The sequence below is a fragment of the Alligator mississippiensis genome, chromosome 16 (assembly GCF_030867095.1).
Source record: "Alligator mississippiensis isolate rAllMis1 chromosome 16, rAllMis1, whole genome shotgun sequence".
Taxonomy (NCBI): Eukaryota; Metazoa; Chordata; order Crocodylia; family Alligatoridae; genus Alligator; species Alligator mississippiensis.
Genome location: NC_081839.1, coordinates 25004967 through 25077055, shown reverse-complemented (window position 1 = coordinate 25077055; position 72089 = coordinate 25004967). Strand labels below are relative to the sequence as shown.

General features: G+C 44.1%; 1 protein-coding gene across 1 annotated transcript; it reads right to left on the bottom strand.

Moving 5' to 3' along the window:
• Positions 1 to 22178: 22178 nt before the first annotated feature.
• Positions 22179 to 71317, bottom strand: BARX2 (BARX homeobox 2). The gene is made up of 4 exons (XM_014600859.3): positions 70844 to 71317; positions 30599 to 30896; positions 25980 to 26064; positions 22179 to 23442 (listed from the first exon to the last, which is right to left on the bottom strand). Exons 1-4 carry the CDS (start codon positions 71028 to 71030, stop codon positions 23191 to 23193), a joined length of 822 nt encoding a protein of 273 aa, XP_014456345.1. The 5' UTR covers positions 71031 to 71317; the 3' UTR covers positions 22179 to 23190.
• Positions 71318 to 72089: the final 772 nt, after the last annotated feature.

Below are 72089 nucleotides of genomic sequence, written 5' to 3'. Positions count from 1 at the left end.
ATCTAGTCTGCTTCCCAGATAACACAGGCAAAAGGGTGCTTTGAATTAATTCCTGTGAGAACTACAGCAGATCTTCTAGAAAAACTCTTCAATTGATATTTCCAATAATGGAAAGTCCAACACAACCCATGGAAAATTGTTTCAAAGGTTAATTTCTTTACAGGTAAAAACTTGCTCCTGATTTCCATCAACGAAGACTTGCTTTCTCCACCTTCTAATCAAATCAATAGCGAAAATGAGCTGGATTTTAAAATGACATATCAATTTTGAAACGAGACATGTACACACATTTTCTCCATTGCACAGAACTGAAAACTTTTACCCAAACATAGCTGCAGGAACAGACAATCCCTGCCTTTATTTTTCCAGCCACTGCCAAAAATTTCTTCATTTTTTTTTTTTTTTTGCCTCCCATTGTGTGCCTGTACCAAGAGTTAATAAACCCACTGATAATGTGACCAGTGCACAAGTAAAAGTATTCTGACACAACAGGCAACTGTGTCTTATAAATAGAAGTTGTTATACAGACCCAGCAATGCTAATATCTTCTCCATTCAAAAACAAAGTATGTGTGAGGGGAATATTTCTGTGTTTGCCAAATGGAATAACAGTAACAATGATTTAGTATTATTATTCTGTTACACAAACAGGTTTCTCCCTTCTTGCCCTCAACTTTTTTTTAAATGGAACTAAATGTAACATGACTGTTAGCATTCTGGTTAACAGCGTCTATTTTAATATGCAGCTTCTTCTTATTCCAAACTCTCTGTAGCTCCTGCAAAAGTCAAGATAAAAATAGAACCATATTAATAATAATCTCCAGGAATTATACTGCACTCTGAGCTCTATTCTGTGGTCCCTTACAGAAATATAAAACAGGAGTTGTATGTGCATGATACCTTCTACAGAGGCAGAATCCGGTTTCTAGCATCGAAGGTACTCTGAAACCGATGCAAAAGAACGCACCCATTGCAATGCAGCAGCATGTAGTTTAGACCACAGCAACAAAGAAGAGTTGAGCAGTCTAAAAAGCTTACCAATTGCCACATAATTGCAACCCAAACCAAGACCTTAGCAGAATCCCAAAACTAACTGGACATTTATAAGACAATAATATCTAGAGTTGCTATCTTTGAAAATATATGTTTTGAACAAAACATAAAACCTCCTGCATCAGGATTAAGACAGCTATTAGAAGGCAAGAGGATGACTTCAGAGGACAGATTATTCCACACCTGCCTACTGTGGAGTTTCTAGCCTTCCAGATGCACCTGGTGCTGGTCAAAGGAGCGTTAATGGACTAGGTGAAGCATGAGTCTAGCCAGTGCATAAATGAGTCTAGCCAATCTGAAGTTCCTTAATTATACAGTAATTAGTACACAGTAATTGCACAGAATCTGAATTGCAGGTGGAACTGCTATAAGTGGAATGAAAACAGATAGTTTCAATGTCCCGCCCAAATTCCAACAGACCTACTTCTGCACAAAGGATCATGAGATCTTAAGGTCCTATCTAAAAGGCAGCACAATACCCGGGACACAGATCTGACCCATTTCAAAGAGACGAATGCCAGCTCCTGAATCACTGGCACTTCCGGGGTACCTCCTGGAGGTCTCCTATCCAAGTACTAGCCCATCTGAACTCTCTTCAGTTTATAAACTCTGGCCAGATTTCAGCCACAGACAAAATAAAGAATAAGTCCTGTCTGATCTAATAAATTTAAGCAATGTAAAGGTCAAGAGATTTCTTTATTTACCTCTCAAACTGAAGCCATCAATCTCATTTTTTTACATACCAAAACTGAATACAGGGATTCACCCAAGGACCAAAACCAGAGGATGCTGAGGATGGAGCCAGCTAGAGTACAAACCACAGCAACATCCAGCTAAGAAGCCACAGGATAGTTCAGTGATTTTCAACCAGGGTGCCAGGGGGTACTGCAAGATCCTTTGAAGGGTGCCACAAGGTGTGAAGAGCTAAGCCAGGTATGGGGAGTTAAGCAGATAAGTGCAGGCTTAAGTTTGTCCCTGGCCAGCTAATCCCCCACTGCCAAGCTGCTCTGTGAAGAGGTAATATATATATTCATTTTGGAACTTGGGTGCCACTCAATTCAAAAAATTTATGCAAGGTGCTTTGAGTCCAAAAAAGGTTGAGAGCCACTGGCACAGTTTCTGTCACTCTGGGCTAAGTTCATTCCTGCCCTTATCCCAAAGGAGTTGCAAGCATCTGTGAATCAAGGAACTGGAATCATTTCTTTGGTAAAACCCTGCCATCATTTTTTCCAGAATCCCACAAAGTCTCTATAGCCTTACTCTTTTACAGCCACCGACCCCCTCAACCACTCACCCACCCACCCACACACACATACACCCCCACACAGAGCCTCTGCTTCCAGTTTAAAGCTCTGTTCATTGACTCACACTACAGCCCATGTACTTTTACTTCAACCGAACAATGACTCTGAACACCATAATGGGTCATCAACACTACAATGCAGCTTCCATATAAGAGGCGTGAGCTCCGGCTAGTGTGTCATTGGTGTATATAGCTTCAGGTCCTCAAAAATTGGCATTTACAATGAAAACACTCATAACACACTGGGGTACCAGATGCCACGGTCAGTTCATAGAGGATCTGATCAAAATCCCACTGAACTCAACTGAAGGGCTGCCATTCATTTCAGTGGGCTTTGGATGCAGACTTTCATGACATAACCACGCTATCCAGAAAACAGCACTGGGAACATCTGACCTGTGATAATAGAAGCTAAAACAAAAGTCTGAGTCCAAAACAGGCACTGAGCTTCATTGTGGATTCACTGTATGAACCAAACCCTCGCTCCAAACACATGCCAGGCAGTCATGGCTGTTGGCTTCAAAATGAAAACTTGAATCCTAGTGCATATCTCATTAATAGCTTTGGGTATCATTTATAAGGGCTCTTATGTGACTTATAAGTGCAAATACCATTGACTTGCAATAACCCTTAGGTTCCTAAATCACTTGGGTTGATTTGCAAATTGTTCCCATCTATGCATGTCACCCTGCTCTGCACTTGCCAATGTAATGTAAAGAACAAAGGAGGTCAGGAAAATGTATGAGATACTCTGATTGGGGGAGATTTTGAGCCTGATTCACAAGCCAAAGACATTCTAAGAAATTAAAATAAAGTTTCATTGTATTTCTGAATTATCTTGTAGTGATTGCTCCTCGCGCTATGTATGAAGTAGTTGGAACAGAAGACTAGGAGCTGGGATTCCCAAATTCAAAGATGAGCTCTGCTATTGACCCTATTTTGTAAAATTCTTCAATAAGTCACGTTACTTCCCCATGCCTTAGTTTTTCCATCTGTGTCTAATGGGATACTATACATCTTAATTAATTGTCTGCAAAGCATTATAAGAGCCTTGCTTCTATACAAGAGCACGGAGTTCTAGTTTTCATTGATTTCACACTGTAAGAGGAGCAGAATTAAAGCTGATTGCTACAGAAAAGAATCCTTTGTGTCTCATCTTCCTCCATCAGATTAGGTTTCTAAGGTATGTTAAGAAATGAGGCCCCATGAGGGTTAATGGTGTCCATTTAAATCTCTCAAATACCTACACGCAAATATACCAAGCAGGCAAGGATTAACTCTAAATCTGACTGGATTAGTCAAGAGGCTTTGCACACTGATTTGGAATTGCTGGGGGAAAAAATATAAAATTGTCATTTTTGTCAACTTTACAATACAACTTGATCCCCCGTGTATAATAATCTCTAAGCCTGGCAATATCCCAGGATCAGGTGAAGAAAAAACTTTCACTAGGGAAAAAGCACTGGAATTCATAAGGCCACAGCATTGTAGAAGTTAGAGATGGGAAATCTTAGACTACCTTGTTCACTTGGTCAGTATAAAACAGTTTCCTCCAGACTGTTCCCCCAGTGTTTTTTTTTTATATAGCCCATTGTAGGAAAAAAATGTTACATTTCTACAGCTGTTTTCATCCCACAAAGTCTCAAAATAATTTTCAAATTATTGTGGAGATTTGCAACGCTCCCTGAGGGATTTGAATTCCCAATTACCTTAAAAATTTCAGTCTATATTCACACTGCGTTGCTGAAATACAGCTATTGTAATGATATGATGGCATTATGTAAATCATTCATACATCTTCCCCTGTAATATCATGCCCACCTTGGGTCCTCCCATCTCAAACAGTCTATAGGAGAAATGAAGAATAAGAATAAAACATCTCCTATAAAGAAACACTGAAAAGAGTAGAATTGTGTATTTTACTGGGGAGATGAGTAAAAGGACATGATAATTACATATGAAGTAATCAATGACATGTATAAATTGGAAAGGGATGACTAAGATCCTCACCCAGAATACAAGGACAAAGGGATACTCAATGAAGCTGCAGGAGAGAAGATTGTGAACATATATAAAGAAACACTATATAACACAATGCTTAAATATTTAATTCAAATTCAATATCACCTAATATTATTGAAGCCATGAGCCGAGTAGAATCCATTAAAAGGAGTGGACATTTCTTTGGATAACAAGAACATCCAGTTATTATAACAACTATTAAAACAAAAAATTGGAGTATCTTGGAGGATACAGAGCCTCATACTTCAACCACATTAAAAATAATGAGGATTAGGAGGAAAGTTTCCCTAAAACTGATGGTGACAGTAGTGGAATGAATGATTGTAGAGGTTTCATACTTTTTATTGCACGATTGAAAATGGCTTATTTGCAGTCCTCATTCTCAGGTAGACAGACAATTGCCTCACTATTCACTTTTTCAGATCCTACACTTGCAACCGGAAAAAAATAAGGCATGAATTCAATGCAGAATACCACCACAGAATACCACCAGATAACAGCAAATTTGATGGGTAAGGATAAAATTAAAGAAAGGTCTGAACACTCTCATCACATTCCTAAATTCCAAAAGAAATGGAGCTGACTTTCAGTTGATCTTGGCTCCTTATTGACCTGCGGCAGTAAATTTCCCCCCTTTTAGTGTTTAAATAGTTTGTCAGTGAATGATCCCATTCATAAAGAGCTAGTGATGACAGCTCTGCAAAGCTAAATGGCACTTAACTGTACACCTAATAAATTTTCAACAAAAACAAACACAGAGGAAGAAAAAATTAACAATGCCAGAGAGTTAAAGAAAAAAAAGTCACTGGCAGGTATGAAAGGAGATTGTCATTAAAATGGACTGCAACAGGATTGTACAGATTTACTCCCACTTCCTGTCCCTACTTGGCTGACCTTTGATGCTCAAAAGGAAAAGGGCTTGATTAGTACTGAGAATTTTGCTCTCAGTTTTACTTGCGTGGATTTGCTAGGAGTAGAGTTCATCTAGCTACTTTGGCTCTTGCATGAGTTCCCTTTTGCATTATCCTATATCCTATTTACTTTCTTGATCGCAGTTTTACCAACATTACAGCCAGAACTGAAAGCAAAATAGCTGTTTGTGGATCGCATTCCTCCTTGGAAGTTCATTACAGTGTGCACTGGGGACGAGGGATAGCTGCTTGGAAGTGTTGCTTAGACAAATGGAGCATAAAATACATTTGCACTTCCATGCACATTGAAGGATCACAAAGAACTCCACTGAATTACCCAAATCAAATTTGTAGAGCTGGATTCTGCACTGTGCCAGCTTAGTATTGGGAAAGGATCATTTATGGGCCTTTATTTCCCTGCTCAGAAGCAGGACAGTTTCTCTTTGTGATGGCCAGGAGAGCATTTTTCCATCTATCTGATGTAAATGAAGAGGTTTCTGTCGTTATAAATATTTGATCCACTGCTGAATTCTATTTTTTTATTTCAGTTATATCTTGTGAAAGCAACTTCTACAGGCTTATTATGGTTTATATTAAAAATTGTTGAGCAAACTTGTAATATGCTACCCTCTTTCTAGGCGGGAGAGAATTGTTTTTTGGAATATAATAATTTGTTTTGATACAACAAGGAGAAAGAAAGCAGTAGGAAAAGATGTTGTCAATTTGTTTTAAAGAAAGGATGGTATATGGCTAGAAGATTGTGGATGCTTTGCTAGAAACAACTGGACCATTTGTATCTTAATAGATAAAGCCTTGGAAACAAAAATGAAGGATCTTTAACTGCTGCTACAATGCATGAAACCAGATATTATCAGGCTCATGGAAACATAGTGGAACAGTAGTCAAAAGTCAGACAAAGGTATTGAAAAGTCTGCACCATTCAGGAAAAACAAAAAAATAGGTAAAGGTAGAGAAGTTTCATTGTACATTCAGGCTGTGATAGGCTAGAAAGAAATAAAGGATATCGTGGAAAAAACAGAATCTAAATTAGTCTTTAAGGAAGGATGGTAAAAATGGGTATACTGGGGTAGCAACGGGAGCTTGTTGCTATAGAAGTATAGTTACAGACCTTCTTTAGTTTAACGTTCTTGATTATAAAAGGCCATTTTTTGAGAAATTAAGGAAACTAGGCAGGGATCTGGGCTGAAGTGCTTAGAAACATAAGGCTCCTATAGACGTGCAGGGAGCCTGCTCCAATGCGCTGGAAATCCAGCAGGTCGGAGCAGACTCAATTAATTGAGTCTGTCGGAGCAGGGAAATAAAGGTGCTCCAGCAGACTCTAGCGTCACATGTATCAGCATCCCCACACTGAAAAATGGCAGCGGGGCGCTTTGAACTAAAGCTTGCCCGATGAGCTTTAGTTCAAAGCGCCCCTCTGCCATTTTTCAGCAACGAGGCACGCTGATACACATGACACTATGGCACTTTTAATTGGCATAGCTCACTAATTAAAGCACCACCCCCACCACGTCTCCTGGAGCATGTGTAAAAATGCCCTTAAACATAGAGAAAGTTCAGGATTCCTCCTGACAAAGATGCAAAAGCTATTTGAAACATGCATCCAAAGTAAGGGGGAAAACCCTTGTAAGACAGGGCTCTAGCATCAACGGGATGAGTAAATATTTCAAAATAAGATATTAGGAGTAAACAGAGAGCCTGCACGCAATGGCAAAAAAAAAAAAGGAATCATGAGCAAAGAAGCCGCTATCTTGGAGGTAGGAAGCTTTGGGATAAAATGAAAATGGTCCAAAACAAGCTGAGTTACAGCCTGCAGAACAAAATGGTCTTCAACCACATAAGCAAAAAAGAGAACAAGGAAATAAGAAGCTGGCTTCAGAATAGGGTAACAATTAAAGATAATATAAGTATTGCCCCAAAACAAATTGACTACTTTGCTGCAGTTTTCAATAAGGACAGTGAAACTAAGCATGGGAGCAAAGAGCAGAATTAGCAAAGGGAGGTAATGGGAGCCATGGAAATGGAAACTACTACAGCCAAAATGGAAGCAAAATTCAAGGACCTTGAAGGCACAGACAGAAGTGCATCTCCAGGTCTAACTCATGGAGCTTCGCAGCTTATTTTATGACAGAAGACCGAAGGAGCTTGACTTGTTTAGCCTATGAGAATGAAGGCTGAGAGGAGAAATAGTTGCTCTCTATAAATACACCAGGGGCATAAACATTAGAGAGAAAAGAGCTGCATAAACTGAAAGACAATAGTCACAAAAATAAATGAATATAAACCAAATCAATTTAGTCTAGAAATTAAAAGGTTTCTAACCAGAAGAGGAGTGAGGTTCAATAACAGACACCCAACAGGAGCGGGGAGGAAGAAGGGGGTAAAAAAAAAAAATCTAACACTAGATTTGCGATTGAGTCGGAATAGTTCATGGAAAGGATTATGTAACACGGTGCCTGCAATAGCAGAAGACTGGACTCAACATCCCTTCCATTGCAAAGTGTCCATGTCCCAAGGATGTAAAGGATTAAATATTTCGACAACACCCCACTACAGTGGCAGAAAAGAATGGTCTGTCTGGAGAACAGGAGCACTATTTGTACTATTTGTTATGATTATCATCTGCACCACAGTTTTTGGGCTTGATATTATCCTAACTACAAAGAGTTAAATCAATGTAAGCAGGAAATGGAAGAAAGATAAAAAAGAGATGCCTCCAGAAAGGCCTTTAAGAGAACCATGGAAGGACTATGAATCTGGAAACACCTATCAGCCTGCTTCCAGATTTATTGTCCCAAAGCAAGACTTTAGGATTGAAGGGGTACTTCATCATTAACACTCCCTGTATAGCAAAGAAGAGAGGAGTGAATAGCAGCGGCTAGAACTGAGCCAGTGGCACAGTGAATGAAGGAAACAGCACTGGAATAAAACTTGCCCAAACCTTGCAAAGAAGTGATAAGATTTAAGTCCAAACCATGCATCCAGGCCTTCTGCTGCTTGCCCTTTTTATGTACATTTGAGTGAACAAACAATACTTTATTTTAGTCACTTTATCCAGCCATTAGTTGGAATACTCTTGGAGAGAAGTTTTCTTGCAGATGTATTACAATAGTTGGGCCTGTTGTGTTTATACAGTTAGAAAATAGGTTTCAACTGAGAAAACCAGTTCAAGAGTTGTTGCACTGTGGGTCTCCACCCTTGAGAGAGGAAGGAAGCCAAGTCTATCACCGGAGACATGCACTGCAATCACTGGAGATGTGCACTTCCTAGCCCTTTGCATTGAAGAGCAATGCAAAGGGCTAGGAAGCAGCATATCCACTAACAGTTAGTTTGTGGTCATAAAACGCATAGTAATTTGCCCAAGCGCACGAGTCCACGATACAGTCCTGACCAGGGCCATACACAGGCAGGAGTAGAACTAGTTGTAATTTTTCTTAGTGGAAAAATGCTCCTTTAAAAATATATATATGTCTTCTTCAAACAAGTACTGATGCTGTAGACATTTTGTTCATGAGTGTTATCAATACGTTCTCCCAAAATATTTAATAGAATTATTATAAATGGTTTATAAAACTACTTATTTCTCGTCATTTACCAAAATCTGGGCATTTGGAAAATAAGTAGCCAAAAGTTCATAGGCTGGCTGGATACTAAGAACCAAAGACTGACCACTGAGCTAGATTTAATGTCATATTATAATCTACCTGACTCCTGCTAATCTTTCTTCATACCACAGGAGATAATGACCCTTTTCCCTTTTGAAAGGTCTTGATCTTCCAGTAATCAAGTTATCCTTTCTGCTGTTATTTGTTATTTTGCTACCCCTAGGAATTTCTCTCTTCTCCAGTGTCGTAGCCTTCCACACCAGTTTTAGTTCTCTACTGTGCCTGCTTTTTCCTCAAACCTGAAGAAGAATGCGCTGTATTTGAAAGTTTATCCAAGTCTGCACCAACCATGCAATAGGTGCAATAAAATATATCACCCACAACAATCCTTACCTCCCACAAAGAGCCATTTGGAGTTTTTTTGTTTTTGTAATAGTTTTGGGCATGGGCGACTGGTGCCTCCTGAGTTGGGGGGAGACATGTGCCCCCCACAGTGGCCACTCAGCGACCGGGGAGGAGTTCCCCTGTGGCCAATTGCACAGACCGGGAAGTGCAAGCGGGGCATCTGGAAGTTTCAGCGGAGCTTCTCCTGGTGCCCCCACTTCCCGGCCGGTGCTCACAGGGGGGTACCAGCACTCCTGCCTGCCCCGAAGCAGGAAGTGCTGGCAGTAAGGTGGTGCACCAGCGCTCTCAGGAGGTGCACGCGCACCCGCTATGCATCACCACTGGTTTTGGGGGGCAAAGGAAAAAATGACAAATTTGAAAAAATAAGCCCATTTCAAATTCTTCAAAAAATCATTAATGATTTGAATTTTCCTTAGATTTTCCTTTGCCAGCCAGTTTTGCCCTAGATACTCACTTAAGAACACAATAGCACAGAGATTACAAAACCAAAGCAAAGCAGTACTTCTCCTTCCTCCCGCCCCAGCCTACCTGGCTAAAGTTTGGGCAAGATTTTCAGAAGTGAGGGGCCAAATTGTGGCAATTTAAATGGGCCTGATCTCCAAGCTTTTGGAAGACAAGGATACTTCTAAAGTGTTCTACCACAAGCTCCTTGGAAGTGGGGGACCCAAAATCATTTCTGACCATCCAGGGGCTACTCACCCAGGCCCCTGCCCTACTCAGCTTGAGACTCACAATCCACTACTCTTCCGAGCTGGAATCACTCTCCGCTGCTTCAGGCCCCGCACTAATGACTGCTCAAACAGACGGGCTTTGAATTGCGTCCAAGAGATCAACAAATCCAGCCTGTTTCACAGAGATGGGAAGAGGCCCTGGCAGCAAATGCTCTGCCAGCAATATAGTAGGAGAGCAGACTTCAAAGGCCCTTGCTTATCTCTGGGTACATCTACACGTCACCATACGGCAACCCATCTATGGTGCCGTGCTTTTGTACTTCCTTTTGGGATGACGAAAGCATGGCGCAGTGCAGGAGGCTGCTGTGCCACGTACGCGGCGCGCAGTTAGATTTCACCGCTGCATCGCACTATGCCAAGGGAGCGTGCCACTACGGCAACGTAGCTGCTGATCACATGTAGATCCATGTGATCACTACATCACTGTAGTATGCCATACGGCAATGTAGCACATCACTACATCATTGTTGGGCAACGTGTAGACCAGGGGTGGGCAAAATGCGGCCCGCGGGCACGATGCGGCCCACCGGACTATTCTGTCTGGCCTGTGAGGCCCCTAAAAAATGTAGAAAATTAATATTTATCCACCCCTGGCTGCCTGTCATGCAGTGCTCAATGGCTTGCCAAAATTCAGTAAGCAGCCCTCCACCCAAAATAATTGCCCACCCCTAATGTAGACGTACCCTCCACATGGCAATAAGGCACAAGGGGAAAAGCTCTCTCTCCAGCAATTTCAAGTTCAAATTAAGGGGGGAATATTTGGCTGATGCTTCGCAAAACGCAATTGGGTTATTCCACGTCTCCTGGCAAGAATTAGAACAAATGTCAAATCATCCACATGGCCTTTGATATCTTCATATTATTACTCACAGTGGGTTACTTTCTCACTTCACAGGTAGGTCTAATTATTACCTCAGGGGTAAATATTCATTAAGATGCACCGGAAATGTGGCAGGTAACTCCCAGTCTGTGCATTTATTCCTTTAAGAAAGTGCCTCCTCAGCGTTATTACCTTGGAAAATGAAATTAAACGTGGGGAAAAAATGTCATACTTCCAATAATGAGACATGTGAAGAGGGAAAGGGAATGAATCACTTTGGTGAGTCCCATTTGCCGCCCCAACACATGCAAATATCTCCCTAAGGAAACACACAGCACTGCTATAGCTGATCTGTCTCACCCAGACCAATTGCATCCATGTTTTGCATTTAAATGTAACAGAAGCCCTGGCATAATGGGCTCTTCATCATTAATCAGGTGGTCTTCAGCACCTATAGTGACTCCTTATGCCTAAGGATTGAAGAGGCCCACTGACGCAGCCTGGGAATGTAGTGGAGTACCAACCTTTTCAGGTGGAGAAGGGAAGTCCATGCTCCTCCACTCCCAGGGTTGCGGTGGGAAGGACAAGCCCACGGGGCAAAGGAAGCCGTCATTTAGAAGTGGTTCCAGAAAAGCCATTTGTGGTCTGCGGTTTGGGGAAAAAAACGGGCCTCCGACTGTGTAGGGCTTCGGGCGCAAATGGGTCAAAGCTCCCGTCTCCGTCAAAGAAATCCAACAGACGCCGTGCTAGGGCTCTGGAGCAAGGCAGGCTGGGGACGAGGGCAGAAGCAAAGAAAGACTGATCCCAGTTTCTTCCTCAGCCTCTCACGGTGATTGGGAAACTATCTGTTGGTGCTGAACTTTATGTCCTATATCTCTGGGGAGAGTGTGGATTCCCAGGAAGAAGAAACCCAGGGGAGTGGCATGTTGTTTGCTTTCGGCTTTAAAGGCAAGATTTCCAGGGTATTTAAGAAGAAACCCAGGGGAGTGACATTTTGTTTCGTTTTACTTTAAATGCAAGACTTCCAGGGTATTTATTTACAGTGGGCCACTAGAGCACCGCACAAAGTGGCTGTGATTTTTGGGTTTAAAAGACTCAGGAGCTTTCTACGAGCGTTGGCCTGTTATGGGAATTAAATAGCCAGAAAGCTGCAACAAACAATTTTTTCTTCATTATACCTAAATCCTGTTTTTCTTGGGTGGGGAGGGAGGGGAAAGAGGACACTATGCTGCTTCATGTTGTTAGGCGAAGCTAAAAAGGATCTCAGGGTGAATGTATTTCTAAAAGTATCTCTTGATTCAGTGCTCGACTTGTTTCTGGCAGTGATAGGAAAGGATACTTATAAGACTTTTTCCCAGAATTGATGTTTTTGCAATAGTCAACTCCTTACGCACCTAAACTATGCTGAAGCAACAAACTGTGTGAGGATTGACATGAGCCATCACCAAATATTTGACTTGAAACTTATTTTCCTGGTCTAGAAAAACATGTGTTTTTCCTGCCGTTCTTGAATTCCTCGGTATTGGCTGAGTTTGAAACAACAGCGATTTCATAAAAAAGTCTGGACAGAGTCTGGTTTTGGGCCACAGAGAATTGCAATGTGCCAGGTAATCTCGGGGGAAAGCTTGCTCTTGTGAGATCTGAGGCCAAAGATTCTTAACTCTAAACATGTTGGGCTCACCGGTGCCAACAAGAAACTTCACTAGTAAAAGGAAAGAGACAAAATTCAAGGGCATTAATGCAATATGGTTCTGGGGCTTGGGAAGGGGGTCACATAGCAGGGCAAGATTCATCTCTTCACTGACTCGGGCACCAGTGTGTCCTCCTATTCAGGTACTGCAAAGTGGTATTGTGGCCTCGCTGCGCTGTAGAGTAGACCTCTTGCTGCTTGAAGTTGTGTACCTGCTGCAATAGCCTCTGGTTTTTGAAGGGAAAGTCACCCTACCTAAATGCTTTTCCACCTCTAATTTAGTCTTCTTTCCACCTGCCAACTCATGCTTCTTCCCAAGACTTCTGACTAGCCCTTACTCTGCAGTAGTACAGAATAGACAGTCCTCTCTTAGCCAGGCATAAAGTCCCCTTGCATGCAGGGGTTCCTAGCATACGCCCCAGAGCTCCTCTGTCCTGTCCTCTGTGCTGCCCCTGAACTGGTGTGCAGCCATCAGCAAGTCTCTCATGCCTTCATTTCCCCATTTCATGGAGCTAAATGGTAGTTGTAAGCATCGGTCCATGAGCACACAAGCATAGACTGAGACTCACAATTGGCTGACTGTGTGTCATGGACCCTGTACTACTAACAAAGGTTTTCGTTTATGTTAAGTAGTAGGCAACAGTGCTTTCGGAGCAGGGAAATCTGAGTGCTACGGTCACTGCCACCGCGGAGTCCCAAGTAGACTTAACACTGTGGCTTGGCAATTGTGAGATTGTAGATGGCCATGAACTTGTTACAGCACTTGCCTGACAGCAGGAGTGTTAGTTCATGTTTGGGAAAGACTCTTTTGGTCGTCATATGGGATGGGGAAAGAGGCAAGGAACAATTTGTCATTATCTTGTCAACAGTTGGCTGGTTTCTTTCCTTTTATGCAGCCACTGGAACCATTCACCTAAGGGTTGCTGCTGCTGCTTCTGTTTTTTGCCTGCACTCTGGCATGCTCACCAGCCTTCCTCCCTGAGGAACACCTCGGTCTGATAACTTCTTTTATTTTTAATTGATTCTAATCACGGAAAGCAAAATTAAAAAAGCCGAGTCCGCTCCTGACCCCCGAGCTTAGGAGTAGCTCTGTAGTGAAGCAACTCACCTTCCCCCTGCCCTAGATTGTTTGACAAAACAATAAGTTCAGTGTTTCCAGTGGGTAAAGGACATGTTGGAACAGACCAGAGGGGTTAACTCACTGCATGCAACTGGCATAAACCTATCAACATACCTCTTCCTCTTGGCAGGATGGGAGCACAGCAGCCGCGGGAGGCCTCCTCTGTAGCAATTATAGCTGCATTAAGACATCATTGTTCCAATTATTTGGATCAACATGTTCTAGGCAATTAGCATGAAGCAGGGGGCTTGGGATTGATTAAGTGTCTGATGATAACAGGCCCCCGATGATGAGGAAAGATGAGCTCCTCTTCTTTTTGTGTGAAAAAAACCCAATAATTTTCCTTTGGACACATGCCAAAATGCTCTGAATTTTGAAGGGGGCTTGGATTCAAATCTCCACACAGGAAACTTGGCTTCAGGAACTTTACTAACTTTCAAGTCTAGTAACAGTTAAATGGTGGTGTCAAATCTCTCAATATTTGGGGGGTTTCCAATGAATTTATGGCTTTAAGTTCCATCAACTTTCACCCACAATGGCCACTATCTCAACGGGACGGAAGCTGCAGGCTCCCGTCAGTGAGATGGATGTCACGATGCTTTGAATGTGAGGCTGTTCTGAGCAAAGATGAGCATCACCTACCATTGGTTTTGATAGGTGAAAAGCCAACTGCCCTCAGGAAAGATGCTTGCCTTTTAAATACCATGTGAGAGTCAGACAGTGGGCAGTAGGATGTAAGGGTTGCCAAGAATGGGACATTGGGATAGCAAGGAGGGAGATTATAATAGGACTCTGGACAGCAAAAGCAGGAGCCCAAAGAATGGAGGAAAGAAGCAGGGTGAAGACTTAGGAAGAGCAATGGAATATGAGGTGGCAGACAAGGGAGAGTATAATGGGTAGGAAACCGTGGGCACGTCTACACGTTCATTAATGCACCTTAGGTACTGGCAAACAAGGTTTTTTGGGTGAATCTGATATCTTTTATTAGACCAACTTAAATAGTTGGAAAAACCTTTCTTAGCAAGCTTTCAGGTTTAAAAACCCTTCGTCAGGCTTTTAAACCTGAAAGTTTGCCAAGAAAAATGTTTCCAACTATTTCAGTTGGTCTAATAAAAAATGTCAGATTTACCCAAAGAACCTTGTCTGCCTACGTCCTTAGACCAACACGGCTACAATCTACACCCTTAGGTACTGCACATTTAGTTCAGTACTTGCTTAATAAAGTACTAAGTAAATGCGCAGTAACTAGAGTTACTGTGCAGTAGCGCCAATGCACAATTTTGTCGTGATGCTTACTGCGCATTAGCCTAATAGCACCGCACACTAGGCTCTTAGCATGGTTTTTAACCGCCACGCTACTGCTCAGTGTTATTAGGCTAATGCGCAGGAAGCGCCTTGTGTAGACGCACCCAGTGAAGAGAAAGGGAGGGAAATGTTGAGGGACAAGAGAATATAGATGCAAGTGAGTAACAGAAGATTGGGGGAAAATGGAAAGGGAGTGTAAGTGGGTCAGCTGTTTGACTAAGGAGTGGCCAGAGTGGGTGGAAATGGCAGCTCCCCACACCTACGGCTTGGGAGGAGAAGGTAAGAGGGATTCAGAGACTTAACTAGCATTTTTGGTGCTGTGAGCAGGAAAGCTGGAGGGAGTTACTGTTCTGCTGCTGTCCGTGCCACAGGCGTCTCACACTGCCATGGCTTCTGCTGCAGCGCTGTGCAGTATCCCCCATCTCTGACAGCTATGAGATGTTCCTTTTATTGAGCCTGCCCATAGTTGTGATTTAGCCTTAAACCGAAATACTCAGTTCTAGCCTAAATCCGATGCCAGTTTCTTTGGTTCACCTCCATGTTGCTTTACTTGGTCCTATGTTTTCAGAAGAGACTTGTGGTTTTGGGTGTTTATGGTGTTTAGTGCTCACCTTGAAATACCCTTAGTTATTTTCAGGGACCATGTGCTCAAGTCCCAAAATTAAGACACTCAAAAACCATAGATCACTTCTGAAAATTTAGGCCATAATTTCTTCCGGCCTCAAAAGCTTTACAGAATACATGAATATATATGAATTATAGGTATTTCAAACCTGCCAATGAGATCTTGCAATGGAATCATATAAATCTGTGTGAAAATATTTTCATCCATCAAACCTTTTTCACAACCCCCCCAGCTATTTTAAATGTTCTTTTTAAAACAATAGACATTTTGCCAAAAAAACCTGAAAACTGAAAAAAAACCCTATTTTCCTATTTTGAGACCAAAGTTGAAATGATTTTATATATATTTCTTTTCACTGAAGGCGTATTTTCCTCCTCCTTTTTTGCCTTCCCCCCAGCCCCTTTTTTCTCCCATCCTTTCTTCCTTTTTTCCATTTTGCCACTGAGAGAGGGCATCAAAGATAGAAAAGAAGAGAAAAAAAGTATACAAAAAACTAGCTGAAGAGACAATTCATTTGCCTTTCCCTTTTCATTTTTGGTCAAGCAAGCAATACACACCCTGTGTTTAGCTCTCAGGGTCTGATGTTTTGTGTTATCATTTAGGATGATCAGCATTGTGCAGGAAGTATTTGGTAAGGTATCTTGCAGGACTGGCTTTGAACCAATGGTTATATTATTATATAAGAGATGGGCTCCAGCCAAAACCTTGGGTGTGAATATTTTCCATCCCTGTGGGGTAGTTCCATCATGGCTTGGCTCTCTCCGCTGGAACTGCAATCTGAATACCCCTCAACGATCGCATGTTTCCGATCCAAATACAATTGCCTCTGCTCATGACCCTCTTCAGATGCACTCCATCCTTGTGACAGGGAATCCTATTGATCTAGGTGACACAGAAGAGGTCCTCAATAACCAGGAGAATGGCCTGGCAATAAAATTGTGAAAGAGTACTCTTTCCCCCTGAAAAAGCTAGAGCAAGAAAGAAAAAGCTCATTCTGTTAATAAAGGAGGATCATTCTGTTCATTTCTGTGCAGACTTGTTGGAGCTTTCCACATGGTAAGCCTCCAGGCTTTCTCCAAGGGTACCGGATATTCCAGGGCCAAGTATTGCACCCTGCACCTGTGAAACTGTCTCCACCTCAAGGTGTTTCAAGAGCTCTGCTTGTCAACAGCCATTGATGGTGGAGACAAAGAGACATAATTGGCTGAACTATAAAATGGCCACAAAGACAAGTGCAAGCCATACGTTAGTTGATTCGGTGTCTCCATGACCAGTGGTATTAAGTGTTCAGTAGGAAACACCAATAAGCGTCATGAAGAACTGGTCAAATTAAACCGCAGAAGTGGGAAGCAACTGGAAAAAGATGGAGGTCTCTCAGAGGGCTGAGCTGTATGTATATCTGTTATTGGAGGATGACATTTATTTATTTAATGACATCTTGAATTGGTCCGAGGCCTGCTAAGCCAAAGGTAGTTTAAGGATAAATCCAAGTTCCAGTTCCAGATGCCCCATTAAACCCATGCCTTCTTCCAGTCTAGCATTTCATCCCTGGAAAGAGTTGAGGATCCCCTTCTCCTGCCTGGCATGGCACAGCTCAGCACTTCCTGGACATATCAAGGACATACTTAAACATGGGTGCCTGAAGGTAGGCTGCTCACTCGACATTTCAGAGCAGAAAGTCTTGATCTGATTTTTAGACTGGTTGAATATTCACAACGCACTGAAGTCAGCAATGGGTTTCTCCAGGGCAGAACAGGGAATGTAAAGACTAGGTGTCCTCTTAAATGCTAACGGTTAACAAAAAGGCTCTTTTCAGCTCAAGCAAGATCATGTCTAACACTACGTCAGTACTAGGCCAGTAAGGTGTGACACATCTGCCTTGTGCGTGCCCCCTCCTAAAGCAGAGGTAGTTTAGCTGCCCCAGTGCCACACCTGCCGAAACGCTCTCCCGAAACACCGAGTCTATTGAAAGGTGGCTGGAGCCTTATGAAGGCAGTGTGCGACCTCCATAGGGGAGTAGCTTGCATGGACTACATGTGGCATGCCTCATAGCAGGCATCCCTGCCACACTGCTGGGGTGGTATACACATGCTCTATCTTGAAGGCTTCTTCAGCCCCATCCAAATAAAAAATGAAGAGTATGGCTCTGTTCCCTTCACTTAAAGCAGAGAAGAGGAAAACCACCCCCTCCCACTTATTCAAGTCCTCAGCCTTGCTCGGCTATCATCACCTTACTATGGCGCACTGCTCTTTTACAGTGCTTGGGAGATTGGTTAATTAATTATCCCCACGCAGCTAATCTAGCCCTGCTACTCTGCAGAACAAGTATGTGGGCAAGACAAAGGGACAGGATGAACCTCTGGTCACCGAACACAATCCCTATGCTCCGTCACATCAGAAAAATTATGATTTATCCCCCCAGGTGCAAATATAATGAAAGACTTACCTTCGTCTTAGGAGCTGATCCATAATCCATTGAAATCAACTGAAAGACTCATTCATTTCAATGGACTTGGGATCAGGCCATTAGTTGAACAAACACTGCAAATTAAGTTAGGCAAAAACCAGATCAAAACATAAGTTTGACGTTATCCTCTTACCACTCCACCCACACACCCTTTCCAAGTATGTTTTCTGTGAATTCACTATCAGGAAGATGAGTAGAAGCAGTTAATGTTAAGGAAATATCAGATTGCATTTCCTGAGAGCAAATTTTGATCCTATAAATATAAAATATTCACTCTGCAAAGCCAGATGCAAAGAATGAGGCTCATCCAAAAGAAGAACAAAAACATCCTGAGTGATTTATGAATCGGGTCCAAGCCAATCGCAGGAACTTGAGCGTTGAATCCTCACAGCAAGTGACTCACAAGTGTTTATAGACTGAGAACTTTTCCACTGCAAAATGGGGGTTGGTCAAGAGCAATTTTGGGGGAGGGAGAATGTTATTTTGTACCACCTACTTAGTATAAGAGATGTCTAAATACATTTTTTGTTGTTGTTTCAACTAGAAATGTTCATTTTGTTCTGGCTTTCCAAAGCTGAACTTTGATTCTCAAAAACTGAACTGGCTCTCAAAAATTGAAACTTTAAAGATTTTTCAGAGGTTTTATTTTTCACCTTTTTTTTTTTTAAACCATTGAATGCAACAGAATAAATGATGCCCTGGGTTTGTCTTTCTGGAAGAGTTGGCTTGTTTTTTCGTCCTTTAAATCTTCCTTTTAAAACCATAGCTTCTCAAAACTTATTCTACGCTGAAAAGTGTGACAGGAAAAAAGAAAAAACAAAAAGGTATTTCCATTTTCTACCACTTAATTGAAGAAAGGGAAAAAAAAGGGGTGAACAAAGACATGTTAACATTTTGGAAACTCATAATTTTAAATAAAATATTACAATTTTGGAAAAATTAAATGAAAATTGTCCTAGTTAAAAACTAGCAAAATGGAGACAGCGTTACATTCTTTAGTGACATTTATTCTCTATTTTTGATCAGCTCTACAAATGATCTACACATCAAAATGAATTCAGCAAAATATTCTGAATACCTGATACACTTGAGACAAATTAATGGACATTTACAGGCATTTTACAGCTGAAAAGAGGTTAAAAAAAATCAAAGAAATTATTCGTAGCAAATTACCCTCTGATTTCTAGGCCTCATTGAGAACAAATGCATCTGGAACCTATGGAAAGGTTTAATTTAGAAATAATGGTAATTAATTTTAAGGCCAGAAGATATCCCTGTGATCATTTCAGCTAATCTTTTGCACAACACAAGGCGTGTCTACACAAGACGCTAACTACATAGTAGCCAAATAATACTGTGCAGTAGCCCATCACAGCACAAACAGTGCTAATATGCCACTGCACAGTATTATTAGCATCACTAAAGAGATGTTCGCTGGTGCTGCTGCACAGTAACTCCAGTTACTGCACATTTATTTAGTATTTTACAAGTACTAAATTAAATGCACAGTAACCACTGCGCATTAAGAAGCGTATAGACATGCCCACAGACTATGAGACTTTACTGAGTTGATTCCTGCTCCATGGTTAACAGCTGTAGTTGAACTAGAGTATGCTTTTAGAAAAAATATCCAGTGTCTTTTTAAAATTGTCCATTGATGAGGACTCTACGCAGCATATTGTGCCTTAATTCTGTCCAGCTGGACATGTGCCGGATTTCTGCCCTTCCACCCTTTATGACCTATCCTCCTTTGGCCTTCCAAAACATGTTGGGAGTACATGGAAAGAGCCATGGTTCAAAGCCAATGCAGAATTTCAGCACATGCCTTAGTAGAGGAAGGAAACGATTGAGATTAAGGCAGAAGGTTACAAGACAAGATCAAGATTCTAACTACTCGTTTATGCCACTTAAAAGTGCCCAATGAAGGTGGTAGAAAGGGGCCCCAAAAGCCATATCTGTTTGAAGAATAACTGCATAGTTCAGCTCTAAGGCTGCCCTCTCCCACTGAGGATTGACAAGGGAGATGTAAGCAGGGTGGATGGATATCTTGGCCTGGGGCAGCTCAAGGAGGTGGCTGTAAGTCAGACAGGCCCCTGAGCTTAAGTTGTATCATGGGTAACACAGTCCACCAGAGCATCAGAGTCCCCGCTTCTCCCAGGGTAAGAGATACCAAGCACCCCTTAATAGCACAGTACATTTCGACCTTGGACTTCTGCCTCTCAGCCGAGCTAATTACCTGACCCGAGTGCTGCATGAATACAGTTATACTGGGGAAAGGCTGAGCCAATTAGTCCTTCCATAGCGCTGCACAAACATGGTTACACTAACAGGAACTAAAAGAGGTATAGATGACTTCCAGGTCCATAGGGCTATAGTGCATATGGGCCTGTGCCCCAGAGCTTGCCCCCTACCCCCAACTCTCATTGATGACTTTACAAGTTAGGTGCCTAGAGAATTTCTTTGGAACTGAGGTGCTTTAGACCCTTAGATGCCTTTGAGAATCCAAAGGGGAGCCTGAGGTTTAATTTAATATTAAGTGCTTCGAGATCTTCAGAGAATTGGTGCAGTATGCCATGGGAGAAACCCTGGACCCATGGATGTTTGGTATTACCTATTTGGAAAAATTAGAGGAGTGTGTAACAGGCTGTGTCTTTGCAGGGGGCTTATGCTGTCAGGGGCTGTGCTGCAGCCTGTAAGTGCCTGATTGCAGGTTTGCTAGGAAGACTAGCCTAGCTGCAGGCAGCAACACCTGATTACAGGTTGCCTAGGGAATGGGACCAGTTGAGGCAGAAAACTAGCTGGCATCTAGGCAGCTAACAGGAAACAGAGCTAGAGAGAGTCACACTTCTAGCACAGGGATAGGAGCAGCAGCATTGAGAGGGAGAGAGCTGGTGGGTCAGCTCACGGAGGAGCCTGGGGACCACATCAGGAGCGCCTCTCTCCCAGAAGACCATGAGTGCAGTAAGTGAGCTTTCCTGGGGATGAAGAGACTGGAAGGACAAGAGAGAGAGTGAACAAGTGGTGGCTGAACCAGGCCTGAGGAGTCTCTTCAGGTCTGGGAGAAGACCCCGTGCAGTATACACATTGGATTTATGGACTGAGTTTTTTATGTTGACTCCTGCTGGGAGGGAGTTTGCCTCAGGAGAGTAAAGACACTGGGAAGAGATAGTAAGTGAACCCAAAAAACTGTGTGTTTGAGCTAAGCAAATCCCTGAACCTGCTACTGAGTGTGATAGATTTGATCATATAATCATGCATTGAATCACTGACATTCTCTAAATACTCACCCTTGGCCATTATACACTGCTATTCATTAGTACCTTTCAGAAGGGGCCAGTATTGTTATACTTATTTTATAGACTGAGACAAGTGTCTTGTGCAAGGTCATTTAGTAGATGAATGGCAGAGATCTTATGAACCCAGATTTCCTAAGTGCCAGCCCAGATCAGTGCCACAAGGTCAGACCAAGAGACCATGGCTCTCTAACACTAAGTCAACGCAGCACTAACTATCAGTACTGAAAAATACATTGAATCACAATTATTCAGAACAAATGGAGGAAAGAGTTGGACAAACCATTACTGACAAAATAAGGGTAAGAACAGAGGTCACAATGAATAGGCAAGGCTGATAGAGTAGTTAGTATGCTAGGGTAGGTATGGGGGGGAGACAGTTTCAATATCGTCCCTGCGCTTCTTGTATGACTTTGGACAAGTTGCTTCGTAATTCTGTGCCTCTGTTCTTTATTGGGGGAAAAACACAAAATTGTACTACTCCACACAGGGATGCTGTTTAAAGACTGTGCTCCAGTGCTATTGTAAGAGGGAAGCAGTTATCCAAGTGCTATACACACAAAACACAAGTTCTAATTGTGAGAGAGCCACACGCTGTACCCATGGGCCTTCCCCACCTGCAGATCTGTGTTAATAATGATTTCATACCTACCTAGCAGAGGTGCTGTGAGGATTTATAGACATATAGACAGTGCTTTACTGTAATGGAAGCTCTGGACATTCATATTTTCTCTGCACTTTTTACCCTGCTCCAAGTGATACAGAGAAGAAACACTTTGTAAAAAACTTTGGAAAGAAATGGCATAAGCTCTTTATGTATATATTTCATTTTTAATTAAAAAATAAATGTTATCTTAATACATCTCTTGCAGCCTTTGGGCAAAAATGCACCCTTAACAAGACTTTAGGAAATATGATGCATATCGGTTCTTGGCACACAGGTCTTAAAAACAAATGCAAACTTTCTTCAGCAATTTTTTAACTCCAATGCACTCCCCAAACCCTGAAAACATTTAAATGCTCTTTAAAAAAAAACCCAAAATTAGAAATGAGCCCAAAGCAAAAATCCCAGATCCAACTATCCCCAAAGCTTCTGGAGGGGCCCGAAAACCTAGATCTCAATACAAATTTTATCTTGGAACGTCTATCTTTATGCAGGGTTGACACAGGATTTCCAGTGGCATCACCCCAAACTTCCCAGGGAAGTCTGAAGTCTGAACCCTGACCCAGGTCTGAATCTTGTTCAGGTGTCCCTATCTTTATAATAGGTGAAGCAAAACCCTGGTTTCTTTGCATTCTCTCCAAAAATGTTTAACGTGGGCCCATCCCTAAGAGAAACAGATGCTGGTTAAATGAGAAAACTGTGCTTTAAAAGTCCCCCTTTTTCTTGGCAGTCACTGTCCTGAGACCAGGCTAAGTATTCTGTCCATTTTCTCTACTTTAAAGGCGAGGATAAGATCAAGCGAACACACTGCACCCTCCAACACAGTCATATCACTACCTAACCACCTCCCAGAGCAAGAAAGAGGCCCTGGGCTTCTCCTGTCTCTTCAGACTGTCTCAGGTTTCTAGACACAGTTTCCTTTGGAGGATAGCTCTAAAAGTACTCAGGCTCCAGTGATTATCTGCAGGGAGGGCATATACACACTGCTGGAAGGGAAGGATCATCACCATGTGCACTGGATTTCTTTGTTCCACAGTGGCCCATGTTGGTTGGTTCCCAAAGGCACAAAGTGCACCAGCTTCTGACTTACACAAAAGGTCATATGCATTTGGTTTCACTGTTTCTGTTTCTTTTTCCCTCCTTTGCTCCTCTTTCCTCTTTAGCTGGATGGCACCATGTCTTCGGGGGAGGTCTCTGGTGTGTGCTCTAGAGACTTCCCCATCTCGGAGGAGACATCCCGTTTCTCCTCTGTTGATTCAGGCTTCTCTGGTACCTGAGATGCTTCCAGTGCTTCCTGCTGAGCCTGGCTGTTCATCTTCTCCTCGGCTTCAATCTCCTCTGAGCTGGGGATGGAGTTCTTTTTTGGGCGGCCTTTGGGCTTCGTTGGAGCTTCCTGCCCACCTTTTAGTACCTGGAGCAAAAGATGCTACAAGTCAGGACTCACCTTAAAGTCCTCTAGTCTGGCTGCCATCTAAGGTCCTGCTAGTACATGGGGGTGGCTTTCATCCCTGTGAAGACATTGGGGACAACGCCTACAGACAAGTCATCTGAGTATGTGGTGGCCCACACCTCATGGGACTTCAATAGAGCTTAGTGCTGCCCTCCTGCAAAGGGGAAGTTCACCCATTGATTCCTTTCAATTATATTAGCACAAAAAGCACCAGCTACAAGCATGCATCAGGCTCAGAAGGACTCGGCCACGCTGTGCTCTCTGCATCCACACATGCACAAATGCAAAATTCAGCTCCCTTCCAGAGATGGCTTTTTCCCTCCTTATTTAGATAACAGCAATCATGAGATTTAGCCAGAACTTTCAAACTAGCTTTCCCTCCTCCTTTTGGTCCTCCTGGTAGCTTTACTTTCTCTCCTAGTTTAGTCTGCACAATTCGGGGACACATGGGGGTCCCTGGGCTAACTCCAAGCCAGCTAGCGGTGGAGCTACACAACGTAGTTGTGTTAGTACAGCACTCCACCCAGGCTAATTTATCCTGCTTCTTGGAAAACTGAACCAGATATAGCGCCTTGCTTACAAAGCAACACCGTTTTTAGTACCAGAGCTAGCTGACTTCGAATCAACATGGGTACCAATATATGGCACTGCATTTTGCAGCATAGAGGCACTCAGATAGTTTTATTTACTCCTGAGTTGAAAGCAATGAACCCCATTTGGTTAGTTTACCAGAATGGCTCAGCAAAATAACTTTCACTTCTATTTAGCATCCTAGAACCTACTTGAGTAGGTAGCTACACGTACTCTTCCCTCAATCGCTGAAGCACGAGGGCACCTTGAATCAAAACCCCAGATACAAACACTCCCAAATATTATTTAACTTGAGATATTTTTTGCAGGTCTACCTTCCTGCAGAATTGCACCTCCTGTCTGACACAGGGAAATATGAATCTTGCCTTATGAAGAGAAGCTGAGAGCTATGGGACTGTTCAGCCTGGAAATGCACAGGCTCAGGGAGGGGGACCTGGTGGCAGCCTATAAGTATATAAGGGGTGTTCATAGGATCTGGGGGAACGTCTGCTCACCCAAGCACCCCAAGGGATGTCAAGGTCCAATGGTCACAAACTCCTCCAAGACCGTTTCAGGTTGGACATAAGGAAAAACTTCTTTACTGTCCAAGCCCCCAAGGCCTGGAATAGACTCCCTCCAGAGGTGGTGCAAGCACCTACTCTGGACTCATTTAAGAAACATTTGGGTGCTTATCTGGCTGGGATCCTTTCACCCTAGCTAACTTCCTGCCCGTGGGGCAGGGGGCTGAACTCAATGATTTCCAAGGTCCCTTCTAGCCCTATTGTCTATGAAATCTATCATTAATCCATTTTTAGAGGCTCATGTCAGCATTGTAGTAGGAGTGATTTATTGAACATCTTGGGGTTCTTGAAGGTTTTCTTGAAGGAAAAGAGAGTGAGACTTGATATTAGAAGTAGATGAGGGATAGGAAGGAATAAGTCGAGAGAAATGTGAGCAGAGCACAGGGAGCAGAAGCATATGTACAATATGTACAATTCCCAAGACTACAGGGTTGTCAAAAATACAATAGAAAAACTCCTGTCCTTCCCTCAGTTGTGTCACACCTCCTGTGAGTCCTTGCCCCTGAATCTACACTGCTGCGTACAGCTACTCTCACCTAATGCGCTTACTGCCAGGTGACCTAAACAACCCTGAAAACTAATTCAATTCAACTCAATTCAATTTATTAAGGATTCTGGCTAAATGGCATGCTCCTGCAGAAGACATAACACACATACACCCATAAATATGAATACGTTCGAACAAAGTAACCCAACTACAAATATTAGACTAAAAATAGAGCCCACCAACATAAAAAAAATGATTCATATAAATATAGTAGTAAATCAAGACCTGAATCTATAATATTGTTGTACACAGACTCACAATTGAGACAATAAAATCAAATTAATGTTCAAATGGATCACTCATGTCAGTAATAAAGGATATTTAACTCTAATTGCCTCAGCCTTATAAGCAAAAATTGTGAGATGGTTTACTACATTTGGATCTGTTTGCTGTAGAAGCCAGATTAATTTCTTTCTGTTTGAGTAATGTAACAATTTCTGCAAGTACGGTAATAAATAGGTTCTCCTTATGTCATTATATAAAGAACATTTTAATACATAGTGGATAGTATCTTTCAAAACCCCTAGACAGACTGGGCAACATGTTTTAGCCCCTGGAATGGAAAATCTACATCCAGCCAGAACAGCTGTGGGCATCTGAGTCTAGTCAAAGAGGATCACCATTTATTATTGAGATCCAACTGTAGATACCTTTCTCCCCCCAGTCTAAAAGCTAAAAGTCTGGACCAGATTCTCAGCTGGTATCTATGGCAGAGCTGTGCTGACACTGCCGGTGATATATTTTGGCTCAATAGTCGCCCCTCTGAAACTGGACAAGAAGATCTGCTTGGAAGTTCTTACCATTTTCTTCCACTTCATCCTGCGGTTCTGGTACCACGTCTTCACCTGGAGCTGAGTCAGCCCCAGTGACTGAGCGAGGTCCAGCCTACAAAAGGAAGAAAGACGAACACTTTGACAAAGAACACGTAGAAGGAGAAGTTGAATTCAGATGCATGGCAGTAGCCAGTCCATGCCTATACCCTGCAGAAAGCCAACGTGTGGCTCATACACAAGGACGTTAATGCTAGAAACAGATAGCTGCTAGGTTCTAACTCATGTCTTATCTTCAGCTCTGAGGAAAATCATGTAAATTTAGTATCCAAAAAGTACGGTTTCATGGAGGAAGCAAGAATGGTCATTTGCTTATGGCACAGGACCAGGAGACAGGAGAGTATCTGCTCTATTTCCATCTTTTCCAGTTTGATCCAATAAATGAACGAGGCAAAAGCTTTCAGGAGGTTGGTCATCCAGCCTGAAACACCTTGAAATGCTGGTGTTCAAAACTTATGAGAACTGGCACTTGTAATATTGAACACAAGGCATCTCAGAGGAGCCCCCCAAGAATGGCGACACTCCAAATCAGAGTCTACCTTTGAAATGTTGTCTTCATCTTCAATAAGCCTAGTTTTGCCTGTCTGCAAAGTGGGGAGATCATAGACCAAACTAATCCCTGGAGTAATTCCTTCGGTGTCACTTAAGTAACAAAAACAAATCTAGTGTTTCAGTGGAGTAGGGATGAGTTCGGAGACTCTCAGCAGAGCCCAGGAAACATTATGCTGCCATGTGAGACCACACACAACCTAGCAATGATGAGCTCCAAGCATGGAGCTTCAGTCAAATGTGTTCAGGTCCTTATGAATTTTCTGTGCAGTGTATCATGGGTCTGGAGAAGGGATACAAGCTGTCCAAGGCTAAGGTATTATAACAAAACTTGTGTTCTAACTGCCTGTATAGAGAGGACAGGCACATGCCTATATATTAAAATACCTCCCCAAACACACACGTGTGCATTTGCAATTCTGGGACCCCACTGCAGTTGAAGGCTCTTGTTCACCTTTTGCTTACGGTACTTTTTGGAGTAGCTCCATTGAAATCAAAGGAGATAAACTGTTGTGTTGGAGAGAAGAGTCAAGATACCAGTTCTACACACTATCCCATCTGTCTACACTCTTATTTCTAATTAGCCGTGCTATAAGTAGCCCTCCACGTGCCTCAATTTTGCCCCGTGTCCAAAGTTGCAAGAATGAGCACAAATTGCCATCTACTTTCCTTACCGCTGTGCTTCCAACCAGGATTTCACACGGGAAAATGTCTGTTTGATTAACTCGTGCCAGAGAGCATGTGCTTTGTCACAGCTATATCACCTGTAACCATTACAATCTCTCGCCACGCGCATTAGAGTGACCAGCATTGCCCAGGAAACCAAAGAAACAAACAGAAAGAGAGGGGAAAATGCACGGGGGGAGAGACTGCTCATCAGCCTCGGTCACGTACAAAGCCCAGAAATATTCATGCTGTCAAGTTAACTCAGCCAGCCTGAGACCTTGATTGATGGGATCATCCGCCTCATCATTTGAGGTTGTGCTGAGTCAGTCAGCACAACACCTGAACCTTGGGAGCTACGGAGTTGTACTTAACAGCCCTTCTATTCAAAAGGGCTCAGAGATCCAGCTTGAAAGCTGGTGCATGCCACTGAAAAGCTGCGCTTGTATGAAAATCCCACCCTTGCTTTGCTCACATGACTCATGAGCATATCAGTAGATGTCGATGCAGGGAAGTGCATAACTTCTCACCCTCAAAATGGTTTAAAAGTAGGAGTCAGTGCTACTTGTGGGGCTCACTGAGCTTCTTCAGGTTTGCAAAACTACTCTGAGTTGGCAAACTGCTTGTCCTAGAATTTGAACCTACAGTTCTTCCTCCTGCTTACCCCCACACATTTGGAAATCCTTGAAAACAAATGACAAATTCCCTTTATTTGTCTCGACTAAAACAATGGATCACTCCAAAAACCAGGCTGTCTCTACATAGATGGTCTTTACATAAAACAATAAATTAACCTCCCGACTCCCTAAATTAAACTGAAGCACAGCAGGGTGAGATGACCTGCTAAAGATCACCGGAGGACAGACCCAAAGCTGAGCTGGAAACAGAACTCAAATATCCTGAGATCAGGACCACTTGTCTGTCCACTGGCCCATGTTTCTACAGGACCAGCCTGCTTCAAGAGTTGCTTCATCTCCTTTGGGAGGATTTCGCGCAAACAGTTGTCAGATGAATCTCCTGCACTAAAGCTACAGCTGGCTGGAGAGACCAAATGCCCACCTTCTGAAAAATGCCCCCTCCAACATTTTGAGAGTCTGTGGGAATTTTCTAAAGAAACATTTTTTTTAAATGTAGTTTAATTTTGAAATGCCACTTTCACATAGAGGTTAGAAAAACACCTGCCCTGAGTACGGGACTGGACAGGATTTCATGATGAAAATCCTGTCCAGTCCCATACTCAGGGCAGGATCATCCTTGATTAAACCATGCCAGGCAAGTGTTTTTCTAACCTCTATGTGAGGACCTTAGGATGATGTCCTAAGGTCCCTTCCAGTCCTACTTTTTGGATCCTGTGATTTCTACAGGTTTCTACAATACTTTTTCCCGCCCATCCCTTTCTCTAGTGGAAAAAAAGGGAGGCAAAGAGAGTAATGAGAGGAAAGCAATAAATGTTCCCCCAAAATAAGAAACTGAAAAAAAAAATAAAAAATCAAGGTTTATTTCCAAATCCTAAAATGAAGCAACCCTGTAAGCTGAATAAAGGATTGTGTTAGTTTAAATGTGAAATATTGATGTAAAATTTTCATTTCAACCTAACGTGTCATTTTGGTTCAGTTTGTGGGGAGGGTGCGGAGGTGGGGACGTCGTTCAATACAACTGTTTTGGGTTCCAGTGCTCCCAATGGAAAACTAAAATAGTCAGCTGCAATTAAACAGTTCCCATTGGTAATCATCTTCTTCAGGGAAAATTTTGAAGTGAAAACATTTCAACCAGCTTAAACATTAAGCACAAATCCCATCCTCTGAGACATTTAGGGAGAGACTGGGACTTTCTCTGCTGGTGGAACAGGCTGATATACAAATGACCATCTACACTGCCAGAGGCATGACTGCAACGTACAGACATGCCCCCACAGTAGTTTTAATCTAGCTAGCAGTCAAGACCACAGCACAGGCTTTAACACATGTTGTACAAGCCCATCAGCAATCCTATGTATTTACATAGCACACCTGATGTCTGGGCTGCTCCTTCTTTGCTGCACCGTTATCAAGTTAGCTTGACAAGAGCTAGCTTGTCTATGCCTGCTGATGCTGCAATCACACCTCCAGATTGCAACACCAAGAAAGCCATGCACATCTGCACTGGCCAGCATGGCAGGACAGGCAGAACACCTGGTGCACCCTGTCGAAGGGCCAGGGGCCTCCGCTGTTTCTCACGTGTCTCCCTCTGCATGGATGCATGCTGGCATGCACCGATACCTTCTATTCATGGCTCCTTTGATCCTGGGAAACGTTAGCCTTGAAACCGAATCTGGTCATCTGCTCGAGGCCTCCACCAAAAGCCAGGTCATCTTCACGGAGGCTGAAGACAGCTCAATACAGCTGGAGAGCGCTCAGCATGGAAACAGCTGAACAGCTCTTCTGGTCCCTTTCCTGCTATTACTGTAAGAAACATGTTTTCCTCTGTTTCTCTTAAAATAGTATGGAGAGCCAACAAGGGGTGAAGACACCTCGATGGCAGACCCCTTGCCACTCGTGGCCAAACTGCCTTTCCAACAGCCTTTGTCACGCATGGTTGTGTCCTGATCAGACAGAAATGGACACTAGGCAGGAGCGCGGTACAGTTCCCAGGATGTCTGTGTATTGGTCACTCTCTATTCTTCCCTCACCCTAGAAAAGCTATTGCAGGCTGGAGCTGGTGCTTTTAAAGTGTTTGTTACAGGTAACTGGTAAAGCATGGAGTAAACGGAGAGGACAGGCTTAAGGCAATTTCATTTTTACATGCCCAGGTGGTACTTTTTGATAGAATACTGTGCATAAGTGACAAAAATTGCAGCTATGTGCCTATGTAGTTGTGTTCCCTCTGTATCTCCCGACTGAGCATGCTCAGTAGCTGCACTGGTGTCTTAATGGTTTTGTATTTCCTAATCATGGACATAAGGCTGGGTAATAACTAGCCATCACAACTGGTAATAACTAATAAACACTAATACCCATGGTGTCTGATGCCTCCCACCTTCCAGCCCAATAATCTGCACCCAGAAGGCACTCGAAGGTTCATCTGAAGGAGAGGGTTCAATTGCTCTGGGCGATAACTAGCCTGTGCGCTGATGAATAAAGCATACCCATTGGCTAGGCAAGTGCCCAGTCCACTAAGCAATTGGGCTAAAAGGCAGGAAGGATCTCCTTCTCCTTTTTAGTGTCTCGCAGGTACGTGCACAGGGTGATCCCATTCCCAACAGGTGGAAGTACAATCCAAGCTGCACACAGCACCAAAGCTTGCCCTTGCTGGCCAGAGATTTCGGGCCATGATGTACAGCTGACATCTCTTTCCCAGGCCTCAGCCCAGCTACCCCGACACCACACAGCCCCTCCTACCTGTCTGGAGTGGACAGATACTTCTGCTTCTGGAATTTCTTCTCCAGCCCCATCAGCTGCAGCTCCGTGAAGATGGTCCGGCTGCGACGGGGCTTCTTCAACCGTGGGGTAGGCTGTTCTGCTTCTGACTCGCTGCTGGCAGGGGTTTCGCTGACCAGCGTCTCTGAGCTGGCACCTGTTGAGGAGGACTGAGGTGACAGCACCCGAGAGCTGCTGGCTGCGGGGATGATATGGGAAACCACAGAGGGCTGCCTGGTGATGATGGAGATGAGAGGATATGCCCTCACAGGAGGGGACCCTGGGGAAAGGAAAGAGCATAAAGGATAGTTTAATGGCAGTACAGTCTAGCAGGCAGGGCACTGGACTGGATGATGGGAGCTGGCTCTGTTGGTCACTTCAGTCATGCAGAGGAGGTAGGGGTGTTATTCATCCAGTTAACAGAGAAGTTAATTCAAAGCAAAGTCACTTACCCAGTGGGACTCACCATCCCTACAGGCACTAAAGGGAACACTAGAGATGCGCCCTGGCTGGACCTTAAGTCTGTGCCACCCCTACAGCTAGTCAGGAATTCGGTTCCGTCTCCAGTTCCAATTCTTGCAACAAGGGCCCATCCTATAGCACCAAATCCAAGCTCTCCCAAAGTCCAGTCGTTCTGATTCAGATCTGGACTTCACAGCCCACTTCTGAATCCCCTTCAGCACAATTCCAGATGCAGGTTCTTATTCAGTCGGAAAGCCATAAATCACACATCCTGTAAAACCCATATGCAAGGTAATGGGACCAATCGACAGGGCATGTCCGATGACTGAGGCATAGCGTGAAGAAGGAACTGGAGCTGGGCAGGTTTGCAACTGATCTTGGACAAGCCACTTCATTTCTCTGTGCCTCAATTTCCCCATCTGTAACCTGGATATAATACATCTTGGCTACTTTAAGGGGGTTGGCTGAGGTTTAAGGAATTGTTGGGTGATATATTTTATTGGACCCACTGCCTGGTTGGGATCAAGTTAGGCAAGCTTTCACATGCATTAATGCTTATAAAGGACAGGGAATGCATGTTCTCAAGGGACCATGTAAATGCTTGTTTCCACTGATTAGCAGTTATCCACACAGACGGTTTTGTGAAGCATACTAACAGCTCACCAGTGGAAGAAACTGCTCAGTGTGAGCAATCCGGTTATATATGCTGTTAAAACCCAGACAGCTTCTTTTTCCGGGGAGAAAAGATCCTTTTGGAATCCAATAGTTTGCATCACCAAAATTACATCTGCACTATTGTCCTGCAGACTAGCAAAGAGGGGGCCTAATTTGTCCTGCCCATGTGGTAAGCAGTGCAGCCAAAGACTGAAGCAAGCACTTAGCAGCTGAAGAAGCAAATAAAAATAAAAGCTCCTGAACTCAAAACATGGGCCAGTTCTGGACAGATGGTGCCATTTAGTCATCTCTGAAAGAACCGGCTGAAGAACTGTCTGGCAACCCCAGCACCACAATGGGAGCAGTGTGCTGTGAACCCCAGCCACGTGCTGAGCCACCCCAGCTGATAGCTGCAGCCATCTATAAATACCAGCTGCTTTCCAAACCCGGCTGAGTGCACTGATCCCCGCCGGTGTTTTCCCCCTCAAATCAAGATTTAATTTAGTTAATGTAAACAAAAAAAAAAAGCCTTGAAATACAAGAAGAGAGATGGCTGGACTCCACCGGCTGTCAGTGACTTGTCTAATAATGAAAACAAAAAAGGATTCCTCTATTCAATCTTTGTTGATCCTCTGCAACTTGTGACTGTGCTGGTCTACAAAAGTACAAAGTTTATTGGCCAAATCCTGCGTAGATTTATCACCTCTGTTGCCATGTCACAGAGGTGATAAATCTGTGCAGGATTTGGCCGATAAACATTGTACTTTTGTAGACCAGCACAGTCACAAGTTGCAAAGGGTCCCTGTTAACAGGGTCCCAACTTGTATCCACAGCATGAATCCTTCCCACTCTCGAGCGGGGTTCATCTCTGTTCTCAGAACCTGAGACATCATTCCTGTTCTTGCACATAGGTGGCTTTTGGCACCAATGAGCCTGTTAATTGATACTTTCTCCCTTATGCTTCTGATGGTTTCCAGCGTAACACAGAAGAAACCACAAGATTGCTAAGGAGCAATAAATCACTGAGCTCAGAAACTTCTGAAAGGCTCTAGATGATTGAAACCTTGGGAGGGAAACATTTTTACAAGGGGCTCACTTCTAGGGAGCTTAGAGAAAGTATCTGATATCAGAGCAATCTAGGATATTTCCTTCCCTCTTAGGGCTGGTGATGGTGTGTTGGCCTGCACAGTGGAAGGGTGAGGACAGCTCCCAGAGCAGTGGAAAACTTGGACATCACATAGCAGAAGAGTCTCTTAATGCTAAGCAAGCATATGCAAAGATGAAGAAATGGGAAATGAACACTGGTCTAAGCATGCTTGCTTAATATTGCAGAGATTCAGAAGTGCTGGGCAACAGCGTATGGGGTCATATTTTTACAAGAGCTCAGATGCAGATTTTCAAATACTCAGCACCTACTTGAACACCGAACAAGGCATATTTTCCACAGCATTCAGCATCCTACAATACCTATGATAAGATTTTCAGTCCAGCTCATCACATCCCCATTTCAGTACCGATATCAAAATGCTTACTTGCAACACTTGAGTCAGTTTTGTTCCTCATGAGCAACAAGGAATGGTTTGCAGTTGCCAAGTCACTGATGACTGATAACCTGTTAGAGCTGCTGGCACAGATTATTTTCTATTCTTTTATTGTTTAGGAATATAATTAAGACTTGTAGGTCAGGTCTGGGCCAAATAACTGAGCTGGCATGACCATGAAGTGACCACAAATCATTGAAGTGTCATATAAAAGACACGTTCACCCCAGTGCCAGACAGCACATCTCAGGTTTCTCAAGCCTAATTCAGAAGGAAAAAGGAGAATTTATGGTGCAGAGATGTAGCGAGGAGAGTGTTTGGAAAGAGACTTTTGCAACAGATGTTACCTGGGAGAAGGTTGCAGATACAGAAACGGACTAAAGTTGATGAGCAACGTTATCCCTTCACACTGGTGTAAACCAGGAAAAGATCCTATTGAGGCAGGCTGAGTGAAACAGCAACAAATTTCAAAGGAGCCAAATGGAATTAAGTGCCAAGCTCCAAGGATGGCAGCCAGACAGAGGTGAATGGGGGGAGGATGAGAGCCATCCAGATGAGTGCCCACTAGGGCTGCACGAAGCTTCGGGTGGTGATACGATTTGGAGGAGATTCGGCCCGATTCGCTGGCTGAATCGCCGAATCCGAATCAAATCAAGGGACGACTTTAAAGGTCCGAATTGATTCAAAGCTCTCCGAATCTTTTCCAAAGATTTGTTGATTCAGGCAGTCCCCAGTGGCTGCAGCAGGGAGCTGGAGCCAGACTCGGAGCTGGTAAGTAGAGGGAGGGGAGGCTGGGGGAGGGGACCATGGGGGGACACTTGCCAGAGCTGGCCTGGGCGGGGCAGCCATGGGGAGGCTGGGGGAGCGGGGTGGGAGTCGGGGGGCTCATGCAGAGCCCCTTATGCAGTGGGGGGCAGTGGGGATTGCCTCCTGCCCAGCAGCACCCGCTGAGTTGGGGCTTTTTTTTCCAAGTGCCGGGAGCTGGGGCAAGTGGGGCAGCCATTGCTGGGCTGGGGAAGCGGGCAAGGGATGGGCCTGGGTGATTCGGAGATTCAGCAGGACCCGAATCTCTGAATCAGATTCGGCCGAATCGAATTGGGATGGTGATCTGAATCACCGAATCGAATCACTGTCCTCCGAATCAGCCGAATCCCAATCTGAAGTGAATACTAGCCACTTCGAACAGGCCTAGTGCCCACATCTAGTTTGCAGCACCTCAAACCTGTAATTTGCAACATGCAACTGTTAGCCACACTGCAAATTTGATACCGGGAATTCCTGGTATCAAAAAAAAAAAATGCCACATAAAAAAGCAGTGCAGCACATGCTCCAGGAGAGGAGCGTGCACCAGAGCAACTGGAGGCTGGGTCCTCTAGGGAGACACTTAGGTACCGGGCAGAACGTCTCCACTGCTTTAGGTATTCCCCGGCTTCTCCAGCGTGCCAGGAGCCAGGACTGGGGAAGCGGGGCATTTTGCCCTGCACCAAACCACACGTGCAGGGGTATGTGCAGCAGCAAAATGCCACAGTAAATGCACACCTCTGCCACAGTAAATGCACACCTCTGCATGTGGGGACGCATTGTATGTGTTTATTGATGTACATAAAGTTACAGAGCACTGATCCCTACAGTATCTAGATCATAACATAAAATGCTAAAGTACAGAGTCCAGTATCTAAATCTAGATACTCCAACATCTGGGGGTATTTGGATATTTGGCATGTTTTGGATCCTTGAACTCTGGACAAAGTCTTGATACACTCCAGTCTCTCTGATGCACAGATGGCATTTGCACATGTCAAATCCACATTGAAAAATCTGGATCTGAATCTAGATTTAGATTATCCCAGAAGTGTTTGGATCCCTTTTTAGTCAGGCACAGTATTGTGGGAATAAAGCAATTTCTTAATCTCCCACAAATGAAATGTTGGCAAACAGCTCTGTCTGCTCCGTGCTGTCATGACATGCTCTGTCCCACCGGCGTACAGGCGAGCGCTGTTGCTCCATGCTGCACTTCTGTCTTGCTGAACAGTTTCGAGGGGATCTGTATGTACTTTACCCTGTCACATAGCGCTGTCTCCAACACTATTTCAAAATCAGAATCACCACCCATTTAAGCATGGAAAAGTAAAACTTTCCAAGCAGGAGCCACACGCTGAAAAATGAATTTGTATCCTCAGCAGTGAGCTACAAATGTTTTATGCTTCATAGCCCCCCTCCCAAATCTAGGTGAAGCACGGTACAATGGCCTGGTTCTCCGCAAGACAAGGGCTGTCTATTCCTGTGTGTCTGAACAGTGCCTGACACAATACAGCCTCATTACATCTGTTGTAATACGACCACCGATAATTGTGTCATTCTCAAATTCAGATGGGTTAGATTCAAGATCCAGTAATTTGTGGACCATTAGAGCTAGAAATGAGCTCTTTATACCAGCCAAAGGCTAGGAATCCTCCTTTGCTAGTGTGTAGGCAAGGTTTTTCCTTAATGGTTAGAAAAAAATGGATCATTTAACTATCATGAGTTTGAGCAAAATGTGGACTCTTCTTCCTGTCCAGCTATATCTGTACCTTTAGCAGACAATGTTAGGGTTAACTGAACCAAGGGCTAAATAGAATAAAACTGCTTTAATTTCTGCACATAGCACTTTGTTTGAGAATCTCAAAACATTCAAATAAAAATGCTCCTTACAAAATCTTTGCAGTGTCTATGAGGGGGATTAGTACTATACCCATTTTTCAGCTGAATCTGCCGAGTCACAGAGATTGATTGTTAGCAAATCACACTCTGAACCTGAAGCAGCATTTGGAGAACCCAGGAGTCCAGGTTCCTAATCAGAGGCATGTAAAATACTTGCAGCACAACACAACATGACTCAAAAATTCAAAGGGAGTTCGGCTGGTTGGAAAAACAACTGTAAAATTACCCCGTCGTCCCTCAGAAGTGTTTCATCAGGAATGTGAATTTTTACTAACCATTTCTCAGGCATAAATTAGAGCAAGGTGGCAGCGTTTCATGCTCGGGGTGAACCTGGGGTACAAGGCAGGAGAAAACTCTTGCCCTGCTGCTGGTCCCAAATGTACTGACTTTTTATCAACCCAAGCTCCACTCAGCTCCAGCTGTCTGCTGGGAGGTTTTTGAGTGAACTTTTTGTGACCACTGGACTAGATGCAATATATACCACCATTCTGGATCGCATTTCAAAAGTATAATTAAAATTAAGTACTTCAAACATATCTTTTCTTTCCCTCTTCTCCCTCCTCCTCCCTCTCTTGGCTGGATGTGATCTATACTGCATACCTTTAACATAGGCAAATGCAAACGAGGGGGAAGAGAAAAGGGAAAGCACTAATTAATTGCACTGTTTGACTGCAGGCAATGGCAGAACATTTTCTCCTCCTGGGCAAACTCAACTAATTCTGTTTTGGAAAGAAAGAAAAAGGAAGGAAAGATTTATGGATCAGCTCCTTTTGGCAGGTTGGCTCTGCTCAGAGGCAGAATGAGATTTTGCTGAGAACACGGTGTAGCCAAAGGTAAATAAAAGAAGAAAATGAACTTAGGAGTCGGGAAGGCCTGTAAATCTGCTGATTCCCAAGCCTCAAAAGCTGGTTTTGAAAAGAGGTTGTTTTGAAATGAAGCATCAGCACCAGGTTGTGCAGCAAAGATGTGGGCAGCCTGGGAAAAAAACCCCCAGGAGCTAGCCCTGAGAGAAAGGAAAAGAACATCAGGAACCAAGCTGGGCAGCAAGTGTGTTTGCCCTTCCGCACATCCAAAATTTTCCATTTTCATCCCAAAATGAAAAGTGATTTTTTTTTCACTTTTCAGCCACAAAAACAGAAAACTGGGGGCTGAAAATGTTGAGTGTTCTGACAAAAAGTTTGAATGTTTTCCTGCCAACACTTTCCATGAGCGTTTTTGGTTTAGCCAAAAACCCAACTTTCTGTTTAAAAAACAGCAAACTGCCAAAACTGAGTTTGGAGAAGCCCAACTTCCAGATAAAGGTGAAGATGCATGAAGCCACTCAAGCTTGGCCTGACTTCTGTTGATATTGATATGAGGTTTAGTGGAAGAAGCATTAAGGAAGAACTGAGTTATACTGCTGAAGGGCCTAGGGTGAACAGGCAATGGATGAAATTCCTCCCGGGGAGAGGGCCTGCACAAGGGCAGTCATGCACAGAAGTCTCACACGGGACCAGGTCTTCAGCTCATAGCCATCAGTGTAGGTCCAGAGAAGGCAATTCGCTTCAGCTGAGCACCTGACTTCTGCAAGGGATCTAAGCGATCTTGTGCCAGGTCACTGCACAAAGGTGGATTATCCCAAGAGCATTTGCTATTTACAGCTCCAGCTGTTGTAAGCAGGGTTGCTCTGTTGAAGTCAATTGGAGACATGCTGCAGAGACTATCTGCAGATACGAATCCCTTCTGTAGTCTCCTAAGGGAAATCTTAGAGCAAGGTGCTCAGGGAAAGGGCACAAAGGCCTTGGAGAGGGACAGTGTCACTGTACAGCTTCCACTAAACAGGGCTAGTGCTGTCCAAGAGCTGCCCAGGGCTGGTCAAGTTGCAGCAAGGGAAGTTGAGGTTAGATATTAGGAAGAACTTTCTCACTAGGAGGGTAGTAAAACACTGGAACAGGTTACCCAGAGAGGTGGTGGAAGCCCCGTCCTTGGGGTGTTTCAAAACCCAGCTAGAAAAAGCTTTGGCTGGGATGATCTAGTTGGGGCTGGTCCTGCTTTGAGCAGGAGGTTGGACTAGATGTGACTTCCTGAGGTCCCGTCCAACCCAAACTTTCTATGATTCTTTGATTTTATGATACAGCATGGCCAAGGTAGCAGGGGATGTGTTGCTTATGCAAATCCCATTAGCAGCCTTCACTAGCAGGCACTGTATTGAGCCCCAGTGCAGTCCCATCTCCCAGGAAAACCCCTGCTGAACTGCCTTGATAATCCCCTCCCCACCCAGCCCTCTTTTGCCTTGCGGACACAGGGAGTGGTAATTACCCTGAAAGCTACACCGAGTCTGGCCCAGAACAGCAAACCTTCCTGGCTCTCCCTCCCGCAGGCTGAATGCAGGCAGGTGTGAGCTCTCTGCCCCCTGCCACATGACACTTCATTTCTCTGGGAAGATAATTTCTTACCGTGGCTAGCAGGGCTCGGCCTATCCTTCACCCAGTTTTTCATGGACACGCTACTGGGTTTCTCTCCCACTCCAGGTGCACCTGTCACACTAGCGATCACAGTGCATGTCACGGCAGGACTGCAGGCCGAGGCAATGGGCTACACAGCTCACAGTACTAGCTGTCTGTGTGGTGAGACTTATGTACCTACCCTAGTGCCCCTTGATCCTGTCTCCTGCATTTTTTAAACTTTGTCACGTTTTTCACTGTGTGCATTTTCACAATCCATCTGCGATTGCCCTAGACTGTACAGGGATCTAAACTGTTTGCTAACCCCATACTCACTCATGACTAAAAATAATCCCCTCTCCTCTCTATGTCTTCCCCCCACCCAATACTTCGCTGTCTTGTTCTATTTGGGATTATGCCTCAAACTTATTGTGCGTATATCATAAAGCCCCAAATGTGCTACATTCTTGGGGTTTGGTGAAGCTCACAGGCCAGGTATTCATGGCCAGAGGAATGACAAGGATGGATCACACTTACAGAAGGCAGCTTGATTCGTTAGCAGCAGCATGGGGCAAAGCAGGTGTCTTGAGGAGATCGCTTTCAGTTGCTGGCAATGCTTCCTATCTCATGGCAAGCCTCACAATCCTTAGTGTTTTGCAGACTCCCTTGCAACCAGGTTGCATCTCTCATGGCTGCAAAGAAAAGCTTGAACCTCAAATTCCTCTAACACTGGAAGACTCAACATATATCTGTATTTAAATTATATTTAAAATCTCATGATATTTTGGGCCCAGGAACTCTGCTAGATATTGTGAGGACCATTTATTTATTAACCATTTCCATACGTAGGCACAGAGCACAGGACGAGAATCAAAGGTAAAGTCCATTTGGGAACATTGTGCAGAACAGCAACTTGCTTAGGAAGCAGGAAGCCTCACTGCGAGCACGTGCCGGATCCCCACCGCTTGTCTTCCCAGGAGGAGGAAAACCACAAATGATCTAGGAATTTCTTTCCAGAGACTGAAGTTTTCTGCCTGAAACCAGCTGCTACAGTGGATTCCCTGCTCGATCCCCTGCTCATGACAGATGCAAGGAAGCTGCCTTTAGGACATTCTTTGTCAGAGGCTTTGTTTTTTGAGTCACATTGCTCATCATAGCTTGCCGTGATCTATCTTCAGGGCATTAGAGAAAGCTTATATTTTTTGAAGGGCTGTACAGAAAGGAGATACTGATATATATATAAAGATTTGGCTTATTGCTGTGTTGATGGGTTATCAGCTGTTGTTGTAGGAGATGGGGATGCTGCTTTGTGACTGATTAGTGTATTTTAGGTACTGGAAGAGGTTCTCAGGCAGGCTCCTCTTCTTCATTTCTAAATCTAGTTAAATTACAAAACTCTGCCGAGACTTCATGGGGGTGTTTCACTTAGAGCTCCAGCTCCAGAAGTGGTGTGATCATGTAACACTCAGTTTTCATTTCTAAAAACCCAGTTCCTAGCCTTTGTGGTTTCAGAGGAAAAGTGTCCGGAGTGCACCCAAAAGGTCAAAATCTAAATACAATGAACTCAGCATTTGTGTTTAAACAAATCATATCATTTTGGAGGACCTAGACTCATGATTATTTTAACTTTCGGGGTTGCCAGCCTTGGTCACTTTCTCTTCTACATTGGCGATGGCAGCCACAGCACATTAAGAGCTCATCACTGGTTTTGATATGGAGTCAGGCAACAAGTAAGGTAGGGGCACACCTTACAGACTAACTGAATCCATTATAAGGCTGTAAGGTGCACCTCTACCTTCCTTCTGCCTGACTGCAGACTAGCACAGCTGACTCCCTCGCCCTGCTGTGGAGTGTCAGAGTTAAACCTGCTTTGTGGTAGAAATACCCAGGCCAGCTAAAGTAGTGGATGCAGCTCCTTCCCCTAAGACACCTGTGTAGTTACACTAATCTGTACATTGAGCGAGCAAGGACAAGACCCCTTCCACTCCCCACCCTCCCACCCACTTGTGCAAGGAGTCCTGAAGAGGCTGCTGTTCCTTTACAACCTGACCTTATACCAGGACTGTGAGCCAAGCCTTTGGCCCATAAGTAGCCAAAGTGAAATATGTCCAGCTACAGAGTCCCAGCATGCCCCCCACTACGGTGGGCAACCACAGTCTGAACTGAGCAATTGTACTGGGGGGAAAACTCACAGGAATCCCTTAAGACGCAGATTCTCTTCTTCTCATTCTACATACTGTAAAAACAACGGTTAGATTGGTTATTCCTTGATTACCAACACTTTCTTCAGCAGGCTTCACTGGAGTTGTTGCCACTTGTCGATGCTAAGTGGCATCCCTGTGCTGCCTATGGGCTATTTCCTCAAGGTTTCCTGATATGCTAATTTAAGAGACAGTGGCAGCTGCTTCTCCATGAAAGATGCATCATTAATTACTTTCACTTTTTCCTCCGGGTGACGCATCATTAACTCCGTATATCAGAAAGGAGGCATTTGAGCCCAAACCAGGTAGCTATAAGGATTCCTGTTGTTCTAGCATGAAGGCAACACTCACATTTATGTGCAGTATTCTCATTTATTGGGTATAAAACAAGGATTCTGAAGTTGAGGCTATTTGGTTTCTTGTCTGCACCTGGTTGTGAATTCCTACACTCCAGTACCTGACAGCAGGGTTGCTGGGGAGGCAGAGGTTTGTTAGCCAAGTGTTTTCCATCATCCCTATGTTTCGGTTGCATGTTAAGGCCAGTTATAGTCAAATAGAAGCCAGAGACTCTGCATGTGAGCAGAGGAGAAGAGAAAGGCACTCCTGGGACATTCTGAAAGCTTCCAAAAATAGCCCCAAGATGCAGCTGAAGTTCACAGAGCCAACACTTCCATGGGAATGAGTGTAACAAAGGCTGGAGGGAAATGTGCTGAGCTTAATGCTCAACTAGAACTGTGGAATCAAAAAACTGAATTAATGGTGTTGGGGGTTAGGGAATACACTTTCAACGAGGTCATTTGGTGGATATACAGTCCAACACTGATGTTCCCTCTCTGAGTTCACAGGTACAGCTCATACCATATTTCAGTTCAATCTCAGTTCAGCAAACTGTGCTGTTTCGGTTTCAATTCAATGGATTTTACTAACTTGACGAGGAGTATCAGTGCTGTCAGAGTTCAGTACGGTGCAGCAAGGATCAAAGGATTTCTCAGTAACCAATGCTTTCTCTACCTTGGCAAGAAATCATGATCCCCTTGTAATCAACAGCAAAATTCCCAGTGAATTTGAGGGGGAGGAAGAATAATCAAAAATACTCCTTTTCAGGTTTTGTTGTGGTTTCATTGCTGTGGAAACTTTCTGACCAAAGACTGATCCTCCACTTACCTACACCTGATGTAAAGAATTACTGCAATGTGGGTACAAAAGTACTCACCACGTCAAAACAGCAGTATTTTCCATCCATTTTACACTGATGTAAAAGACAATGGAAGGTACAAGGCAAAGGGCACAGTTCTGCAATGTACCTGCTTTACAACACCCAGGAGTGCTATTGGTCATTGCTATTAAGTGACCCCACATTCATAAGCTACTGAAGAACGAAAGGAAGAAAAAGTGTAGATTTACTAGTATCCATGTACCCGAGGTTTTCTATCATGCCTGTCACTGTTGGCCTGAAGAGCTGAGAGTAGCAGGGTAAGGCGTAAAGGGCACCGTTTTTAAAACCACCTTTCAATATTGTGTCAAGTTTGCACCTGACACCCATTGCGAGCAGAAGCCAAGCAACATGATCTGTGTAAATATTAGTTCTTATAATAATAATAATACCTAACCCCTGAACAGTGCGTTTCAACAAAGAACTTCAGAGATTGCTTACATGCAAATCAATAAGCAAATACATAATTAATTATGTGTGTCATGTTTATGTAGTAGGGGGGAGGACCTAGCCACAGATCCAGTTCCATGGCTGGATATTTCAAAAGTTCATGAGCATTTGCTTCCCAGCCTTGGATTAATTAAGAATTTGAGCCACACATGAAATTCCCATTGGAGCTGTTGATACCCAGGTTTTTGACTCGGGTCCATCCCCATGAGCAAGTTATCACCTCGTTGTTCCTGCATAACCTTTACATGAGAATTTAGAATGTACTTAGGCACCCATGCCAGAGGCCCTTGCAGGTCTTGACAAAAAACTATCTAGAAAGATAATGAATACTTCCTTAATAATTACAGCTAATATTATATCATGCTTTTCACATCTTCAAGGCACTGCACAGCGATTAACTAATTAGCTCAAATCATGGAACAAGCCCCAGAACCTCCCACAATTTGAGCTCTGCTTAGTTACTGCAACAAAGAACAGCAGCATAAAATCCGGCATTGGCTAAATAATCCCCCTGCACCTAACTCTAGTTTAACAACAGGCATAATCCAGACACCAGCATAAAGGCCTTGGAGGATTCCAGATCCTTGAGGGATACCACCACTGTGCCAACGTGCCAATAACAATGATGTTTTGTTATAATGCTATGCTACTGGGGAAGCGGGATAAAGACAACGGGAGTAGAGTGGAATGGGGAATGGCAAATATCTGGGCTCTGCCCTGTAGTATATCTGGGGGCAGGGAGTGAGCAGGGCACTAGTGCTGGGTGCTGATTTAGAGAGGGCACCAGAGTGGCAGGAGCCTGTATGCAGGAAGCCCAGCTACAGCAGCCCAAGGCAACACTGTCACAGCAGCAGCTGTGGCAGTAGCAGCCACAGCAGGTAAGACTCCAGCAGTCGGTATAATACCCCTGTCCACCCTGTCCTGCCCCTCCTCACCCCCAGCCCAGGGCACCAAAGGAGCTTGCTATATCTCTGGTTCTGCATTTTATTTGGGGGTAAGTCAGCTGACTCCAGTTTCTCATTCTCAGAGATGATCATTCTTAGCCACACTTTTAAGTGCTTTGAGACCCATGGCTAGAAAAAGCCCCACAGCGTTGCTAAAGATTGTTATTGGAATGCAGAACGGCTTCTGTTCAAGGCTCTCTTCCACACTAGAGTGCATTTCAGGCCTTGTCATAGCCTCAGTGGAGAAGGAATTTTATAGAAGTGGATGTTTTCTTAAGTACCTTTGAAGGAGTCCCTTCAGCTGGCTCTCAGGAAGCCATCTGCAGCAAATATCACAGTGCAAACATCTACGGAGAATGCCTAGGGAAAATGCTCATTGCTTTCCTAGTTGGCCTACTCTGCCCCAAGTGTTGAAGCCTCTGGAAGAAACAAACCCCATCACTTTAACACATACCCTATAGTTGCATATGGACCCTATCCAGAAAAGGGACTGAAGATATCTGTGCTATTTTGTTAAATCTGGAGCAGGAGACCACACAGGACAAAAATGCTGGGAAAAAATTCGAAGCACGAGCTCTAAGCTGAGGGCTGGAAGTTGTGAGGATGATACTGTTATCTTTATCATCTTATTTCCTCAATCAGTGTTATAAGAAAGTGACATCCTGCGATATTTTTTTTACCACTTGCAATCCTTCTGCCTTCATGGGGAAGGGAGTACTCAGAACCCCTGTAGCCCTGCTAACAAGAATGGGCCTGAAGCCATGAATTGTGGAACCACTTCCAAAAGGGGGATGGGGTTCAATATAAACTCCTATTCCAGGCCCTTGTTGTTTGGACTCTGAGGGAGTTTTAAGATCAGGCCATGTCAGTCCCAGAGAAATAAATATGATCACGCCTCTATAAACCACAGCACTCAAGTTACTGGGATACAAGCCACCAATTCATTTATCATATCTGTATCAAGGGACCTGTTGGTTCTATCATGTTTACTTCAATGTAAAGATCTATCTTTTGAACTCATCCATGTTAAAGGCTCCAGCCAAGTGTTTCCTCCAGTGCAGGGGTTAAATCCTGCTCTAGCCCTCAGCACTTTTTGGACATAGCTTAGTAATCAAAATAGCCAAAAGATTAGAGAATCAAACACTTATAAGCTGGGAATGGATTTGCAAGCAGCATCTGGCCTTGTTTACTGGTGATGGGGGAGGAACATTGCAGGCAGAAGATACAGCTCTCAGAGTATCTAAGATTAGATTGCAGCAACCTTTGCCTGACATCGATGACAGCCAAATGGAAAGACAGATCAGGGCACCGAAGAAGGTCGGAGGACATCTGTTTTCATCCCCCTACTCTACTTCAGACTTTCCGGATGATGCCGAGCAAGTCACTGAGCGCATTACTTCTGAAGGTATTGAGGTGCCTATTTCCAGTGGGTTTGCATGTGGGATAACTTCCACTGGAGATAGATATCTAATACCTTTAGAACAGGGGTGGGCAAAATGCGGCCCGAGGGCCGGATGCGACCCACCAAGCCATTCTATCCAGCCCGCGGGGCCCCTAAAAAATTTAGAAAATTAATATTAATCTGCCCTGAGCTGCCTGTCATGCAGCCCTCGATGGCTTGCCGAAACTCAGTAAGCAGCCCTCTGCCCGAAATAACTGCCTACTCCTGCTTTAGAAGAACCCTGCCATTAATCTCTTGCCACTCACTTCCCATCTCTACAATGGAAATAATGCTGTTCTTCCTCATATCTGTGGTCTGAGAATAAATTCATTAAAAAAAAGAGGCATGGCACAGTGATGAGCTCTCTCATAGGACTGTGTTTAGGGACAGAACTATCAAAGTATGTGACATTCCCAACACAGGCCACAGAACCTGCCAATTGTGACATGGAGAAATAAGCCTTTCCCACTGGCTCTGCATGCTTCTTGCACGCTGTTTGCCTTGAGAGCAGTACCAGGCATGTCCAGTGCTGTTCTCAGGGTATTTGCCCAAAGCAAATACCCTGAGAACAGTGCTGGACACGCATCAAAAAGTATGTGACATTTTCTGCTTGCAGGGCTTCTTTCTTGGCAATAAGGGATCTGCAGATATACCCTAAATCATTTTTAACTCCCACCTTCTGTTACTTCAGTGCACACTTGAATGAGCTGTTTTTATTTCAGAATATATGTGTTCCCTTTCGAAGTTGCTTAAATCAGCTAGAGTTTCGTGCTTTGAAATAATCACGTCCATCCGGGTTTGCACTGAAGTAATAAAAGATGGTAGTTAAAATCAGTGTTACCATTTTGATGAACATGGTGTGAATGTCCTTAACAACTGGGGGTGGAGAAGGCACCAATTTCTCTACTCCTGTGATTCCCCAGCTACGGTCCAGTTGTCTCATGAGATTAAGGTTTACTTTCACTGAATCACCTGACTGGAGGACACCTATGAGCTGGAGTATAATCACTTGATGGAAAAGATTAAAGGATGGCAGTGGCCAACTGAGCATATTCACAGCTATATCCTGTAATGATGTCCAAGTCCTTAATCCTTCTGCATTTGGCTTCTTTTAGTTAAACAGTAAACACTATAGGCCTTGTGATGGGCCAATGGAGGGAATGTCCCATTCTTGGATCAAGCCCCCCTCACCATAAGGGCCCTTTTTACCCTACTTCTCTTTAAACCTGGGGACTGTTTCTTTCAAGTATCAGCTTTCCCTTCCCTGTTCTACACGACTGCAGTCTGCCTGCACTAGTTGGTGGTAACACTTTAATGCCACTAATGTACTTATACCCCAGCAAATTTCCCTTGTCTGGACAAACCCTCTGTTCCCTCATTATCACAAAAAGAGAGACGTCAGGCTTGATTCTCCCTCCACACCGCTGTTTCACTGCAGTTACTTCTGCAGCAGTACCTTCAATCATCACCACTGCAAGTAACATCAGCCACTTGTCTCCCAATGAGGTTGGAAATGTCCTCAGAGTGTTTTCCTGGTTGAAAAGCAACACCTTGAGTCATGCTCAAAAACACATGCTTGAAATGGGTCAGCTCTCTCCCAGGATTTCATTGCTTATGTGGATGTTACAGTCATAATGCTGTGTGTGCATAAATCAACCAGTCCTTTACTTCCTGCTCTGTTAATTATTATCACAACATCCATAAGCAAACACTAACTCTGGACAGCTGACGAGCAGTACGTACAAAAGCACTCTTTACATTTCACAAGCCCACCCTTGTCTTTAGTGCCAAGGAAAAGCTTGCCATGAATGTCACTGCTTTGAACACACAAAACAAATTGGTGAGTGACACAAGGGAGGAAATAGAGTTTAATCATTTCTAAATGGAGATCCATTTAATATTGGCCTGACAAACCTGGTGGAAAATGCTTTTATCTCCAGGGCAACTATGAGATTTTAATGCTTGCCCAGTCTGTTGAAAGGTAAGGAATACTTCAGCAGGGGCCAGTGTAAATCAGCTGAAGATGTTTTGAGTTTCGGTCAAAGCTTCATCTGCTATAATTTTGGGGTTGTAATCTCACGTGTTGTCCTGTTGTAATCTTGCTCCCTCCGACAAGTTTTTGCACAGAGGTCTCCTGAGCTGTGTATGTTACTCTTTGATCTAGGATCTGCCTTAATAGAGAGAGCCCCCATCTCCATTTTCTCTATGGGACAAAAATAAACTCTGGACGATTTTGCTGAACAGCTGCACAAACAATGCAATTTAGAAAGATGCAAATGATACATGAGCGAGTTTTGTCCAACCTTCCCATCCTTGCATTTGTCAGTTTGATCAGAGACGAATCTCACATGGCCAGACTATGGAGGGGCAACACAGAGCAGGGATAAAGATACTCAGACTTTCAACAGCAGTGTTATTCTTCACAGAAGTCCATAGCTTGAATGCCAGGATCCAGAGCCATTTCAAACACAGATCCAGGGATCACCAGGAAGTTTCAAATGCACAGGTCTCGGACATTTGAGTTAAAGGAAAACTTCCCATAGCTGTCAGCAAGATCAGGTCTATAACTCCTAGGGCTGTGCGAAGCTTCGGTCTCTGATTCAATTCGGCAGAGATTTGGCCCAATTCGGTGGCTGAATCTCCGGATCCAAACTGAATCAGAGGAACCCTTTAATCTCTCCGAATTGAATCGGAACCCCCCAAATCGATTCAGAGAGATTCGGAAAGATTCGGAGATTCAGACATAGACACAGCTTTAAATGTTTGAGCTACGTACCTCTAGGTAGCAGGGGCTCGTCAGTGCTGAGATACTGGGGCGCGTGGAGCGTCCCACAGAAGCGTGGGGGGCTCCCAGTGCGCTCAGCAGCAGACCTGAAAGTGGACCAGAAGCACTTTCAGGTTTGTAGCCGAGCACTTTCGGGTTCGCTGCCCCCCGCACTCCTGTGGGACGCTCCATCCACCCCAGCATCGCAGCGATCACAAGTCATGCTGCTACCTTGAGGTATGTAGAAAAAACTTTTAAAGCTGTATCTGTGTCCAAATCACTGATTTTCCGAATCAGCATCGAAACTTCAGATTCGGATTTGGCCAAATCGGATCAGGGACAGTGACCGGAATCAACTAATCGAGTCGCTGTCCCCAGTTCAGGCCGGATTCAAATCCAAATCCAATAGGGCCCATTTCACACATCCCTAATAACTCCTAGGTTATCACTTTGTCCAGTAAGATCAGCGATACACGCATGTACACAGCCACTCTGATCTTGCACAAACAAACTAAATCTCAGTCAATTTAAAACTTTTTTCAAATAGCAAAAAACGATTAACACCAAATTCGTCAGGACTACTGTTGTAGTTCTGAGCCCTGGGAATCAATGCTGAGTTAGAGGGTGACTGTTGGTCTGGATTCCTTAAGCCCCATGTTAGCTAGTCACTGGAGGGCCCAACAATCATGCACAAAACTTATGCATGTGCTTAACTTTATGCATGGGGAGTAACTCTATTGACATTCATGGCATTGACTACTCATCATGCACAAAGGTTAGTTTGTGCATGAATCATTGCAGGATTGGGTCTTTAGCCAACATGTTGGTCTATCACTGTCCCTTCCTCCAGCCCCATCTCTACCATGAACATGCAAGTGTCCCATAGGAGGCAGGATGCCCAAGATGGTTACACTTGCAGTCTCCAGATCTCCACTTTCTATTGGTTTCCAAAAACATATGTTCTTAGTCTTGCCCCTGGCTCAGAAGCAGAGGAGAGGGAACACAAGAGTCTCTCTGTAGACCACATGTAGAAGGTATTTCCAAGTGCATTATTAAGTATTTCTTTTCACCCCAATAAAGGAGATGGATGCAAGTGTGAGAATAATGAAGAAAAAAGGGATGGGGTTAATATGCCCAAGGGAAACATAGGTTCAGCTATAGGCAAAGTAATAACTACTGTAAAAATAGACAATGGAAAAACCTGCCCAGAGAAGGCCTGGAATCGCCAGCACCGATGACATCTGAGAAGTCAACTGGGACCTGTCCTGCCTTGCTACGGGAACATAGGCTGGATGACTTATTAGAGAGGTCCTCACCAACCCAGAGGATTACACACCCTCATGCCAATCCCACAGATGCAATTTTTTCACTGGTATAAATACACTGTGGGCCCCAGCCCCCGCAGCGTAAATTGGCATGGCTGCACCAAAGGAGTATTCACACCAGCAGAGGATCCGCTTTGTTGATTTTAGGTGACTTACTCCTTAGTTACTTTGCTAAGCGTAAAAGTTTAAACATAAGCATTTTTTTTATCTTCTAGGGCTAATTTTAACATCATTCTCGGAAGCGTAAGCCAGCTGATTGAGTTACTCCATAGAAAAACTGACGGGAAATTGGGGTCTTGACTATGCTAGTAAAACTTTGTAGTGCAGACATGTTGGCTGGAGAGATCGCACCCCTAAGCCAGCCCACTTGTCCCATCACAATCCCCAATGTGGATGCAGCAATGCAGACAGAAGTGGGCTTTTGTCATCTGAGCTGATGTCACTGGCGAGATGCTGGAGCTAAATCAGGAGAAAGTCTCCTGTTGGCATGGACTATGCCTCCACAAGGGGGCTCAGCCAACATGGTCATGCTAGCACATCCATCATGGCAGAGGCTTGGTCACATAGACAAAGCCTAGAACAAGGCTGTCTGTGCACAGATAGATCTACACCACATTTGATGGCTCCTTGGAGAAGACTCATGTGGTGCAAGCTGTCCTGACGTCTGCAAAACTATTTGGAAAACATGTGCTTTATCCTTGATACTACTTAAAATTTTCGTCATGTTTGCTCTCCCCCCCATAAGTACGAGGTGAGAACCGGGATCCCAAGCTTTGGAGGCCAAAGCAGGCGTGTATCTTTTCTGAATGCAATAGGGATAATGTTTGTCTTCAGGACAGAGCTGTTCTTTGAGGCAGAAAGAGTTTATCCCTAGCTAAGGCTACTGGATTCCCAGCATAATTGTGCTGAGATAGAAACCTGATGCTTATGAGCAGCCATCCACGCCATGAATCCAAGGGTGGAGAAGATATAGCCACCCCAGTGACAAACTGAAGTCAATAGCTGCATCTAAATGAGTGTGGCTGTGCGGCATGTGGTACCACAGACACGTCTGCAGTGCCACATGCCACATATTCAGCCATTCTTCGTGCTGCAAGAGAGCTGCATGGGTGGGGCTGACACCTGGATATCCAGGGGTCAAAAAAACCCATGCAAGGAAAAAAAAAAGCAGAGCGGCGCATGTGGGGGCAGCACCTACCGCTCAAAACTGGAGCCTGGCTGGCTAGAGCCACACTCCTGCTGCCAGCCAAGCTCTGAAAGGCAGAATAGCTGCTGCTGCGGCCCCAGGAAGCCCCCAGGACCCCGGGCAAGGCTGCTGGGGCCAGTCCAGCGCTGGCCCAGTCTCCCCTACCCCACCCAGCATAATCTGCTGCATGCCAGAGGGTGTGTGGCACAGGCATTCCTCAAGGGACAGCTAGCCGTGGCACAAGGTATACCACGGCTAGTTGTCCCCGAGGAACCAAATGTCCATGCTCATGTGGACACAGTGAGTGAGATTACCTGTAACAGAAATCAAGGGTTTTTTCCTCATTAGCCTAGTTTTCCCCCATAAAGAGCCCGTTGCATGTTCCATTTTTTCTACTTCATGGTTGCATGTGACCTTAAAGGGTAGAACTTGACCCATCTTGCTTTGTTTCTGCCTTCCCCTCTGCCCTTCAGAAAGGGAACTGGTTCAGATCCCCTGCTCAGAATTGCAACCAGCTCCATTAACAGATGTCCTACTTCACAATTGCAGGCCAGTACTGATGAGGCTATCACTGCACTCAACGGTGCAGAAGGAAAAGCACATAATGCAGAAAATGACAAGCCAAAAAGTCCAGTAAAACACCTCTTTATTCCCTTTGACAGGGCCTACAAAGAACAGGGTAGAAGGAATCTTCCCTTAAATCAGCCAATTATATTCCACGCTCTCTGAGAGCTCCCTGCTAAATATTTAGTCTGTCTTTTAAAAAAAATGGCCACTAATTTTGGATATCCAGTTTCAGACATTTAGCAGGCTCAGCTACTCCCAAAGATCAGACAAAGGTGTCTCAGTTTAGGGAACCTAATAATTAAGACACCCAAATGAAAATGTCAGCCTTGAAGTTTATAAAGTGCTTTGGAGAGTTACGATGCTGAATGAGTCAGAAAACACTGTACAATATCTCTTCTCAGTTCCGTCACTACATATATTACCAGTCAATTAGAGGGATTGAGGGCTGAATAATTTAGAAGCCAGGACTTCCAGAGAATATGATCCACTGCTCACATTAGACCTTTCTGTTTTGAGAGGAGATAGGCCAAGAGGATAGCATTCATTTCCTTATCCATAACTAAATTGAGTTTTGGGTGGCGTTCAGTCCTTACTTGGTCCACGGTTTGAATTTGGCAGACAGGGTGCTGAAATGCAGCAAGCTCATACTCCGGGCTGATCTTACCAAGTTCATACCTTGCACATTCAGGTACAGGTTTGGGAAGTGGAAGAGCTGGATTGTGTGCTCCACCACAGATTTCCTGTGTGAACCCAGCCCAGTCTCTCAATCTCCTGTTTTCCTCCTGTTATAAAATGATTATGACAGTATCTACTACACAGGTGTTGTAAGCCTCCGGTCCCTGAAAAGCCCTGCAAGATTTGCAAACTAAAGGCACAGGGGAAGCAGGAGGTATCATTATCCCACAGGTTGCTATACTGCGTTCCCATAAATAGACTGCATGAACGCAACGTTGAGCACTCTTCATTGTGTCACATAATTATGAAATTCGTTAATGTGTCATTAATATATATGCTAATCATGAAGCAACATGTGTATCCTGCTATTGCACAACTGACAGCGCTTCCACGGGCACACCTCCAATAACAGGCATGTATGCTGTGCACAATTCTCAAGCAAAAATAACACTTTGTAACCAGGTTCTTTGGATAAATCTGATATCTTTTACTAGACCAACTCAAATAGTTGGAAAAATTCTTCTTTGCAAGCTTTCAGGTATAAACACCCTTTGTCAGGCTGAGGAAGCATCTGCAGTTGGTGTGTGCTCTTCCATGTGTTTTCCAAACAGGCAGTGTGCTCCGTCAGAGATTATCCAGCCAGGTCAAAGACTACAGCCTTGCAGACCTTCTTCATCCATTATAAGGAAGCAAAACAGGTCATATATTCAATTATATTATAATCTTTGCAAGTCTCCCTTAATTAAATTATTTAAGTAGGAAACAAACAAGTCGCCATGACGTTTACATCTCATTTCTAGTGTTGTTCTAGTGATAAGCCTGTAAATAAATGGCTTCTACACCAATGAAGCATATCATCCATTGTCAACATTTAAAACAGTCATTAATCTTAGAAGCAACCTACTTATTATAGGTATTCAAGTGTAGGCAATATAAATGCCTATAAACAGGGGCTTCTTTCATAATTCCCTGCCCTTCTCTCTCAATAGTTTAGAGGATTAACCCTTTTACAACAGGGATGGGCAAACTGGTTTTGCCTAATTCCAAGCCTACTAGACATCATGGGTTCGAAAGTTTGACTTGAATTTAAATGTTATCAGGTTCACATTCTGCTTGGAAACAATACTGAAAAAGAGGGACAGAGAAAGAAATCTCAGTGAGAAGAGATTTTAGAAAACAGAACGGGGAGTGGGCAGCATGAAAAAGCAAATAACAGGTTGCGGGGAGAGAAAGGAAGTGAGGTGGGAGAACAACTCCAATGAAATAATACATAAACTGTCTTTACATAATCCCTAGGTCATCACTTGAGTCAGCATAACTTTTGGAGAGGGATATTTGGTCCTTCATAGCCTTTTTTTCTTAGCTATAACAACAAGCACTACTTTTATTCTTTTTAGGAACTGTGAAGAACATGCTGACAAATTGGAGGCAATGCTGCACAACTTAGACCATAATAACGCTTTGTACACTTTTTTATCTAAGGACAACAACGTACTCTGAAAAGCTGCGTATAGGCCACTGTTCTGATGGAGAAAATGAGGCCCGGAGAGAGGAAGTAACTTGCCCCAGGTCACACAAGTCAGTGCCAGAACTGGGTAAAGTTCTCGCCACCAAGCGTCTCTTGCACAGTTCTCAGATATTCTAAGAGATTTGTAAAACCGCAAACAAGACCTGCATGTTCCAAACTGCCAGCTATGTTAGCAGGATGTGTTTATATATATATATACCCAACTTATACAATGTTCTTCCTCCTTACTCACTCCAAATTCCCCATTTCCCTCAGTAAGTGGGGCGTGGAAACAAGCACAGCAACAAGCAGGAATTGGGCACCTAATCTGCAGAAGAATTAAGTTGGGCCTTCAAGCATCTCTGATAAGCCTTGCTTTTGATTTACTGACTGCTGTAAAGCGAGAGACTTTTGAATGAAGAATTGTCTTACGGGGGGAGAAAAAAGACTGGGTAAACAGACAGAGAGAGTGAGTAGATGGGAAGGGCACAGGGCGGGAGCTCATTAAGTACTTTTAAATCTACTCTTGGTGAACAAGATGCAACAACTGTAATGGAGCAGCTGCTTTCCAGACAGTAATTAAGTGAATCATCACATAGGGCACATCTACATGTGCAAATAAGAATGATTAAATTTAATGCACATTAAGCTAATGCACATTAAGTGATTTTTGGCAGGTGTCTACACGTGCACAAACTTGGGGTCAAAGTTAGTGCTCTTAACGCTATAGTCCCAAGTCCCTTCAGCCTTGCCATGTGCCCCTGTGGCCACCAAGGGGCCCAGGGTGGAGTACCCTGGGGCAGGTGTCCACGACCCCAGTCTGTGGATGTTCCCCTGTGGGTCTGGGGGCTGCAGTGACCCCAGCACATGGCAGCCTCATGTGGGGCCAGGGCTTTGGCCGCGTGGTGCGGGGGAGAGTGGCAGCAGGTCCAGCGTGGGGGCTAGATCAGGGGGCCTGGCAGGCACCAGGCACCCTAGGACGTCCTCCCAGGGCCATGTAGGTGCCTGCTGTGGGTGGCGGGTGGGACTGCTGCACCGCTTCACCCCAAGCGTGCCCATGCTGCGTGTGCCCCGGGCACTGCATGATGAGCTGTTTGTGCAGACTGACAGGTGCCCAAGACACTATGCCCTGCTGTTGCTGATCCTCCTCATGCCCTGGGCACACCTGCACTCCTGGTTCAAGACTATGAGCTACGACAGTGTGGGGGGCAAGCCCAAGTTGCTCTACAACCTCCGCCCGGAGGGCTATCTGTTACAGTGCTACACGTCCCTGCCTCCCACTGCCGTGGAGGACATCACTGCTGGCATCGACACCTTCAGTGTGTGAGAGGCTGTGTCCACCCAGCTGCAGGGACATGGGCTGCTCAGTAAGTTTTGAACTGTGTCCTGCCTGTCTGCATGCTGGCGTGAGGGGGACCCAGGGCCACGGGACTGTGGGCAGACCAGGCAGGGAGCAGGGCTGGGGACTTACCATATGTCCAGGGTTGGTGAGGCTGGTGGCTCGGCGTGGGCCTTCCCATTGGTGACAACATCCAGCTGCACCCACGGTCCATGGCCCGTGATGGGTGGCAGGTTGGTGCCCAGCTAGGGCCCCGCTCCTGGGGAGGAGCTGGCACTGCTGGTGGGTGCAGATGGCATGGCCAGTCGCTGCTTGTGCCACACTCTGGGGCTGCTGGCCAGGGCTACCCAAGCTGCCAGTGGATGCAGCAGCCAGGGAGGAGGACAGGGCAGGGTGCTAAAGGTTCAAGGTCCCCTCCTCCAGTGATGTGTCACCAGATGCATCAGGACAAGGTGGGGGCTCAGGCAGGCTGCCCATGCTGGTGGCACTCACAGGGGTGTAGCCCAGTTCCCAGAGCACCAAAATGTGGGACAGCTGCCGCATAAAGGGCATAGATGATCTTCAAAGGCCCAAATGATCTTCGTCCAAGGGTGCTGAGGGAATTAGCCAGTGTCATAGCAGAACCACTGGCAAGACGTCTGAGCACTCGTGGCACTCAGGGCAGGTCCCAGAGGACTAGAAAAGGGCCAATGTGGTCCCTATTTTCAAAAAGGGGAAGAGGGAGGACCAAGGCAACTATAGACCAGTTAGTCTCACCTCTATCCTTGGGAAAACCTTTGAAAATATTGTTACGGATCACATCTGCAGGAGTCCAGCAGGAAAAATAATGCTAAAGGGCAACCAACATGGATTCACAGCAGGTAGATCTTGCCTGACTAACCTTGTTTCTTTTTATGACCTGATCACAAACTGCTTAGACGGAGGAGTCAAGGAAGATGTCATATACTTGGATTTTTAAAAAGCCTTTGGTACAGTGTCACATCCCATTTTTATAAGAAAAAAACTAAGAGGCTGTAACTTAGATGATTACCTGGTCAGGTGGGTGGTGAATTGGCTAACAGGATGCACCCAGAGAGTGGTGGTGGATGGGTCAGTATTGACCTGGAAAACTGTGGGCAGCGGTGTCCCCCAGGGCTTGGTCGTCAGGCCAGTGCTGTTCAATATCTTCATCAGTGATTTGGACGAGGACGTGGAGAGCACACTGTCCAAATTCGCGGATGACACCAAATTATGGGGCAAGGTAGACACATTGGAAGGTAGGGAATGGATCCAGGCAGGAAAGGTGGGCAGAACAAAAGGTGGACAGGCTGGAAAGGTGGGCAGAACAAAATAGGATACATTTAACAAGGATAAGTGCAGAGTGCTGCACCTAGGAAGACTGCCAACACGTACACAGATTGGGGGATGACCTTCTAAGCAGCACAGCAGCAGATCTCCGAGTCATAGTTGACTCAAAGATGAATATGAGTTGACAGTGTGACAAAGTGATCAATAGAGCTAACCACACTCTATCATGCATTAACAGATGCAACACGAACAGGTCCAGGGAGGTGATATTTCGCCTCTATGCAGCGTTGGTCAGGCCGTAGCTGGAGTACTGCATCCAATTTTGGCCACCGCACTTCAAGAGGGATGTGGATAACCTTGAGAGGGTCCAGAGGATGGCCACTCATATGGTTAGGGGCCGAGGATAGATTGAGGGACCTGGATCTCTTCAGCCTCTGTAAGAGAAGCCTGAGAAGGGATCTGGTGGCTTTCTACAAATTCGCTGCAGGGGAAGCGGGGTAGCAAGGAATAGGAGATACTATTTACCAAGGTGCCCCTTGGAGTAATTAGAAACAACGGCCACAAACTGACAGAGAACAGATTCAGATTAGACATTAGGAAGAACTTCTTTATGGTAAGGGTTCCCAGAATCTGAAATGGGCTTCCAGGGGAGGTGGTGCTCTCCCCTACCTTGGGGGTTTTTAACAGGAGACTGGACAAGCACCGGGCTGGCATCATCTGACACCAGCACGCTTTCCTGCCCAGGGGCAGGGGGTCAGACTTGATGATCTTCCAAGGTCCCTTCCGACCCTAAAAATCTACAAAATCTATGAACTGGTGACTGAAGTTGGTCAGGGCCATCCACTGTTCCCACAAGACCTTGACCTTTACGTGGCACTGTCGCACTGACCAAGAATGCCCTCACTCCTTCATCCTGCCTGACAGGGCCTTGTAAATGCCAGCATTCGAGCATCCACCCTGTGCAAACTGCTTCTGCACGTTGGCATGGCCCTAGAGTGCCACAAAGTCACGCACTGCCTCCCAGGTCCATTTGGGGGCCCTGGCAGTTGGCACAGGCATGCACAAGCAGGCAGGGCCAGGGCTTGAAAGGGCGGGAGATGACAACGTGGCCATCCTGTGCCGACTCTCTGGGCCCCCACACAGCTGTCCCTGCACGGTCGACCCTGGACAGCTGCCAGCGGCGCCCAGTGGAGGGGCACAGCCAGGGACTGGGAGCCATGCGGCAGAGGCACTTCACCACAGGACCTGCAAGCACAGGAGACAACTGGGGGTGAGGAGCAGCAGGGAGTAGGTGCTGGCCCTGCTGGCACAGACAGCCAGGCAGAAGCCCTGGGAGGATTTCAAGGCTGGGCAAGGGATGCAGCAAGCTGCAGCTCTTTGCAACACTCATCTGTGGCCAAGCAGCAGCTCTGGAGGGGGACAGTCCAGGCAGAGACAGGCTGTGGCCCATGCAGGAGGGCATATGGGGCCTGCTGGGCTCCTGCACAGAACAGCAGTCTTGTCCAGGCTCCTGGTGTGTGCACCCCGGGGCACAAAGTGGCTGCTGGCTTTTATAACCTGCAGCTAGGGGCTTCTAGGGAGCAGCCCAGCCCTAGGGGAGGAGAGGCAGTCAGCCAGGAGCCCCTGGAGCTGGGCTCAAGCCGGCCACCTAAAGTTAGTGCCGGGTTGCATCTACACGTGCGTTAATGCGCTTTAACTAATTGTGCCTAAATTTGATATCTGAATTTGCAGGTATCAAATTTAGGTGCAGTTAGGCCTAAATTTGCCATTTTTAATGTACATTAAGGATGTGCATGTGTAGATACACCCAGAGACACGCATTTCCAATGTTATCAATTGTTGAAAGTGAATGATCCAATATTGGTGGAGGGCACGTGGATGATCAAGCAGTTTGAGGGGACAGATAAAACAAGTCTTTGCACTCTACCCCATGCTACGGCGCACCAAGAATTAACACATGGGTTCTTCTGATTTTTTAACCAATTACTAAAACAAACAAAATCAAATAATCTAATGCCAAGAGCAACTATTCAGTTGCAATTTATGTAATACATGAACAGTGTGCAGTGGAGACCTTGGATAGCAATGTCAGAGGTGCTTTTCCACAGACCAGCTTTTCCCTAAGCAGAAGTTTCACTATAACCAGAACTGAACAGAAAAATTCTGGGATCTCACTGTCCTCCATGTCAACTCAATTCACTATAGGAATGTGTGTGTGTGTTTAGATAAATACAGTAGGTTGCTACAATTTCTCTTCTTTTTAACCTGGTATCAAGGTTAAGATCCCAGTGAGTAACACAGCTCATAAAACCAGTCGTACCTAGAAAATCAGTATGCATGAATATATGACACTGCTACTCAGCTTTTATATAACACTTTCATTTCCATCCTAGCTAAAGCCATGTCCACTGAACACAGCTATCGATTTCCATATGCCGCTTTTACTGAAGAGCAAGGAAATGCTGAACATGTTTTAAAGAAGGAGCATGCGCTGTGAGTGCTTAATATGTAAACTCCAATAATTGTTTCTCTGTTTTTGCAAGTTTTTAATCATTGCAAAAAATATTTAATAAAAGATTCTGGAGCCCAACTAAAAGAGCTTGTTACTGGGGAACCTGGACTGCAAAAAAAAAAAGGAAGTAAAAGTGAAGATAGGAATCAGACTATTTGATGGCACAAAACAAGAGGATGTGAGATGTGGTACAGGAAGTCATTTCCCGATTAAATTTGCCAAATAATGAAATCAGTTAACCTGGCTAAACAGTGCTGAAGAAATGAAAGGTTATTTTGCTAACTGCAATCCCAGTTTATAAGCAGATTATTTTCCCATTTATTTCGATGGAAAAAAACTTGTTGAAACACAAACATCCAAAAGCTTGAGATGATCCTAAATGATCTGGAAGACATTTTTTCAGCAATATCCACTCATGACCTCAGCTGTGTTTCAAAAGGAGTGAAGGGCCACACTGCCAATACAGCTAAATGCCCTGGCCTTCCACTTGTCTCCCTGGGCGTTTCGGGAGGCTCAGTACTTCTGCGAATCAAGTCATAATTCATTTCTAAAGACACTGCCTTTCCTCACAGTCATGGAAGGGAAGGCGAATCCCCTGGAAAGTTTGCAGGATATTATACAAGTCCAGTTTTTGCTTAATTCTCGCTCCTAAAGAGGCAATGCTGGATGGTGAATATAGACATAAAAAAGCATTTACAGCAAGACTCCTTCCCACCGTCTTGGCAGCATAAAGGGGCCTGAACGTGGAATTTACATTCCCTTTACAGCCAGAGCACTGTAAAGTGACCCTCATGGACATGAGAATCAGACTCTTCATCTTTCATTTTAACGCAGCTGTTTACAAAGAGAGAAAGCAAGGCAGACCTTAACAGAAAACCCTGCAAAATTCTTTTCCATGCTTGGCATAGAGTAAAAGCCCTCCTGTTTGTGGGGACAAATATAGTCCGCTCAAAGACAGGAATGACCCCAGCTAACATGTGTGGTTCACAATGTCCAGAACTTCTGAAAGATCAATAGGGAAAGCATATGGGTTCTGGTACCATTACCCCAGGAATCAGCCTGTCCCTTAAAGCAAATACAAGCAAGGAAATACTATACCTACCACCATTCAAATGTTATAAACAGGGGAGACAACACACCTAAGACCCCTGGGAAACAACTGGGCGAGGAGAAACCCAGAAGAACAAATTAATTTGGGATTTACAAAAATGAGACTAACTCCTCTCATTAAAAACATACAACGTGCAACGAAGTAAAAGACAGGGTTAAGAGTCATAATTTAAAAAGCCAATGTCCTGGACTTTGTTCCCCGTAAGCCCCGAAGCATTTTTGTGCACGTGAATTTGCAGGATTTAAAACTTCGCAAAACCAAGCTGCAGTCATTTTCAGGCTCTTGCTCGTCTGACAGTTACTTATCTAAACTTTAACAGCGAGAAATATAGTTACAATAACTCTTGTTAAGAGATGTCATAACAAGATTCAAATGCTGCAATATTTACGATACACCATCAAAGACGTTTAATTCCAGACAACAACAAAACCGGCTTAATGAAAATTGTAAAAATAAAAAATCTGTTTCAAAAAAACCTTTTGTTTCAACACAGCTTAAAGGTAGGTGTTAAACTATTTTATAACGATGCACTTTAAAATGTTTACAGTTACGAGATAATTGAATTTGACTCATTCAGGCCGTGATCCAACTCCTACTTAATTGGCTTCAGTGGGAGTTGGATCCAGCTACAAGTCAATCTAAATAAAATAATCCATCAATTGTTCTTCACCCATCTCAAACTCCCTCCCAACATTTGTGATTGCTCTATAATCTACTGCAATAAAGTCAAACCAACTCTTCCAGTTCCCAGCACAGTCTCCAACTGCTCAACTGAGAAACGTATTATCAAATGATTTCAAACAAATCTGCTAATGGAAAGCAAAGCAAGTCGAAAGAGCAACAGTCTGCCGTGATTTCAAATCCTTTCTGGCACCTTCACTTCAGGTATCATCTCCTCCAGCACTCAGTGCTCAGAAAATTAAGATATATTGCTTTGAGTGGAAATTTTAAACCCAAATGGAAGAGTAAAAGTAGTGCAGCCTTTTGTCCTGCACTAGCCATTGTTATTTTTCACCATATAGTGTATTCCAGTAATATGCCATTCTTTCAGCGAGATTTTTTGCATCTTGAACTGATTTTTTCCAATGCACAAAAATAACAGCAAACCCCAGCACACGGTGTTCCTAATGCATTTAATTGCAGCTTTGCCTGGTGTATCTGAAAACCCTGTTGATCCTGTCCAAGGAATTACCTTTTTAGCCTGCCTGATGCCTTAAAAGACCTCTTCTGTATTATCACAAACACATCACATTCATTTCACCAGCTTGAGGAACACTTCCTTAAGGGGCCCATCTTTGAGCAGCTGTTAAAGACTGGTTTCTTGTGTGTGTAGTTGTATACTAGCATTAGAAATGACCACCCATGTCTATAAAGAATAGAAACCTGTTCCCATGTTTGTTTGAATTCTAGGAATATCTATTAACATTTATTTTAGGCCAAACTCTAAGTGTAAGCTGGTATAGCCTGAAATACACTGTAAACTAGTATAAACTGGTATAGCTTGAAATCAACTGAAATCAATTGATTTGTGTCTGCTGAAGATCTCGCCTTAATGCTTGGCTTTTTTGCCATGTATCATCTGGAATATAAAATATTCAATTGTTTTGTTAAGATGAGGATCCCTAAAATGCTGCCCTGTAGAGCTTCAGTACGAGGGGAAAATATTTACAGAAAAATTGCATTGAACACTACTTTTTATTTTGAAAAATACCCTAGAAAATAGCGGAATAATTTTATTGGAAACATGTTTCAAATGTATGAGTCAATCATTCAAATCCTTACTCACTAGAGCAGGCCTTTTAGAAAAAAACTAATTACTTAAGTAAGAAATAATCATGCCTCTAAGAGCTTGCAAGATAAGACCCAAACACACAGACAACATGCACAATTGCATTCTACGTCAATCCTTCGGATGCTCTTCCTAGCCTCAAAAATAAAGACACATCGGAAATGTTTCCATTGAAACTTCTTCATAACATTTTTTCTTCCCTGTGCAGAAAGTTATGGATATTTTGCCCCAAATACCTGGGCTTTCAAAGGAAAAAAAAAGACACCCAAAAAAGGGGAATATTTTGTTTGCAAATTTTGTTTCCTGAAAAAGAACCTAAATCATTTCAAAAAAAAATATTGACAAAAGCATTTTTTGCTTCAATCAAAATGTATCCCGCGGTGCGGGACACAAATCATTTTATAACCGCTCTAATAATCCTGCTCTTGTGGCAAAACTAGCATTGCCTTCTCTGGTAGCAACTGCCCGTTACTGGATTATACACACATGTCAAGAATAGCATTAGATCTGCAGAGATACGTCCCAAATAAATGCTATGATGGCCAAAAGAAAAGGCAGTTGGAGCTTTTACCTTAGCAAGATACAGAACTGCCTCTTCATGCAATGCGCGTTGGAGCAGAAGAGAGGAATCGACACAATCAAGCAATGACACGTCTTCGGAGATAAACAGTTTGGTCCTGCTAAAGCTATCATTTGTGCTAATGTATCCAAAAGCAGAATCAGACCCTCTGCAGGTGTGTTGCCAATACGTAACATCCACTTACTAGGTGTTTACATGGCTTCATCCCTACGGGGTATGAGCACCCGTACACAACATTTGTAACCGATTACCCAGAGATCTTCACAGCCGCATTCTGCCCGTGGCAGATAATAGAAATGACACCAGAGATGGAACAAAATGTAAAGGTTATGAGAGAAAGATAGAAAATATTAAATATTTCTGGTGTGAGTCTAGGCCCTAACACTTAGCTTTTTCAAAAGTATTGTTAAAAGAAAACTTCTTAGTTTATTTTGTGGACACTGATGAAAGCTTCTCAGCTGGATTCTCCCCGACGGTTTTCAACCATGCTCAAAAATCACTTAGAAGGAAAAACAGACAACAGGAATCCACATCCAATATCCTCCAGGACAGAAATGCTGACGTGACATCAGCGTGACAGGCAGTACCTAAGCCTACGCAAAGATTTTCAGTGCCTCTCAAAGACACTGAAAGTCACAAAGGCAAAATCAGGAATCCGTTCCTACCATCCATTCATACCATTACTGCTATGGCAGTACCAGCCTTTGAGATTAAAATCCCACCCAAGGATAGGCCCCAATTGTATTCCACCCCCAGCATTCACAAACCGCATTGCTGTCCTCCTCTACACTGAAGAGCCTTCTTTTAAAGGACCTCAGCATCGGTATCAAATCAAATTCTGCTCTCATAGGCACGAATGTGAATATGTAATAACTCCACTGAAATTAAGATCACTGGAGTCGCTTTAGAATTACGCTGATGAAATGAAAGCCAAATCTGCCCTTGTGTGGGTACAAGTATTGTTTAACCTCTTAATGTATTGTTAATGGTGTATGAATATGCTGAGTCTCATCGAAGCATTATTCTGTTGACCAAAATAAAAACAAGTAATAAGCCTACCCATCACATGGCCCCACTGCTACAAACAGAGGCTTCATATCAACGTATTTGAATATACAGGGTCAGTCCCCTTCAACATCAGTTTAGGGTTTGAGGTAGTTTCTTAAGAGTCTGTAAATTGCCAGCCTATCCTATCTTTTGCCTTTAGAGTATATGTATGTTACAAAGCATTGCTTATGTCCTGCTGTCTTCTGTTTGCAGTAGAAAGTCATGATAGATGATTATTTATTTCTTTTAATTTAAATAGGATATCTATGCAAGGCAGCTTATACCCTAATGCATTGTTAATGTAACAATATAATCCCTAGGGCATTAAAATAATAATTCAGAAAGGAAGTTTATTCTGTGCTGCTTTTTTTTTCCTTCTAAAGTTAGTACAAAGCTGCGTCCAGATCCTGTCCCCCTGCAGTCTAGCTACACAGACTTAAACAGCTCTAATGCAGTGCTTGAGCACCTTGTAATCCTTCCCGATGAGGGAGGGAACTGCTATTATCCCCTTTGTACACATGGAGAATGAAAACACAGAGAAAGTAAAAGCAAAATTTGTAAAAAAGTGACCAAGTGAATTAGGAACCTAAGTTCCATTTTCAACAAATGTATTATTTAGGCACTTAGGAGACTAAGTCTGGTTTTCAAAAGTGTCTTAGGAGTCCAACTCCCACTTACTTTCACTGAAAGTTAGGCTTCTAAGTCATTAACAGTGCTTTTAAAAGATGGCTCTTTAGTTTCTTGCTCAAGATTATGCAGTCTGTGAAAAAAATGAGAAATGAACCCAGATCACCAGAGTCCCAATTTGATATTGTAAGCATTGGCCCTTACATCCTCAGTGATGCAACAGGAGCAGGAACAGACACTGTGAGTGTATCTACACATGAAATTAATGTGACGTGATAAACTCCGGAGCTGTTTGCACTGGAGTCGACTGCTCCCGGGTGCAGCTTCTGCACGTGCACCTGGGACAGCAGCAGTTTGAGCCGGGATGGAGCAGCCCCAGGCTGGCAGCAGACTCGGGCGGTCAGCCCCGGGCTCTGGGTGGTGGCAATGGGTGGCGAAGGGGCTAGCTGGGGCACAAGAGCACTAAAATGCGGAGCTATGCAGCAAGCAGCCCCCGTACTTTAGCAACCTCATACTTCAGCCATCCCCTGTCACCACCTACGCATGCGTTTCAGCAGAGTAAGTAACTGTGCCATAAGATAGTACTGTCCCCAACAGTACTATCTTACAGCGGAGCTAATTAATTTACTGTACCCTAATACCAGTGCATGTGTAGACAGTGGGTGCGTCTACACGTTCATTAATGTGCAGTAGTTACTGTGTATTTAGCTTAGTACTTGTTTAATGAACTACTAGCTAAATGCCCAGTAACTATAGTTACTGTGCAGTAGCACCGATGCATGGGTTTCTTTGTGATGCTTACTGTTCAGTAGCTTAAAAACACTGCATAGTAACATATTAGCATGGTTTTTGCCTGGCACTCTACTGCTCAGTGTTATTAGTTATTAGTGTTATTACTGTGCATTAAGCGTCTCATGTAGACGTGTCCAGTGACACTTTACTGAAGAGCTAATTAGCCAACTCCTCAGTAAAGTGCATGTGTACATGCACCCTGTGATATTAATTAACATTTCATGCACTACTTTGACAGCAGAATTAACACTAGCATGTAACCTGGTAGTTATGCCCGATCACTTCTTTTTCACCTTCTCCCTCTATTCCTCCCTATGTTGGGAGAAAAGTGAAACACAAGTCCAGTTATGTCAGTGTTGTGTTTTATTCAGTTTTGTCTTTCCTTAATAATAATCTTCAAGAGGAGACTGGCCTCGCTGGGGGTTACCTGACCCCAGTTGTCTTTCCTGCCTAGTGCAGGGGGCTGGACCCGATGATCTTGTGAAGTTCCTTCCAGCCCCTTACAATCTATGAATCTATAATAATGAATACATTCCATAATTTCAGACAAATTCATTAGGAGGAAAGAAGAGGACGCTGTAGTTGTCACTGTGCTCTGTGAGCTTGATTCCCTAGTAAACACACACAAAAAAATCTCTTTACATTGCTTCACTTTGGCCTGTTTGCTATAACCTCATGAGCTGACTGCAAGCTTCAAATACACTACCTGATCGAAACACACCCTGGTTTCAAAGGGATTTTTTTCTGGGTAAGAATTAGAGACCCTATATATTTATTTGACAATGCTCAGTGAAATGGTTCACTCAAAACAGTGCATTGTTTTGTTCACGGTGTACTCCTTGCTTCCTAAATTAAGTCCCTGGGCCTACGTTTGAGACCCTCTTGCACTGAAGACAGAAGCACTATAGATGCATTCGTTCTGTAGCACACATCCTACCTTTCTCTATTTTATACCAGCCCCTAAATCAATCGCAAAGTAAGTCGCATGCTGAAATGCTCTGTATCATATCGCACCGTCAGTTTTCAAGCATGGTGCCCACCTGTTTTCAATGGCTGTTCTTTTTTTGAAGAAAAATAAAGAAAAGAACAGCAAGGAGGTATGAACTTACTGTCCATATAAAAATCTTGGCTCACTGATATCTGTGCTTATTGTTCACGCTGTGACATAAAATGATATATTATAGATCTCCTTTGTAATGCTTACTCATATTTAACCACAGCCAGACTGAACTTGGATTGCTCCCTACTTCTAAGTTTTACAGAAAATATCGTGGCCCAATTTTCTCTACCCTTGATGTATTTGACACTGTTTTGTTTCATGCAGTTTTGGCTTTCCTTAATTATTATAATGTATAAGCCAGCCAAAGAGATGCAACCATGAAATTCAACTGCATTTCCAAATTTTAGGCACTTTCATATTTGGAGTTACTGCAACTGGGCCTTTTTGGTCAGTCTCGTTAAAAAGAAAAATGGTATTTGCAAATGTCTGTCCCTGATCTGGCACTGAATCTCAATTAATATCAAAGACAAAACACATTCAAGCCTGGAATGCTGGCTCAGGCCTGTCACTAAATATTTAATTATTGTTATCATTAACCAACTTGTTATAGTCTTTCATATGGCACCTTTTGGCATTTGGCACTTTGTTAATTAGGCATTAGAATATGTAAAACACCGTCTGGGTGCACTGTAAAACATGCCAAGCAATTTGGGGCCCGACCAAACTGTTCCAGACTGAGAGAGCTCTGCTGAAGGCAATACACCAATTTGCACAAGGTGAAGATCTGGCCTTGGCTTGATATAATTAAATCAGTCCTTTTTCCTGCCAAGGTTGAATTGACACTAGTCAAAAAGAAATTTATCTTAAAAGATTTTGACAAAGCTCAAAGTTTTCTTAGGTCATATCTGACTAAAATACTGAAAGGCAGAGTGATATAAGATATGTATGGTTCAGGAGGGAATCTCATGGCAAAGTCCAGCTTTGCTGATCTCCAGAACAAAATTTTGACATACTGGCTTATTTCACTGTATATTAGCCTTAACATCTTATAACCTCCCTCCACCATAATATATTTCTTGACTAATCTTATTCTTTTTATCTTGAATTCTTGGTAGCTGACTATTAATACAGTGATTGTGGAGGCTTGAGAGAATTCAAAAGGAAAAAAAACGTAACTCAGAAAAAAATAAAGTTACTATTTCTCATTACGATTAGCCATCGAGCAATTAATCTTTTAATGTCCTTTGTAAACCGAACCTGATAGGTAAAATATGTTTTTAGAAGATTTATTTTCTTGCTTGCATCTCTGTACAAATATATATTTAAAATCTACATTAATATCTTATATTTAAATATTTGTTCTTGTTCTTGGGTCTCTTGTAAATATAAATGTTGGATTTGACAGAATTGGCTGAAATTTGCACCTATCGTTCTTTTGGTGCTAGATAATAAGAACGAGTGTTTAAGTTTGTCTCTGGTTTTTACTGCTGGACAAATACATTTGTATTGCACTTTTGTGATGGCAATTCAATCCCAGCTGAAGATGCATGACTGACAGGAGATTTGGTGTACTCAGGTGGAAATTAGTCTGGTAGAAGGTATTACTCACAACTTTACATTTGTTTTATTTAAATGGATTAATACAGCTGTTATGTTTCAAATAGGCTTTGGGTGGAAGGGGATCTCATTTTCCTCCACACTTTGATAAACACACTGTATCCATTCCCCTTTTCTTTCCCACAGGTCCCTGCTCTCCCACAGGATCCCCGTAACAGTATCTGCTCAATTTAAAGGAAAAGGTCCAGCTAGGCATTAGCCCAAAAGAAATGGTTTCCACCACTATTTTAAAGAACGTCCCAGATCAAATTCAAAGCAGAGCTAGCCAGTCCGTTCCAGACTGGACCTCAAGGAATTCCACATTGTTCTGTGGTTGCTGATATAAAAACTGAGCTGTTTTAAGACATCATAAATCTACGTTCTCCCTGTGTTTTCCTAAAAAGTTGACAACCCTGATTGAAGTTCAGAAATATCAACGCTCACACATTATTCCACAAGCCCATAACTTCCCATAGGCTTCAACATTTGCAGATATCACTTAGTTTGATCCATGCAGAAAAAAAATGTCGCTGAAGGAAGTAGCTCAATTAGCTCTGAGGTGACGAAATCCCCCTCTCTTCTCTGGGACAGATGAAAATCAACTCTTCCAATCTCTAACAGATTTTACATTAGAAACCTGTATTTCTTAAGTTTCAGATCATCAAAATATATTCCCGCCCCCTCTCAAGTGAATGAAAATCATTATTTCACTGGGAGCAAGACAGAGGTGTCTTGGAAAATAAATTGTCCTATTGGTATTGATCTGGGAGGGATGAATAAAAAAAGAATCCAAATCATCAAAAGGCCCTGAATGATTCAGGAGAGTACACCTTTGTTCACCACAAAAGTTGCGGGGTTTAAACTATTCTGAGATAGCTAAACCCCCACTAGCACACATGTCGTCGTACAGATACGAGTACCAGTATTCTTATTTCGGTATGGGAAAGCAAATGAACAATTAATGTCAGGCACCTTTACACAAGTAAAACTACCCTGATATTGTAGTGGTCTGTTTCAGTACAGAAAAAAATTACAACCTTAACTGAAGGAGTTATCCTAGTACAATGCCTGTGTAGATCACCTCCAATCCCCATTGTTTCTCAATGGGACTTAGGCTTCACAATCACCCAGGTATTTTAGAAAAAATTCTGCAAACTCAGATAAGCAAGAGCACACAGCTTGGGGGAGATGGTGTGCATGGGAGACATGTAATGCCATGATACACTGACTGGGAGCCCTGCCTAATATTCTCCCCTGGAAGGGGTGAAGTGGTTCTTTTTAACCCAACAAACTCAAGGAATCTGAACAATTTTGAGAGGATTGATGAGACAAATCAATTCATTGCTGATACTTAGTATCAAGCTATTATCAAGAAAGAGGCACCCTAGCATTTTGTTTTCAAGTACTGACAGCCCTGGGTTTTATTTTACACAGAATCCAATTGAAGGAACAATTCCTGGTAAAGATGATAACGTATCTGTAGTTCGATCCAAGAAACTGGTCTATTGCTAATGTCTAAACTTTGAGTACACTTCAGCTGTAAGAGTTGTGGCCTTGGGGGGGCTGAGTTTAATGAGCAAAATCAAGATAAAAAATCCAAGCGCAACAAATGGGGCAGAACAAATACAGGCTCATTCAAACGTGTTTTTACTTACGTGTGAAAAATTTCAGATAGGACTTTTGATAATTGATTCCTATTTGGTTCTGTTCTATTGGAAAGAATGCTTTAAGGTTTCTTTTTCCTTTAAATCACACAACTACAGACCCCAGCCACAGAAAAACTTTTATCTTTGAAACAATTTTACTCAGCTAGCTGTTGCAATATATGGAAAAGCCTTTCAGTGAATAATCGGTGATATATTCTTATCATCTGAGATTTAAGAACCTTAAAAAAAGGCAACACTAGAGAAACAGAGGTTTTTAGATTTTTTTTTACATTTTTCTTTAATGGAATACATAATTTTCTGTCTCAATATGGTGAATCTGAATCTGTCTGTGTGTCTTGGGCTTAATTCTCTACACTTGAATGCTCTCGCTGACTTGCATCAACAGGTGCCAGAATTTATGATTTTACATTAAATTTCAGAGTAATGATAGATTCCTTTTACAGGTATTTCCTCCTCACTAAAGAGGAGTTTCACTAAGGGCCTAACCAAGCCCTTTGAAATCAGGAAGCACATTCCCATTGACTTCAATGGGCTTTGGAGCAAAACCCTGTGAACTTTCTTCACAAGCACAATTTCTATCTGTCTTTTTGTGATGCACTGGCATCATTTGGGACTTCCATGCTGTTGCTTTGTTGTATTCTGCGACTAGCTCTTTTTATTCCAGTTCTCCTGCACACGTTAACTTTTGACCACAGCAAGAGAAAAAAAAAAAACCAACTCCCTTTGGTTTCTAGAGCTTTGAAAGATTTCTTTTCCAATGAAAAGGCGACAAAGTTGGTGACCGCTGCAGCTTAAATTCAAGACAGATCCTGCTCAGCCCAAGGAGCACCTCTTAGAAATGATAAAGGCATATCAAACCCCGTTATGGACTGCCTCCCAGATGAAAGGACAGTTACTTCTTTGGCCAAGGCAAGAGCTTTCAGAAAAATCCATACTGCCGCACAGCTGTGCAAAGTAATTAATTACTTATTATTTCAAGCATTTCCAAGGCCACTATCTCTGTAATAGCTCAACAAACTTTACATGTTTTAGATTAAGAGCCATCACAAAAAGGCAAAAGGAGGACTGAATACACCAGATTTTTCTTGAGGAACTACAGTGTAAAGACAAAGGAAACTCAGACAGTAGATGAACTGCCACAACACTATCTTCTGACTACGTGTTGCCTGGATGGTGATTTATTTTTATTGGTTTGTTTTCCATACTGTATTTTTCTTCAGACTTTCAGCTTTTTTCATGTTTCTGGGTTCTGCTCTGTTTCTCGGCCCGTGACAGAATTTCTTTCTCTTACACTAATAGGCTTCCCATGACCTAACACATGTCAGGTTTGAACTGTAACTATAAACCTCCTCAAGACTCCCAATTTGAAAGCATTGACTATTGTAGGAACTTTTCTTATGTTTTTAATTCCATCAGCAAATTGCTCCCAGTGCTTATGAATGTGCATGTAAGAAATTGCCATCTGCCCAGCTGTGGCACTGGTTGGATGAATTTGGGGCAAGCAGTAAAAATCACTAGGGCAACTTCACTGAATTTCTCACGTGCGAGAAAAGATCAGCAGGACATGTGTCACTGGTAGTATCACCCTTGGTCCACTTCTCAATCACTGCAGTTTATTATCAATTTTTAATCTTCTTGTAAAACCAAGGTTTTCCATACCCGGCACAGAATTGCCTATAAAAAAGTGGTTCTTCATGATGATGATAAGCAAACAACGAATGGTATTTAGGTCACCCACCAAAAATATATATATTAAAAAGCACTTAAGCAGAAGAGCAGTGAAATCTTGTTTCGTAGTGCTGTTACTTGTACAGCTCTATGAGTTACTGGATGGGGGGGGAGGGTGTTTGCAATTCTTTTCTTTTATGATGTTACTTTCCATATGCCACCAAATTTTCTTCCAGTGAAAAATCTTTACTATAGCTAAAGTCTGTGGGGAATTTACCACTGACTACTATGAACAGCACTGGGCCCTCTGTGAGGAAATGCGGCTTGCTGTGTGCATTGGGACTCACTTGGGACTCTCCCTCTGCTTTTGCTATGAGCAAAGTTTCACTTTCTAAACCAAAACGAGAGATCAACTACAAACATCCTTTTGCCAGCAAGATCTTGACTAGTTACCAGCCCTTTATTTCCCCATCAGAAATGCGCCAGCAGTTGTTTTAAAGGAGACAACAGAAGTCATGCAGAAATCAATAGGAGGAAATTCGTTCAAAATAGAAAATACACGGTATTCATTCACCCTCTCTCCGAAAGCAGGCAACTTGCACGGGCTGCTGCTCTCCTGCCTCTTTCCTAGGATTTACAAAGGAAGATACCCCCAGTCAGACCCTGGGCGGCCTGAATAGTTGTGTATGAAGAATACACAACTCTGCAGAGCTGTCTCTTTTACCTTACTTAAATCAAGCTTTACATCCACTTAATGTTAGTGTTAGTGAAGTGGCTCTTTATTTAGGCCCAGGTAAAGGAGGAAGCCAACTCTGGGCTGTGACTCTAAGCAGAACTCCTGGCTCCTTTCAGTGGGAACTTCTTGTTTAGTTTCACAGGGTTTTATACCTCAGCTCTGCCAGGACCTGGCCCCTTAAAAATAAGTTTGAAGTAACAGAAAAGCATTTCATTTAATTGCCAGTCTTCCCATTAAATCCCCCGAGCAAGAAATGTTATGCCCCTCAAAGTGTAGGGCTCTGGGGAGAAGTTTAGCCCGTTGTCCCGTCACCTCCTGGCCTTGCAAAGGTCCCTGTGTCGGGGAGAGCGCGTTTCCGCAGCAGGGCTGCGCACGTCTGTCCGCGCGCGCGGCGCTGTCCCGCTCTCGGAGCGGCAGCTCTTACCCGTGCAGGAGTGCAGCGGCTTGGGCCTGACGAGGAGGGACGGGCAGACAGAGTAGAGGGAAAGTTTCTCGAAGTAATCGCAGGTCTCCTTGGACAGGATCTCGTCGATCATGAAAGTCTTGTAGCGCCGCCTGGCTGCCTTGAGCTGCCCGGGGGAGCTGAGCCGCAGCTCGGCGTGGCAGTGCATGGTGCACCGCCCGGCCCGGCCCGGCCCGGAGCCCTCCTGGCCGGGGCGGACCGGGGACACGTCCGGGGGCTCCCAGCGGCTGCCCGGCCGCCGGCTCTGCCCGCGCTGCTCCGCCGCCGCCGCCGCCTAGACCCGCCCGGAGACCAGCATCTCCGCCGGCTTTTCAGCGCGGCGCAGCTGTCACTCAGCCGTGGGCGCCGCGGGGAGGATCCCTCTCCTGCGATTTGAAGATCCCGGGGTGTGTTTTGCTGCGCGCCCGCCCGGGCGGGGACAGCTGCGGGGGCCTCCCCCTGCCCCGCCGGCCGGGCCGGGCCGGGGCGGGGGCGCCCGGCTGGCCCCTGCACCCGTGCTCGGGCTGCTCGGCCCCCGTGTCCCGCGCGCGGCTGGCGGGGTGTGCGCGCTGCCCCGGGGGCGCCCTGCCGACCCCCGCGGCGGGATCGCGGCTCCCCGACGGGCGGCTTCTGCGGCTCGCGGCCGCTTCTCAGCCCATAGCGCTTTTTTTTCCAGCCCAGGACTGATTTTAATTTAGTCCTGTGCCACCTCGGGGGGGGGGCGCACCTAAGGGCGCTGCCTCCAGCCGATGCCGGGCCGTCCGGTTGATAACGAAACGCTCCGGATCTGGAGATCACGGCAACTTTTGCAGAACCGATTTGCTTACATGCAACGCGCGCATTGCATCTGCGGGGATCTGCAGGATCCCGTCACTCCCTTGTCTCGGCAAGGTCCGGTTGATCGATGCGACAAGCGGTCGCATGCATCCCCGCTGGCTTGTTTCGAAAGCTGCGGCACGAAATATTGAGGGGAAAGTGTTGTGCTGGGGAGGAACGAGCGCTTTGCTCTGCTTTTCTTCGCTTTTTCTTCAGCTCGTAGCGGCCGCTTCGCTAACTTTGCGGAGCTGCCCGCACCGCGATCGCTGGTTCCCTCTGCGGCGCCTCGTTTCTTTTTCAGTTTTCCTCCCACATTTCATTTGTTTCCAAGATTGGCTTACTTGGAGAGCCACGAGGATAATCCCCTTTCTGACTAGGTGTATTATTATTAGGAGCGATCATATAAATAATA

Bases quoted from the DNA above. Each gene is read 5' to 3' on its own strand.
- BARX2 (XM_014600859.3), bottom strand. From the start codon at position 71,030: ATGCACTGCCACGCCGAGCTGCGGCTCAGCTCCCCCGGGCAGCTCAAG. The intron at 30,897-70,843 runs GTAAGAGCTGCC...TCCTTTCCCCAG, and splicing joins GCCGCTGCACTCCTGCACGG to GGTCCCCTCCTGTGAGGGCA. The intron at 26,065-30,598 runs GTAGGAGGGGCT...TTCCTTTTGTAG, and splicing joins TATCTGTCCACTCCAGACAG to GCTGGACCTCGCTCAGTCAC.